The 72,089-nt window shown below is 43.6% G+C and overlaps 1 long non-coding RNA gene across 1 annotated transcript; it reads right to left on the bottom strand.

Annotated features, from left to right (window-relative positions):
• Positions 1–28,905: 28,905 nt before the first annotated feature.
• Positions 28,906–57,241, bottom strand: LOC128324186 (uncharacterized). The gene is made up of 3 exons (XR_008306717.1): positions 57,082–57,241; positions 35,259–35,422; positions 28,906–30,484 (listed from the first exon to the last, which is right to left on the bottom strand). It is a non-coding gene; the product is annotated as an uncharacterized LOC128324186 (long non-coding RNA).
• Positions 57,242–72,089: the final 14,848 nt, after the last annotated feature.

Below are 72,089 nucleotides of genomic sequence, written 5' to 3'. Positions count from 1 at the left end.
GGCATAAGGTTTGGTTCAGTGGCCACAGTTATTCAAAGTAATGAATTAGGGCAGTAAAGAGAAAAGGCAAGTAGTGTGGCTGACATGATGTGCAGTAGGGATGTGCAAAACGTTTCAAGCTCAAAACATTTAGAGCTCGAAACGGGCTGTTTTGAGTGTTCTGAGCTCGAAACAAAATGACCCAATTTTGAGTGGGAACATTTTGATAGTTCCATTTTGGAGGTATGTTTTCCCAAGGATAGCTGGTCTACTGATTGGGGTCAGTGGGTAGGCCAGGTCTCCATCCCAAACAGCGCATCAGCCTACCTTGGAGGACTGGTCTACCCACTGCATGAGGCAGGTAGACCAGGCTTCCACCCTGGACTTAGCACATCGGCCTACCTCAGAGGACTGGTCTATGAGGCAGACCAGTCCTCCGAGGTGGGCCAACACACTACGTCTGTGGTGGAGGCCTGGTCTATCTACTGACCCCAATTGGCTGACCATCTCTCCCCAAATGGCACCCAGAATGCTCAAAATATTCCCCTCAGGGGTGGAGCAAGATTGAAGTGGGCCCTGGAACAAGATATGAAGATGCATTTGCATCTTTTGGCAGCTCTTAAAAAGGGGGGGAATTAATCAATAACAGCAATATGCTTTTCATTTGTGGAAATTAACTATGAAATGCATAGGCTTTGGGATTTTTGTCCTCTCTCTCTCTCTCTCTCTCTCTCTCTCTCTCTCTCTCTCTCTCTCTCTCCATCTTACATGAGAAGGCCCAGTCCCAATTAGCCACCAGATGAGCCAGTAGTAGTCGTAACTGGACCTCCCCAGATTATTTTAATAAGTGGGAGGATTCATGACAAAGGAGGTGTTCTCTTAAATACCTTGGACCCAAGCCATTCAGGGATTTATAGGTAATAACTGGCACTTTGTATTTTGCTTGGAAACATATCGGCAGCAAGTGCACTTCTTTTAAGATTGGTGTTATATGGTCTCTTTGGATTATCCTAGAGACCAGCCTGGTTGCCGCATTCTGCACCAACTGTAGTTTCTGGATTACATACAAAGGCAGCCCCATGTAGAGTGCATTACAGTAATCATGCCTGGAGGTTACCAGCATATGTACCACTGTTTTAAGGTAATTCTCATGCAGAAATGGGCTTAGCTGATAAAAAGCGCCCCTAGCCATTGCCTCGATCTGAGAGACCAGAGAGAGTTTTGGATCCAGGAGCTCTCCAAAGCTATGTACTTATGCTTTCTGGGGGAGTGTAACCACATCCAGAACAGGTAGATCTAAATCATCTCTCAAGTTCTGACCGCCCACAGTGAGTACCTCCATCTTATTTGGATTCAATTTCAGTTTGTTATCCCTAATCCAGCCCATTACTGCCTCCAAACAGGCACTTAGGGAAATCATGCCATTACCTGATGAAGTTGATATGGAGAAATAGATTTGGGCGTCATCAGCATATTGATACAGTGAGGGAAATAAGTATTTGATCCCCTGCTGATTTTGTCCGTTTGCCCTCTGACACAGAAATGACCAGGCTATAATTGGAATGGTTGGTTTATTGTAGCTGTGAGAGACAGAACAACAACAAACAAACCCTCAAAAGCCCAGTGCCCAAAAGTCAGCAATGGATTTGTATTGTAGTGAGGGAAATAAGTATTTGATCCCTTCACAAAAGATGTCTTAGTACTTGGTGGCAAAACCCTTGTTGGCAATCACAGAGGTCAGACGTTTCTTGTAGTTGGCCACCAGGTTTGCACACAACCCAGGAGGGATGTTGTCCCACTCCTCTTTGCAGATCCTCTCCAAGTCAGAAAGATTTTGAGGCTGATGTTTGGCAACCCGAACCTTCAGCTCCCTCCACAGATTTTCTATGGGATTAAGGTCTGGAGACTGGCTGGGCCACTCCAGGACCTTCATGTGCTTCTTCTTGAGCCACTCCTTTGTTGCCTTGGCTGTGTGTTTTGGGTCATTGTCATGCTGGAATACCCATCCACGACCCATTCTCAATGCCCTGGCTGAGGGAAGGAGGTGCTCACCCAAGATCTGACGGTACATGGTCCCGTCCATCGTCCCTTCGATGCGGTGAAGGTGTCCTGTCCCCTTAGCAGAAAAACACCCCCAAAGCACAATGTGTCCACCTCCATGTTTGACGGTGGGGATGGTGTTCTCGGGCTCATAGGCAGCATTCCTCCTCCTCCACACACGGCGAGTTGAGTTGATGCCAAAGAGCTCGATTTTGGTCTCATCTGACCACCACACTTTCGCCCAGTTCTCCTCTGGATCATTCAGATGTGCATTGGCAAACTGCAGACGGGCCTGTACATGTGCTGTCTTGAGCAGGGGGACCTTGCGGGCACTGCAAGATTTCAGTCCTTCACGGCGTAGTGTGTTACCAATTGTTTTCTTGGTGACTATGGTTCCAGCTGCCCTGAGATCATTGACAAGTTCCCCCCGTGTAGTTCTGGGCTGCTTTGTCACCGTTCTCATGATCATTGCAACTCCACAAGGTGAGATCTTGCATGGAGCCCCAGACCGAGGGAGATTGACAGTTATTTTGTGTTTCTTCCATTTGCGAGTTATCGTGCCAACTGTAGTCACCTTCTCACCAAGCTGCTTGGCGATAGTCTTGTAGCCCAGTCCAGCCTTGTGCAGGTCTACAACCTTGTCCCTGACATCCTTCGACAGCTCTTTGGTCTTGGGCATGGTGGTGAGTTTGGAAGCTGAGTGATTGCTTGCTTCTATGGACAGGTGTCTTTTATACAGGTACTGTAACAAGCTGGGATTAGGAGCACTCCCTTACAGAGGGTGTTCCTCATCTCAGCTCGTTACCTGCACATAGTGAAAAGACACCTGGGAGCCTGAAATCTTGCTGGTTGATAGGGGATCGAATACTTATTTCCCTCACTACAATGCAAATCCATCGCTGACTTTTGGGCACTGGGCTTTTGAGGGTTTGTTTGTTGTTATTCTGTCTCTCACAGCTACAATAAACCTACCATTCCAATTATAGCCTGGTCATTTCTGTGTCAAAGGGCAAACAGACAAAATCAGCAGGGGATCAAATACTTATTTCCCTCACTGTAACACCCAGCAGCAAATCTCCTGATGATCTCTCCCAGAGGTTTCATGCAGATGTTATAAAGCATTGGAGACAGTATGGAACCTTGTGGATCTCCATATATTAACTCCTGCTTTGTAGAGCATCAGGGATGTAGCAAGGTTGGAGCAGGCCCTAGGACAAATAATGAAGATGGAGCCCCCCCCCCACTTTTTTTTCTTCAGGAAGATGGAAGGGGGAGAGCAAAGGGCAAGCTGTCACCAAGTCAGCAGGGGGCACTCTCAGGGTCCAAGGGATATTTGTCAATGGGGAAACCTTAGTGCTTCTGAAAAGTTCAAGTAGCTCAGCTCCACTGCTGGCTGAGCAATGGGGACAAATTTCAATGACCTCCCCTTCCCAGGGAGCACTCTGGAGCACCCAAAAATATGTCTCTGAGTGTTGTGCAGCCACAGCAAATTCTCTCCTCCCTCTTGCATGTCTGAGGCTGTGCAGCAAGAGCAGCAGAAGCAAAGCTCTTGTGCTGGCGCATCTCCCTTTCACGCTTCTCTGCTGCTCCAGGTGCCTGCTATTGACTTTGTAAGCCTAGCTCTTAGGGCTTCCTCATATTTGTACTTACAAATATAAATAAAGTAGTGGATTTTTTTAGCCAGGCACAGTTGAAATGTGGTACCAGTGGTAATCAACCCTGAATCTTTTGCAATTCACAACCTGCACAACTAAATTCCATGGAGATGCCCAAACTCCATTTCTTGTCCTCCTGGAGCATAAGGTCAGAGAGCTAGAAAAGCTGTTAAAGTGTATTGAAATGTCACTATGCATTTAGGAATCTAGACCAAACTTACTGATGCACAAGGTTTGGGTTAGTTTAGAAGAAGAAGTACTGTGCCCCACAATTATGAAAAAGTACAGGCAAAGACTAGGTGGCAATCCTACCTAGGGCATAACAATAGGAAGATTTGGTGCTCAAGGCTATACCCTATGAATGAGTCTTTAACTTACATGGATATTATCGCCCTTCATGCTGACTTAATATCTTGGGGCTATTCACACGATTAACACAAATCGGGCTAGGAGAGCCTAGCCTGATTTTTGTTAATAGTCTGAACCACCGGACTCGGCTGCGAGCCCGGTGGTTCTAGAGCAGGTAACCCGCTCTGGAACCTCTGGTAAAAAGCAGGTTTGCGGAGCGAGTGCTCCGCAAACCTGCTTTTTACAATCGTGAGTAGCCACGGTGCACCTTCGCACCATGCCTACTCATGAGTAGACCCCCGGCCAGGAGGTGAAAAGCTGCCTCCCAGCTTGGGGGTCTCCCCAGTATGCCCTGCGTGCTTGCACAGGGCATACTGGGGCTTGCGGGGGCCACGCAGCCCATCTCGGAGCCGGCAATCATGTGGACGGCCGATCTGGCCACCCAGGTCTCCCTCCCCGCTCACCCAAAGAAACTGGGTCTCACGGATCGTGAGACCTGGCTCCTTGTTTGTTTGTTTGTTTGTTTGTTTGTTTGTTTGTTTGTTTGTTTGAGTTACATCCCACTCTTTCTTATAGGCTCAGGGCATCTTACAGCATTTTATTTTTAAAATTTATATATTTAATATTGTTAGCTGCCTGACAACCACCCCAAAGTCTAACAGTGGGTCCAAAACTTACATTTTCATTTTGCTATTCTGTGACTGGAATTCCTTCATAAACATTTCTAGTTCAGTAACCTTGATGTGCCCCCTTAATTTTTATGCAAGTTGAGACCCACCATTTTACATAAGAACATAAGAGCAGCTCTGCTGGATCAGGCCCAAGGCCCATCTAGTTCAGCATTCTGTTTCACACAGTGGCCCACCAGATGCCACTGGGAGCCTACAGGCCGGAGTTGAGGGCATGCCTTTTCCTGCTGCTTCTTATTACATAATTAGCTAACTGTAAAAGTTGGGTCTATTTGTCCTGCAGAGAAGGACACACAATCAAATAAATACATACATACACATCTGCTTCTGAGACTTGTCATCCTTGGCTCTGGGTCATTTCAGTGTAACACCGCTATTCTTACATTATCAGTTATAAGTCCAACATATAGCACAAGAGGGACACAACAAATACTTCATTACAGCTTCTGGTCCCAGGCAGACAGCAGTGTAAACTGGCTCACAAAATTCTGATTATGTAATGGAGAACGTTAAACATATGGTTGATGGACACATCCCTGAGAAAACCATGCTTAGTGCCCCTCTGAGGATATGGTTTAATTCATTTTCTTCCTTGACTCCTCTCATAATATTGAGACTTGTTAGATGCCAAAATCCACCAAGCATTGCATGGAAGAAAAACCCACTAAGGCTGTTCACAAGAGCAGCCCTACCCAGGCTTGGACAGCCCAACCTGGGTAGGACTGTTCATGTGGAGCACCGGGATTGGGGCTGATCCTAGTGCTGCCTCCCCAGGTAGCCCGAGGTTTTTATTCGGGCACGAGTGTGCCCTTTTACCCAGGTCTGCAGGCAGCTTGAGCAGAAATAGCACCAGGCACCTAGAAGAATGCCCAGCTTGAGGGGAAATCCCTCAATGCACCACAATTCTCATGTGGTGCATTAGGCCGGGCTTCATTTTCTCAGCCTCCAGAGATGTCTGCTGCTCAGAGTTGGTATGCCTGCTCATTCCTAATTATTGGCTTATCAAGGAAGACAAAAACCACTTTGGAGGCAACAAGGGTAACAGAAAGAACCCAGTTTTGGGAATTTTCCACGGGAAAGTACAAAGGGAATGCTGTCACATGGTATCAAAGAGTATCACCCACGTAAATGGAAAGTAAGCCAGCATAGCGTAGTGGTTAGAGTGTTGGACTAGGACCAAGAAGACTCGAGTTCAAATCAACCATGAAACTCATTGGGTGATTCTGAGCCAGTCATGTATCTCTCAGCCTAACCTACCTCACAGGGTTATTGTGAGGATAAAAATAACCATGTACTCTGAGCTCCTCAGAGGAAGAGCAGGATATACATGTGAAAAATAAATAAAGCGCTCACAAATAAAGCGCAACAGAGAAGAGGTGCTTGGGACTGGAGTCGGTGTGAATCAGAGAGGTGTAGTTGTTTGGCCATACAAATGGCAGACAAGAAGCAGGAGAGGATGAATGTATTGTGGAAAACAGCCAGTGTGCTCATTCCCCTCCAAAGGCATTCAGCTGAATGAGAATATGAATGGAGGTATTGAATCGAAGGAGTGAGCCGGGGTTGGGGAAGAGAAGAGCCTATAGTTCATTGGGAGAGAGGGGCAAACATATCAAGATTTGAGTACAGGGATGAATTGAAGGTAGAACTTGCAGCATCTAAGGAACAGATCATGGGAACAACAAGAGAGAGAGGAGGGGACAGTGCTTCGAAAAGAGCTACTGGGTCAATGACTGGTGGTCACCGATGGCGCAAGAAACAGAACAGGGGGACGGTGGGCTGTGAGCTTTTTCTTTTTTAAAAAATTTATTTATCAAATTTGTACACTGCCCCAAACTTTTGTCTCTGAGCGGTTAACAATAGCATAAAACAAGTTTAAAACATATACAAAAAACTTAAAACAATTTAACAATTTAAAAATAAACCAGAGATTAAAATCTTTAAAAAATTAGGAAGCTGAGAAAGCTTGGGCAAAAAGATGAGTTTTCAGGTGTTTTTTGAAAATTGCCAGAGATGCCGAGGATCATATCTCAGAAGGGAGTGCATTTCACAATTTGGAGGAATTCAGTGATTATCAGGCAGAGGGAATACTGTACCATACTAGAAAGCTCAGAAATAGTCTCGTTGCCTGTAAAGACAGTAGACCCCTTCAGACATCCATTGAAAAGCACAGTGTACTTGCTTATCTGGTCCAAAGTGGGAAATGAAGTCCTGCCCCACCAGTGGCTTGATCATTTCCCCCTCTAGCCCCACTCACACCGTTCATCTGAAGAGATGAACACTGTAAGCCTGTTAGCAGGTACATGTGACTGAAAGGCCCAGGTGCCCAAGCCACCCAATCACGAGAGTGCCTGCCATCACTCTTACAGCATTTGCTGTTTCAGATGAACGCTGTAAGCATGAGTGGCACAGGAGGAGAAATGACCCATGTGCCAGCGGCGCCGGATTTCAGTTCCCACTTTGGACAGTGTGTGCAAGTACACCATGCTTTTCAACAAATTCCTGAATGAGGCTAGTATCAAGAGAGTGGCCTAGGCATTGTGTATGTGGGAGTCCATCCAAAGCTCAAGATGAAAGAAGTGAAGGAGAGGAGATGGGAGGCAGCTGGATCTGAGGAATTATCGTTAATCTTAAAATAGTCAAGGAGCAATGTGGGGGGTCTTGCTAGAAAGGAAGAAGGCAAACCAGGCTTTAAGGTTGAAAGGGAGCCAGGAGCGCAATAAAGAAATGCAAAATGGTGTTGCAAAGGGAAGTTCAACAAAAAGAAGTAGGGAAGAATGGGATGGGGTGGGTAGCCAAGGATAGGTACTTGCAGGATTAGGAAAGAAGAAGGCAAACACCACCATCATGACCTTCAGGTTGTGGGCAAATTTTTTCATCTGTGTGCGGAAAGAGTTTTGTTCTGGGTGGCAGTATCAAGGCAGTGTGTGCACACATGCGCTCAGAGTCTCAGAGTGGAGCCTTCCTGATTCAACCTGAGCGGGATCTAAAATTAACTGAGTGGACATCCAAAAACTTGTGAGCGTGTGCACATGCACACTCCTTAGAGGGAACACTGCTGGAGACATCCAAAGGAGAGGGCAACATTGGTGGTATCAGAGGGGTGAAGACAGTTTTCAGTGAGGGCAAATAGATGGAGGGACCTGGAAAGGAGAAAATAATGGATGGTGACCATCTTCTGGGTGAAGAAGCAGCAACTCCAACAGCAACTCTCCAAGCTAAGATTGCAGAAGGAACAGGAGAAGAAAAGCAGAGGAGAGGGAGTCAATAAACGGAGATCATATTTGGAGGGAGTTTAGGGCAGGTGCCATGATGCTGGAAATAGAAGCTTCTGGCAGTGGTGAGTGATCTCAAGGCAGGCCAAAAGAAGGACTTCTGCTAGAACAGAGAGGTTATACCCCAAATAGATATCCTCTGCCACAGCAAACTCAAGTTCCTCAGAAGCCATTGGGATCTCAAGGTGGGGTGGTTACGGCTGCCTCTGCATCAGGCCAGAAACAGTGCTCTACCATATATCCAAACAACTTATACCCTTATCAACACACTTCTTCTCTTCTACATCCCATTTTCTTGTGGAATAACTATTTTAATTTATCAGCTCCACAAAGATAATTATTCCCTAACAGATTCCTGGTGGTTCTGGACTTAGAGAGTGCTCTTGTCTGCTTAAGAAACAGACACAAAGCTGATAATGGCCCAAGAGAAGCTGCTTAGAAAGTCTGAGGTCTAGAATTTTGCCCTCAGAAAGAACATGAGGCTGTTCTCATGGCCGGCCTAACCCAGCTTGGGGCAGCCCAGCCAGGGTTAGGCTGGTTGTGAGAAGCAGTGGGATCCTCGTGGATCCCTCTGCTCCCTACCCACCTAACCCTCTTAAGGAACCCACCCGGCTGTTAGCTAAGGCTAAGGATGCGCTTGCACCCTTACCCCAACTACCGGGTACCAGAGCTCAGCCTGAGGAGAAACAGAGATGGGTGCATAGAGCACCCGTCCGACAGGGGAATTCCCAATGCAACTCATGTGTCACCCGTTGCTTTGTGGGATATCCGGAGGCCAGAACAAGAAGTTCCAGCCTGGATCCCTCCACCTTGCTCAATGCCTCACGGAACTGCACGGAGTAGGACTGCCCATGTGGGTGCGCGGGAGGTGTGCTGAAGATGGATGGTTTGGTTGTCTGGGGGTAAGGTAGGTTTGGAACAGCCTTCCCCGCATGCCCTCCCAGCCCACCCCTGGCAATCGTGAGATTCACTTCTGTATGAAGTTCTCTCGTGCCACTTTCAGGCTGGCATGAGGCCATGTGAACCTGAAGTGTAGGAAATACCTGGCCAATATAAGTACTGGAGGCAGAAACAGGAAATCTGCTGCTGCACTTGCAGATCTCAAGACCAGGCCCAGAACCACCTTTGCAGACCAGGCAACTGGATATTTAATTAGATTTATAAATTGAATCTATTACATTCAAGCCAGGAACAGGGCAAATAGCTTAATGCACACAAGCCACTACAGAAGAAGCAGTAAAGGAAAGATTAGATTTATTAAATCTAATTAAATATTGGATTAGTTTAGGCTTTTAATCAGATTTATAGTTTTAAAAATTGTAATACTGGGTTTTAAATGTTTTTTTTAAATGTTTTAAATGATTTTAATTGTTAATTGATTTGATGTTTTAAATGATTTTCATTGTAAACATCCCAGCAACCCAATTTTGGGGCAGTATAGAAATATCTTAAGTGAACGAATGAATGAATGAATAAGATGTAGGTTTCCCTCCACATAGCCCTGCAGCAGACTCTTGTGCAAGTTATGGGGGTGTTCCAGGCATGGGGAATTTCCCCCCCATGCAGATTACCCACTGCAGGATTAGCAATAATCCCTATAATAGGATCTATTCAAAGGAACATTTTACAGCAACTCAAAATCCATAGTCATTCTGTTTACAACTGAAGCTGCCATATACAGCCCAAATAGATTGAGATGGGCAGTAAGTAGCTTGAGAGTTACTAGTAACTCCCAGGCTTGTCAGAAGTAGCTCTCCTGGCATTTAAGATTGCTTCTTCTCAGGGGCGGAGCCACCATTGGGCAAACGGGTTCAAAGAACCTGGGCCACCACCAATCAGGGGCCGTGAGCACGGCCCCAGACACACACCCCGCCTCTGACGTCAGATGTGGGGGGTGCTATTTCGGTCCCAAACGGAGCCGCACAACCCCATTTGGAGCCAAAATCTATCCGCGCTGTGTTGGCAGCGCAGCCAGAGTGACTTTCCCTCCCTTAAAGGCAGGGAGAGCCGCTCCTGGTCTCACTGCCAATGCAGTGGGGCTGATCGATCTCCCTCCCAAACGGGGCTGCACGGCCCCATTTAGGGGAGAGATTGGCCCACGCTTTTAAGGCAGGGAGAGTTGCTCCGGCCCACACTGCCCAAAGCAGCGTGGGCTGATCTCCCTTCCAAACTGGGCTATGTGGCCCCGTTTGGGAGGGAGACCATGTCCCCCGCGTCTGACGTCAGACGTGGGGGCATGGCTAGCTGGGCCCCTGTGTCTGATGTCAGACACAGGGGGTGGGGTCAGGGGTCAGCCTCACTACACTGCTGCTTCTTCCCTTCCCTTCCCTTTCCTTCCCACTAATACTGCAAATCTGGCTGGCTGGCTGGCTGGCTGAATATATGTGTATATGAAGGTGCCATTTTTAATCTCTTTCTCTTCAAGCGATCATGGTTGCTTTTATTTCTCTCTCTCATTACTTTCTCACCTGTTTCATCTCCCTCAAAGCAGCCTCTCTTGGTCTCTTGCTGTCCTGCAGAAAAATTCTCGGGAAATTTTGATGTTAAAATTCCTTATTTTTTCAGTGTAAATTTGTATAAAGCTAGCATTTTATGACTGGCTCTGCCTCCCCCAACCACCATTTGGTGACTGATTCCACCTCTCCAACCTGTTATTTTGTGCTTGTAGATGAGCCCCCCACCCCCACCCCTTTAGCTCCCAAAAGCCTTAAGCCTGCTTACCCCGGAATAGATGAATCAAACTAGCTTACTTTGCATTTCGCACGTCACCTTGTGAGACTTAGGACAAATACACTTTCAGATAGAAATCATTCTAAAAGAAGAAATAAAAATAGTGTGCAATAAAACTGGGAATGCTATACTCTGAAATGGCTGCAGAATGCTAGGATTCTGCTGTTGCTGACTAGAAACATTGACTGAGCCATTGCTACAAATGTTAAGAGTACTAATGGAAAGGTCAAGATCTTATGGAGTGGCAAAAATAAATAAATAAATAAATAAATAAATAAAAATCCATACCTGGAAATCCCAGTCGTTCTTGTGTTTCTAACTAACATTACCATTGAAATTTGGGGTGTAAGGTTGAGACTAGGAACTGAGGATTGCTTCAAGATTATAGATAAAATTGCCATTATTTTCTTGCTGCCATGGCAACTGTCAGTTAATTTTCCAAGCAGAGGTATCCAGAGTTTTGTTTTGTTTTTCCCCCCTGCTGGGGCAAACTGACACAGTTCATAAATGAAATAAATGGAGGCACGCCACTGGCATACATGTCTAAAAGAGAAAGCTCCTGAGAGCTACAGCAAGACTAGACCCAAATGGCTTCACTTTACGCCTTAGTTGTGGAAGTCATTGATTCCTGACACGAAAGAAAAGAAGATGCTCTCCCCTTTTGTTTGACCCACAGCAGCTGGGAAATGGGGGTGAAATGGAATACTCCTTCAGCCAGTTCAGATGTAGCACGGAACTGCGGGTCTAATGGACCTACAGTTCCACATCCCCCTACCTCTGCTCTCCCATCCTCGTTTGGACAACAGGCAGAGATACCTCTCTGCCATCAGCAAGACTTCGGAGAGGTGGGGGAGCTGGCTTTATGGGCTTCCAACAGCCCACACAGCCAATTGGGCCGGAATGAGGGAGGAGCTTCCTCCCTCAACTCTGACTCCATGGGCCCCTAACTGTAGTGCCAGTGTTCGTACTTAACTCTGACACCACAAAACCAGAGTTAAGGGTGGTGAAACTCTACTCCGACTGAAGGTTCAGAGTGGACCAAAGGTTCAGAGTGCAGCTTGGTGAGGGAAACCATAGATCCCTTTTCGCCCTTAACTCCAGTTTTCTGAGTTCGGACAACCAGCTTCAGAAACCAGAGGTGAAGGGACTTCTGGTTTCCTATGTCATCTGAACTTGGCCCTTGGGTGCCTTGCCTCCCTATTTGCTCCATAGTCTCTGTTTCTTGTAGCGCCTTCACACACACCCCAACTCCTCTTCTTCTCCTCCAACACAACTCTTCAGTTCAATATTTTGCCCTAGTGTCTCAGAAGATGACATCCTTATTCATAAGGTGGCCCATGTGATGTTTCAGGAAAGTGCTGAACCCCCGTTAATTTCATGGCAATGTTTGTATGTAAACCTTAGCCTAATTCAGATGTTATTCAAAAGCCCTGCTGTAGCTGTGTTCAGTGGGGTGAATAGGGAGGAAGTCCCACCCTTGCCACATCACTCGCACACCTTGCCACTCATGATGGGGCTTGTCTGAAGAGGGGAAAACCCTCCCTATGATAGCAGACACATTGCGAGGGTGGATCCACCAACTATTATCATGTGAACTAATACCTCACACATGTGGTACATGGATGACTACCTTAATAACCATGTATAGATAGCACTGTGTGTGGCACACACAACATACACAGACCACTCCCAACCACACACCCCTTTTAAAAATACCAACCTTAAAGGCACTTCTTCTCTCCCCCCTCCCCCCATCAGAGTTAGGGCTTGAATGTACACTGCCTACAGATGTACATATCAGGCGACATAGAAATATGATAAGTAAGTAAGTAAGTAAGTAAGTAAGTAAAACCCAAGATGTCCAGGAGGGTGCAAGGCAGAGGCAGGAGCAGAGTGGCAGTCAGAGAGAGGGGTGGGTCCGGTCATTGTGGGAGACAGCAAAAAGGTCCTATGCCCCAAGTTGTCCACAACTGCTGTGCCTGCACACAGGCTCACATTTCAGGAGGATGGTGGTCTTGCAGAGTAGCCACCAGTGGTGACTGAGCTAGAATTAAGGGGTAGTTCTCCCCTGTCAAGGAAGAAACTCTTTTTGTGGCAGCAGAGGAGGAGGTGATTGTGTTGACTGCTAGCTCAGCCAGATCAGTCTCACCATCCTCTCCAATATGCCTTGTCAGTATGGCCCCCGGTCTGAGACTGAGGAGGAACAGGAGGAACTCATTCTGCTTCCTGAACCTTCTAAGCCACAGACTGAGGGCAGTGGTGGTGGTGGCCCCCCAGAAGGAATCAGCAGCCCGAGTACCACCACCACCTAAATGGGGCCAGATCGGCATGGTGTGGGACCACTTTGAGCTCAGCCCGGGTGCTAACCCATGCTGTCTGCAGCCACTGCAGGGCACAGGTCATCGGGGGAAGGGCCCTAAGCATCTTCGGACGTCAGGGATGCTGAAGCACCTGCAACAGACGGGGTCCTCTGATCCTGCTGGCAGCAATAGGATGGTGTGCCCTTGATTAGCAGCAAGGCACCCACTAATACCCACAAATCACCTGCTCCTGCCGGCAGTGGTGGGAGTGGATGCAGCAACCTCCGGGGTGGGTGAGGGTGGCAGCAGGGGTGTGATTTGTGGTCATGCGAATGGCCTCTGTACATGCATGGACCACCATGCATGTGCAGAGGCCCAAACCAGCATTGCCTGTTCCAGCAGGGGCATGCAGAACCCCCACCACCACCCTCGCCCACCACCACTGGCAGTGGCACCTTTAAGGTAAAAAATTCACTCTCTTCCTGCCACAACCCACTTTAGCTAAGCCCCCTGGTCTCCCGCCCCCACCTTCCCGTCTACTAGAATGGAATGGAATGGAATCTTTATTTCAGTTATTGACCAGACCAAAATACAACACAATAAATAAGTAGTAATCTCCAGCAATCATGATTCTGCCAGTACTTTCTTACCAAACACCACCTGCAATATAATATATAGTACAATCAACACCCATGATTTTACCAATTGCTTCCTTACACAGCTTGCAATGTAGTAAAATTTTGCCACCTTGGTGAAAAGATTAATATCACTGTTGGACAAAAGGAGGGACACATACTTGGCAATCTAGACACAATAGGTGACAAAAGTGCTGTCTCTAGAAAAACAAACAGTGAAGCAACATATGATGAATCGTCTCAACCGCTCCTGACTGACATGGGCATAACCGTTGAGAAAAAGGAATACCAAGATAGCGACCCTCTAAGAGAGCTGAGGTCAGCACATTCAAGCGTGCCAAGGCAAATGCCATTTGAAAAGAACAAGCTCATGTAAATATTTAATGGGTCTATGAGGGTGAATTCAGTTGCACTACCTAAGAAAGGTAAGTGTCTGGCTTGGGCCCTGTCTTCCTGAGTCGCTATGTCCCAAATCCGCTGCCAAATTATCTCCTTGGCTTTTAAGATCCCGAAGGAGACCAACATAGGGATACATAGCCCATAACTTTCTAATTTCCTCTCAACCCTCTTTCCAAACAGATGCAAAGCTGTCCTCCAGGACCAGAGGTAAGCCTGCTCGACCAAGATTTAGTTTCAAATAATAAGAGTGCTTCAATTGGTACTAACCCCAGTTCCAGCTTTAATCCTGCACTGGGCGTCCCTGTTGATACCCCAAGGATTGTTCTAATGCATTTGGATTGTACCAGTTCTAGGGGTTGGAAATCCTTGTAATTACTTGTAATTACTCAGCTGGGCACCATATAGTAGTTGGGCTAATATTGTCCCTTTGAAGACCCGAATTGCAGCGGAGACATAACCACCTCCCTTCCCTGAAAAAGTCTGAGTGCTATTGCACTCTTTTGAGCCTCTTGTGTAATGTGGAGCAGATGTGTTCTCCAATTATCATTAAATTGGAAAACCACGTCCAAATACTTATAGAGCTTGACTTGTTCTATATCTTGGCTAGCAATTTGCCACTTATGCTGCACAAATCTCCCTAGCTCTCGAATCAAATGCTGCTTTCAGCCTTTTACAGATAAAGGGGAATCTTTACTGGATTCCCCTTTACCTGTAGAGCTTCGAGCCTACCCAGACCAGGCTTGGTTCAAACCAAACCGGGCTAAGTTCACAAAACTGGACTGGATCCGGTTTGTCTCAAGTCTGATTCAATTTGAGCCAAACCAGGTTTTCTGGCTTTGTGCACATCCCTAGGTATTATCCAGACACAGGCAGGCAGCACTTTCACAGGATATACGCTGGAGAAGAAGAGAAGAAAGAAGAGTTATTCTCATAGTAAGAAGCTTTGCTTCTCATCAGATCATTGGTCCATCTAGTAGTTCAGTGTTATCTACAGTCTGGATTGACATTTTCTGGATGTGGAAATAAGGAATAAGGAATAAGGGGGAAACCTTAGTTACAGATGTATATAGAAAACCATCAGATGTCAACTCAATGTTAAAATATGATAGACATTATCCTGGCCTCTTGAAAAAGAACCTTCTCTGCTCTCAAATGCTAAGGCTTCGAAGAAATTATAGTAATTTTTATTCATTCATTTGATTTCTATACTGCTCTTCCAAAAATGGCTCAGGGTGGTTTACACAGAGAAATAATAAATAAATAAGATGGATTTCTGTCCCCAAAGGGCTCACAATCTAAAAAGAAACATAAGATAGACACCAGCAACAGTCCCTGGCGGTACTGTGCTGGGGGTGGATAGGGCCAGTTACTCTCCCCCTGCTAAATAAAAAGAATCACCGTGTTAAAAGGTGCCTCTTTGCCAAGTTAGCAGGTGTTGACAGTAACTTCTTTCTGCAAGCAAGCTAGCATTCTTAAAGTACATTTCTTAGAAAAAGGATATCCTGAAAGCATCATCAAAGAAGCTTTTTACAAAGTCAAAGCAAAAGAAAGAGGAATGCTATTGGGTCATAGTACCAAAAGGAATGCTACAGATAGGATGATCATTCCTACAACCTATAACATCCATTCCAGTGGTGTGGAACAGATTATCAGAAAACATTGGCATTTGCTACAGTACACAGAGTCAGAATTCTCCCAGGTTACAGCCAGGAGTCTCTCCCTCAGTCCTATATCGGGAGATGAAAGCGGGGGAACCTGGGAACCTTCTGCATGTATGCACTACGCAAGCATGCACATGCTCTTCCCAGGGTGGCCCCATCTTCTAGGTGGAATATCTTAGAGTGCTGCCTACATTTCTTCCTGCTCCTTCCATCCTGTTCTGAGTCTTCAAACAGATACGCCCAGAGCTGAGCTGGCCAGGCCATGACTGCTCTGTCTTCCTGTCTCTCTGTGGCAGGCAGGCAGGATGGAAGGAAGGTTTGCTGTTGTGGGTTTCTCAGCACTGAGTATAATATGTTGTGCTATTGATGCTATGCTATAACTATCTGGTTTTGCTGGATCTAAGATTGATAAAGGCAGAACTCGGGTGCATGCCTTCCTTGAGTTATGGTTTGGTTGGTTTGTTAGATAGTGTTGTGGCAAGAAATGGACAGTGGCAGGTGTGTGTGTGTGTGTGTGTGTGTGTGTGTGTGTGTGTGTGTGTGTGATATCCTGGTGATTGCTGTGATTAACTCCATGTCTGTCCTTGCAACTAATATGTACTTCACTCACTGCTTTGGTCTGTTCTTCAATCTGCATTGCAAGGTATACTCAGTCAAAATGTGGCTGAAGTTGCTCTAGCTGAGCATATGGCTATGCTTGCTGGCTGTCAGAGTGCTGCTGTGGCAGCTCTTGCAATGCTGAGGAAAGGAGTCATGAGTGTGTGTGAGAGAGAGCAACTTGTACCAATGATGTCACTGCAGCACAGAAACTGAGGCTATTCACACGATGGGGCAAAATCGGGCTAGCGAAGGCTAGCCCGATTTTGCCCCATCGTGTGAACCACCGGGCTCAGCTGTGAGCCCGGTGGTTCCTAGGCGGGTAGCCCGCCTAAGTACCCCTACCCTAAAACCAGGTTTGCGGAGCAAGTTTTCAAAATCATGAGTAGCCACAGTGCGGTTCCGCTCCCCCCAGCCCCCGCTCCCCCCAGCCCCCGCCAGCTCCATCACGGAGCTGGCAATCGTGTGGGTGGCCGATCTGGCCGCCCAGGGCTCCCGCCCAGATCATCTACAGGAAGAGTGGGCTTAGCCCGCTCTCCCTGCAAAACTGGCAAAAGCGGGTCTCACTGATCATGAGACCCACCTCACTGTGGCTGACAGTGGATTCTGGGTCAGGTATTCATTTTTGGCTAATTTTGCAATGTTTTTGAAATGTGTGTTCTGTGTTGGGAGAGACAGAGTCCCCTTTACTGTGTGTTTCTGCAGTGTTGTTCAAGGCAGGGTTGCAAAATGCATTGCAAATTGCAATACAAAACTTGCAGCTTGTTCTGACCTTAGGGAATAATGGGAAAATTCTAAACACCCAATTTTTCCCCATGGGTCGCTCCTAGGGCACCAAAGTGGGTTGTGCGGTTGGGGATGATGGGTGCTACCTACCAGCTAACCCACAAAAGAAATGGGCAAGCGGGCAATTTTTAACAAATTTCTTTCCCCAAACCCCCACTGGATCCTAAAAAATATTTAAAATCATCCACTTGCTCATTTCTTTTGTAGGTTGAGTGGTAGGTAGCACTTATAATGCCCTACCACCTAACCCACTTTGCTGCCCTAGGAACTACCAATGGGGAACAATGGGGTATTTCAAATTTCCCCATTATTCCTTATGGCCAAAGCACTCAAAACGTTTCTAGTATGTTCTGTCTTTTTTGATGAAACATTTCAGCCGTCTGCGTTTCATTTTTGAGCTTGAAACAGAATGCAAAATCCATTGCATGCACATCCTTAGTATGCACATATAGCACAATATCTAGTTAGAGTTTTGTATGTATTTTTTAGAACAGTGATCTAAATTAACTGGCAATTTGGACCTTGGTAGAGATACATATAGGTTCAAGGATTTGAAATGAATGGTATTCCCTCCCTGCCACCCTTTCTCTAGATAAATGCATAGATAGCTAGTTCACACACACATAAACACAGGTTTTACACAGGGACAAATAAATGGCTGGCCTGGATGTGTTTTCCTGTTCTTTTTAAATTTCATTTTGTATAATGTACAAAATACCAGAAGCTGATCTGTGAACTAGAAAAGAGAATGGGAAGGTAACTATTCTCATACCACAAGATAGGAATAACTCCCTCTTGATTTCAGTAAGAGTTACTCATATCCTGTGGGAGGGGAAGAGAGAGCCCTGACTTTAAAGAGAACTCACATCTGCCACCTCTGTGGTAGGTCCTTGAGGGTTTAGTGCTATTTGGGGACAGATTCAAAACATATTTTGTTGTAATCTACACTACAAGTTGAAATTGTACCATAACAGCATGTTGTAATGAATTGTAAAACAAGAGTTTTCTACTTATAAGACTACCTTTTACTGAGCTCTTCAGCCTACAGAACAGCACATCATCTAACATGTTAAAAGGGCGGGGGCGGGGGGGGGGGGGGGCGGGTGAGGGCTGTTTCCAAGCCTGCAAACTAAATAAAAGGCACTTCTTAAAAGGCACCTTAAGTAAAAATGTGAGGCCAAATCCTCAGTGTTTGGTAGCAGTAAAAGGGCCACTCTCTGTGGAACATGCAGGAATGCACCAAGAGCTTTAAGAGGACTGAGCAGGGGCAGTTCCCCCATGAGGCCATGTGAGATGGTGGTCTCAGGCAGCAAGTGCACTACAGGGCAGTGAGTGTGTGCATCCTACCCCACCCTCTGTCACATGCATCTCTTCGGCTGCTGCCACTACCCCCCACCTCATCTGTGCCGCCACTGTCCCCCTCCAGTTTTCCCCCCTCCCCGCGGCACTTCACTCCCCCTCTGGCTCCACCCCTTACTTCTTCATCAGCTCAGGCACCGCCCACCCCTTCCTCTTCACTGCCCAGCCTCAGCTCCTGTGGTGAGCCCCCACTGCAGGGATTGGATGGTGTGAGGCAGGGTCCCTCCAGCAGTGCTGACTGGCTTCTCCTCTGCACTCGTTCGCTCATTCTCTCTCTCATACTCTTCTCCAGCACCAAAGTGGACGAGTTTGATACTTGGTGGCAAGAAACAGTGTGTGTGGGTAGGGGAGGGAAAGAGTTCACCATGGCTTCTCCTCTTTGCCATTGCGTTGCTGAAGCCAGCAGCAGTTTGTCACCTCCAGCATCAGAGGCAATATGCTGCTAAATACCAGTTGCGGGGGAGCAATGGCAGGAGATGGGGCAAGGCCTCACCCTCTGCCTGTGGGCTTCTTGGAGGCATCTGGTGGGCTACTGTGTGAAACTGTGTGAGAGCCAGCATGGTGTAGTGGTTAGGGTGCTGGACTAGGACCAGGAAGACCCGAGTTCAAATCCCCATTCAGCCATGAAACTAGCTGGGTGACTCTGGGCCAGTCACTTCTCTCTCAGCCTAACCTACTTCACAGCGTTGTTGTGTGGAGAAACTCAAGTATGTAATACACCGCTCTGGGCTCCTTGGAGGAAGAGCGGGATATAAATGTAATAATAATAATAAATTATAACAATAACAGGATGCTGGACTAGATGAGCCTTGAGCCTGATCCGGCAGGGCTGTTGTTATGCTCTTACGTTCTCTCACTCCTGCTTTCTCTCTTATTCAAGCATCAAACCACTTTGTCATCAGATAGGCTTGGTGCTGGAGAGAAGAGACAGGTGAGAAAAAGAGTGAGGGGAGAGCTGGTGTTAGCGGTAGAGAGGAGAGGCCAACTGGTGCTTCCAGAGGGAATGCTTCTCTCATAGCATGCAAGCATCCCAGCACCTGAGATCGGGCTGCAAGAAGGAAGGGGGCAGACAGTGAGGAGGAAGAGAGGAAGGCAGCTCCTGGGCCAGTGACAGAGGCAAAAGGTAGAACGAATGAGGGGAGGGGCCAGCAATCAGGGGTGGCGTAGCAAATGGCCATGAGCTGGCAATATGCCTGACACAAGGTGCCATATGTCACCCCTCCTCTCTAATGTATACATCTTCCTTCTCCTCCCTTCCTTTCTTTTTCTTTGTTAGGGGGGTGATAGCTGCTTGAATTGATATGCAGGATGATGGGCAGGCAGGCATACACACCCCTATGCATACACACCCCTATGCTGTGCCAACATTTGATGAAAAGATGTTTTGGTGGTGGTGAGCAGCAGGTGAGGTGCCACCTTGCTGGACCCTAATAATCTGATACTTGAGATGACCACTTCATTTTGCCTCATGGAAAGCCGCCGCTGGGAATATGGTAGAACCACCTCTCCATAGAGGGTGCTAGTGCATCGGTTCCCAACTTTGAACTGTTCGAAATATTGTTGCATCTTGTTAATCCTGTTACACAACCATTCCCCCCCACCCACAGTGCATGGATGGAGTTGTACTGTGTGCCTGACCAGAGATGTGATATGTTTCCAAGTAAATAAATACACAATAAAATTCATTGTCATGAAAAGGATGAATTGGCCTTCATCTGGGATTTGGGCTTGGGTTCAAATGCAGTATTCTCTCCACACAGAACAGGAAACGAGGAAGGGATAGATTACTCAGGTTATCACTTGGTATAAAGAAAGTTTCTATAGATCTATCAAGTGATTGCCTGGAAAATATATAATACCACCAAATATCCAGAAGCCAAGGATAACACCTCTCTCTCTCTCTCTCTCTCTCTCTCTCTCCCTCTCTCTCTCTCCCTTTTTCTCACACACGTTTGAGGGAGAAGTCAGAAAAGACAAAAAATGTGCTGTGATATAATTACTAAAAATAAATATTTCCACTGTGGAATATTTTCCTTAGAGGCACAGATATTTTTACAGAATGCATGATTTCTATTTGTTTTCTTTGAAAACAAAAAAATGGCAATAAAAAAAATCCTGCTATTTGGAATGTCTTAATTTGGCGTTATATTTTCCAGCTGGTAGTATTTTTTTCTAGCAGGACCTGACAGCTCAGGGAATGAAGAGACTGTGCATTTTACATGTTTACTTCATTCCGTTCAATATCCAAATCAGTTAATAGTCAATATGACCACACACACACACACACACACACACACCATAGGAGCCCTAGCTGGCTTAGTATAGCAGTTCAAAGCTGGAGGCATAATCCACAGTATTACCACAGATGCGAAAAACTTAGCAATACTACAAACAGAATGTTAAAAATAATTAATTTGGCATCTAAACCTAACAGTTATGAAAGTAGAATAAGGGATGATGCAGATAGGCACATCCTATCCTTGCAAGGAAATATCCATTTCCTTGTTCCTCTAAGTCTAGAAGTTTGTCTTATAGAAACTGCAGTCGTCCCTCGCCGATCACTATGGCAGAGTTGTAATGGAAGTTGTAATGGAAGTACAACAGACAGAACAGTAAACTAGGTGAGACTAGGTGACTAGTGACACCATTCCTTTCATCTTCTAATTACATTCAAGCCAGCAAAGAAACACCACATACACAGTGAACAAGCTTGTTAGCACACTTGTATGAGTTTACATTGTAACAAGAGCCATCCAAGTTACTCCAGCTAAGGCTTTCCTCCAGTTTACACCCCTGTACGAACTCAGCTGATTTAGTCCCATTGACTTCATTTCCACCTGACTGGCAATGAATGCCAGACCCTAAGAAGGGTCACTTCACATGATCCAAAATCCAGCTTCAGCATGTGATGTCTTGAGAGGAATCTGATATGTGTCAGAGAAAGCTGCATAGCAACCTGTGTTAGACCCAGAGGTACCAGCCCAGAAGTATATGGAATTGAGGCCTGTGTTTGATTTCATTTTATATTAAGAAATGAATTAATACCTGGATTCAGGGTGAATTGACACCCCAGATCTCAACTGGTCTGTGAGGGAAGAGGCCATCCAGCATTGTATTGTGAAATGCGTACTCAAGGAAGCACAAAAGCCAGGCCAGAACAATCCAAATGCTAAAATGTGACTCACTACCAGATAATGTCTGTGGAAGAGGCCAGAGGCTGATCTCCCCTCTCCTGTTGCAAGAAGTCCATGTTAATCCTTGTCAATGATTGACACAATTGTTCTCTATAGAAATTCAACATAGGTAGATGCATACAAAGAAAACACCTATAGACTTTAATTCTTACTTTACTAACACTTTAACAGCTTTTTGGGGTCAGGCTGGCAAATCTGGGAAGATGCCATTTGCAGCTCAGAGATGCAGATTTGCTTTGGGTATTGTCCCCCACCTCCCTTTCTAAGCTCACAGTTTACAGAAGATGGGATTCAGATTTCTCTGGACTGGCCAATATCCTGAATAATTAAAAGACATTATCCAGAAGGTAACAGCATTGTCACCCCTTTTTGGGGACCCTGGAAAAGATGAGGAGATTTGAATAGACTCTATGAGAGATCAAAGGAAAATACAACTATAAAGAAGGAGGCTACTGGACAGAGAGCTAGCAATCTTGTGCCTACAAGCAAGATCTGCTCACAAGCAATCCCAGAGTTTGCTGCTAAGCCACAGGACAACAAGCAGGAACTCTGTCCATAGACAGGAGCTGTCTGTGACTTCCACTGCGCAGTGGGAAGTCAAGACTTCCCCAGCCATGGTGCTCTGACTCTCAGCCGCGCTCTAAGCAAACTGCATGCTTGATCCAAAAGCTCCTGTCTCCAGCCAGAAGACTCGCTCCTTCAGCTGAAAGATCCACCGCTCTCAAGCCTCTGATCCTGGTAATATGCTGCCTCCACAAGCCTTGAATCCCTTCATCCTTTCCCCTTCTTCTCCCTTCTCCTCGTCCCTCTACTAATTCCTGATCTCCCCAAACCATGCCAGTCCTCAACCTTCCTTACCCCCCCCCCCTTTTCTGTCTATATCTGAATTATATTAGGCTTTAGGAATATTTAACACACACACACATGTTAGTTAGGAACACTGGGTGAATATTGTTGCTGGCTAGGGTTGAAATACTGTTATAGAATGTTCTACTTTCTGCTCAGCTAGATTGATGTTGTTATTCTTTTATACTCAATAAAGCCCATTGAATCATTTAGGATTGGTTTGATCTCCTTTCTTCCTTGCGCCCAGATCCTACATGGTCACTATATAAAAGAACTTGGTCACTTGGTGACACTATGAGACAGGCCTAATTTTATATGCTAGCTAATGAGCATATTTAGTATATAAATCAGGCCTGGACCGTAACACCTGGTCCTTTGATAACTCTGTCACCTGCCTGAATGTTCAGTGCTTGGTGAAGTTGGTTGGGTTTTCCCCCCACCCACTCACCTCACTGCACATTGATTGAACAGTAATCAGATAATGTAATACAGCAATAAGATTACTGTTTTCCGGCACCATCAGCTGTCATCCATATTGGTCTAAGAATGTAGCTTGTAAATCCTGTGGGAAAGGGACTATGTTGCTGCTATGAGATGGTTCTCACAATCCTTTAATGGTCAGGAGAATGGAATCTAGGATTTCTGGAGCTGAGAACGTTCCCGCTTTGTGAAGGTAGAACTCAGAAAAGATCACTGCTGCCAGGTTGGCAACTGAACACACTGCCAATCCAAACTCCTCCCCAGCAACAACTCAACACACTCCAATCCAGCAGCAGTGATCTCTTCTGGATTTCCACAGTCACAAAATGGTGGCATGTGCAGCTCTCAAAGCCCTAGATTCTCTTCCTCCCAATGTTTAAAAGATGGTGAGAGTCAGCTCAGTGTCCTGCATAGCACCTTGCATACTACAGGTACTAACTCGTGTTAAGGAGGAGGTTGCTACTTCTCTTCTCTTCTCTTCTCTTCTCTTCTCTTCTCTTCTCTTCTCTTCTCTTCTCTTCTCTTCCACCAACTTTCCATATAAAATTAATTTGTGGCATGCAAAATAATAGACACGGCAATAATTATAAATACAATATAGCACAAAGCACCAATAAAAGATATTTTTTAAAAAAATTAAAACTACTTGTGATCACATCAAAAATGCCTGTCTGAATAAAAATGTTTTCACAGTCTGTGTAAAAGTGGGAAGAGAGGGAGCCTACTGCATCTCTCCAAAGAGGAAATCTATATTTGTGGTGCCACCACCAAGGAGGTTCTGTCCCTGGAACCTACCAACCATATTTCCAATTAATAGGGCCAAAAGGTATGGCTTCTGAAATCAATCTAAAGGCTTGGAAATGTTAATATAGGCAAACATAGTCCTTAATATGGGGATGGGATTCGGTTTCGGACTGTATGAATAAGCCTTTTAAATGATTCCTGATGCCTCCTAACATGGCCACTGCTGCAAAAGAATATTGGACCACATCTGCCCTGGCTCTGAGAGCTGTTTTTACTCTGATTAAAAACAACTTTTATGTTTACCTTTCTTCCCCTTTTCCTTTGTTACAGTAGAAATAGGTGCTGAAAACTTAAGTTCTCTATGGCAGAAATATTCACTGACAGCAGATTTAATTTCAGAATCAAACACTGGCTATCTTAGCAGATCAACTGATCTAGGGGGGAAATAGCTGGCTGACATACTATGCAAGGGGACATGGGCAGCTTGAGCATCACCCATGCCCCTGCACTGTGATGGGACGGTGCCATGGGGCAGCGGCACTTAGCAGTAAGGGCTCCATGCAGTGAGTTGAACAACATGCCACCCATTGGAAATAATGGGTTGTGTGTTGTGCAGATCCATGCATGGAGCCCTCACTGCTGAGTGCTGCTGCCCTATGGCACAGTTCCATCACAGCTGCTAACACGTGTGCAGAGGTGCAGGCAGTGCTCAAGCTACCCACATCCCCTTACACAGTATGTCAGCCTTTGCCATTTGTCCTAACTACACGGGGGGGGGGGAGTTGTACATGCTTGGAATATCCGAAGGTTAATTCCTCATTCTGCTGCCTCACATCTCTATCTAATAGACAACAGATGTGGAAGGAGAATATTACGTGGTAACTTCAATATATATGAGGCAGAAGCATAACACTTATACAATGGATGATGTGGCATTAGAATTATTTCTGCATAACTTCTACAAGGCCTTGACACACCTTACCTCGACGCACCAAGCAGTAATGTTGGATCACAGTGTGTAAAGATCAGACACGCTGAAGGTGAGATAATGTGAAGACATACAAATGAAGCCTCTTTCTTACACCGGAGAGCTTGCTGAGGTCTGCTTGCTGTGTCTAGAGGGCTAATCAACAGGCGAGACCCACTATGCAATAAAGCTTTCTATCAGGATTCCACATCTGGCCTGAACATCTTAATTTAATGACGATATGGCAACACAGCCTCTCCACTGCACAGCACAAATTAACACATTGACTTCTAAGGGCATAAATCTAACAGGTAGCATGTTTTCCCTACAGACTTTTACTAAGAAAGTTCTCTGGCCAGGAGGAAGAAACATGAAGCAAGAGGAACATAAGGAATTTATTGAGAATAAGCCTTAAATAAACTACCACAGTCTGTTCTCAATTCCCAGTTTCACATTCCTGATGTGACCCATGGACTACAGGTACTTCATTTTCTAGGCACTGGACTAGAATTGTGGATGCAAACCAACCTAACTTCTTGATAAGCACCATACTACTTTTCCACCTGCTGAGAACCTACACAAGGCTGCATATAAAATCAGCTTGATAATTTCAATCCAAGCTCTCAGCAGATAGCTTCAAATATAATCCTACTACATCCTCCAGCCAGCATACCACAATTAGATATCACAATAAATACACAGGCCCTCAGCTAGCATGTATACATGCTATGGTAAATTTCCAAAGGGGTGTTCACACCTTCTCCTTTAAGTTCACCTTATTGTTTTCAGTCCTACCACAACACTTTGTAGCTTTGACCATTCATAACCTTTCTCCATTTGGGACTGTTCTGTAATACAGGGGTTCCAAAACTCTGGATCCCAAGATGTTGGACTACAACTCCCATCAGTCAACCACAATGAATAAGAACCACACAATCACACCAAAGGCCATTGTGGTCAGCCATAATGATGGAAGTTGTAGACCAGCAACAACCAGGGACCCAGGGTTTGGAATCCCTGCTGTAATGAATAAACACTTGCCTTTGAATATGGCCACAGTTTCACAACTTTTGAGCTGCATCAAACTATTCATCACCGCCAATGTACACCGTGGTGAGATTTTCAATTTCTGCCCTTAAAAATATTTTTTTTCCCCAATGAAATAATTTCACCTACATCACTGAGTGAAAATATGCATGATTTGGGTGTTTTTACACCAAATCATCCATTTAGGAGTAACAGTGTTCCAGTTAAATGCTGTGCATTTTTAAAAGAGGATGGGATGCTGGCGGCACAAAATCAGTGGACATGCTGACATGAGAACATTAGGAAAATGAAGAGGCTGGACAGATAGAAAGATGAAGTGTCAAGAAAAAATATTGAGGTGAAGAAGACAAGTGCCAGGCCATGGCAATACAATGCAGTGTGAATAACACACACTAATTCCTGTAGAAAGAGCAGAGGTTTATGCTAAAAAGACATGGTATGATGTTTCTTCTACTGTCTTTGCCCACTTAAACATTATGCTCAAAGCACATCCAATCAATGTAAATTCATGCACAAAATATGCTTACATGTTGGCCCTATCCAACACCAGCACAGAATCTCTCAAGTGGCTGGCTGTTGCTGGTGTCTACCTTATGCTTCTTTTTAGATTGTGATCCCTTTAGGGACAGAGGACAGTCTAATTTATATATAATTTATTTTTCTATATAAACCACTTTGAGAATTTTGTTGAAGAGTGGTATATAAATATTCATCTTAGTCATAGTAGTAGTAGTAGTACATATCAGCACTTGCACATATGTACAATGTAACATATGAACAGCCCTTTTGTGTCTTATCCTTGTGGACAGGTAGGGGATGAGGATGGGATGGACAGATGGAGCTTGGACAAACATTGACGAGAGGCTTAGGTGGGATTTTCAAAGATTAGTGGCCAACATCCTGCACAGTGTTATACCTCCAAAACACAGTGTGTGCTGCAGGGCTGCTGTGGCTTCCAAAGGCAGCATCAGGGTTACAAAAATGAGATGCTTACAGAGGCATATCTAGGGAAAATAGCGCCTAGGGCAAACACTGAAATTGCGCCCCCTGTCCAAACATCTGGCACCCATCTTTCAGATAACTTTACCATAATATCAGCTCAAAAATACAAGTCAAGCTCGTTAATCTTTTAATATTTCAAAAACTATTTAGCAGTGGACGTAGCCAGACCAAGAAAATGCTGGAAAACTACAAATTTCAGTATGCTGGGGCTCATGAAATACCCAAATACTATGTGGAGGTGTACTTGGAAAAACTAAATGCAAGTGCCTGTCTAATTCTCTGCTATGCATTTTACGATTACATCACGATTACATAAGTTTTAAAAATAAATGGAGAATTTGACTTTTCCCAGATACTCTGAAAATAATTAAACGATATGCAGAGTAAACTGTGTCACTGCTTAGAATATATTCTAGTATTTCAGAAAGACAGTTAAAATGAGAGAAAGAGCAAGAAACTCCCAGTGGGCCTTAATACTAAGGATTTCACACTGATTCAAAGACAAACTCACCATTAATAGCCATATTAAGACATCACATTTAACTCACTTATCACAAGAAGCAAAGTAAGAGCAAATATATATATATTTACCTGTAGCCCCTTCGGGGGGCTTCCTAAAGGCTGTGGTGGGTCTGCAAAGTTCCCCCCTCCTCCCACTGGCCTCTAGGACCTCACAGGCACATTTGAGCATGTGCGGTGGTCATTTTTTTAATTTTTTTTTAAATAAATGGTCTCTGAAAACAATATAGCTGCCATGCTTGCTCAAATGGCCTCTGCGAGGCCTGGCATGGCCTAGGGCCTCACAGAGGCCATTTGAGCATGCCCAGTGGCCATTTTGTTTTTGGTGGCCATTTTTTTTAAAAAAATTAATTTTAAGAAATGACACCCCCCTTCAAGTGGTGCCCGGGGCATGTGCCCTGCCTGCCCCACCCTAGATATGCCCCCGGATGCTTAGCAGCACTTCAGCAGATTTTCACTTTCAGGACAGTGGGGAAATTGCATCAAGATGAGAAGGGGAATCAGGGTCAGGGTTGTGCAAAGGGGCAGTTGCACAAGCAGAAGCAACCACCCCATTTGTGCAACCCCATTCCATTGCTGTCTTTGAAAGGCTCAACAGCCTTGCAGCACAGTGTTATAGAGATGTAATGCCACGCTAGAAGTTGGCCACTGTTTCTGGGGTTTTAAAAAATGTTGTATTTTGTAATTCTTACAATATGAAATCATTATAAAATGAGAACAGACATCATCGTCAGTTCCCAGTGATGTATGTTATCATAACGTTCTGCATTTTTCTTAGATCTTAATAAAATTATAAAATTATATAATTATATAGTTATATCTTACAGCTGGTATAGTATATGTTATTTCATAAGTACTGAAATACATCAAGAAAGGAATCCATGGTAAAAAGTCATCCTTAAATTGGGGTGTTAATATTTCTGCTTATGATAATTTTTTAAAAGCCATAATGCAAACTTAAATCATTCTTTCCATATTCTCTCCATATTCAGAAAACCTTTTTTAAAAGGGGGTGATGTGAATGCACAATTCGTAGCTCCCCACCAACTTTTAAGGACACACATAGTACCAAGTATCAACTTCTAATGCACTTGTCCCAGACTGGAGATTGGATCGATTTGGATTCACAGGTTCCACTTCCCTTAGTTCAGTGCCATGGTATGCTGTAGGGGAAAGCAATGTTGGCAGAGATACATATACATTGTTAGTGAATAGGAGGTTAAGTATGAGATGCATGTTAGTTAAATAAGAAATAGCAACTCAAACCCCACTTATGGAAACAATCCATATCTGATGCCTAATATATTTTCTCTTGTCTCAGTTGTGCCATCTTGATTTGACACTCAAGATGAATTCACAGGAAAACCATTTGTCTGGCTACATCAGTTAAGTCAATAAAGGGAAACATTTTTAGCCCAAGAACATGGCCAGTTATGTCCACAGCCCACTCAACCCCCCCATCTCTGAAATGTTATGATGGGATGGAGTGGTAAGGATCTGTCAGCAATTCTGTTGCTAACCTCAGCCTTCAGAGGTTTCTAAACCCCAGCCATGTATATAATAACACTGCATGAAAAAGTAGGTATGTGAGATGTCAGCAGGGGTGGCTGTGTTTGCTTTAAAACAGTTTAAAGAAGTTCAAGCAGATTATTAGGGTTAGCAAGGTGTTTTTTGTATACAGTTTTTGGCTGCCTCTGAATAAACAGTGGTTTCATTTCTGAAACATACAGTACATCATATGGATGTCTCAAAAATAATAAAAACATTCAAAGCTACAGTAAAAGATTAGGACCCTTCTCAACGTTTGAATGCCATCATTTGTATTTGGTTATTGACTTTTAAAAAAACAAACAACAGTCAGTTCTCTGTCCCAAGGGGCTTCTGCAATTGATTGATCGATTAAGCGCCGTCAAGTCGGTGTTGACAATTAGCGACCACATAGACAGATTCTCTCCAGGATGATCTATCTTCAACTTGGCCTTTAAGGTCTCTCAGTGGTGCATCCCTTGTTGTCATAATCAAGTCCATCCACCTTGCTGCTGGTTGTCGTCTTCTTTTCTTGCCTTCAACTTTTCCCAGCATTATTGACTTATCAAGGGAGCTGGATTTTCGCATGATGTGTCTGGTATGATAGTTTGAGCCGGGTCATTTGTGCCTCAAGTGAAAATTCTGGATTGATTTGTTCTATGATCCATTTGTTTGTTTTCCTGGCTATCCATGGTATCCTCAAAAGTCTTCTCCAGGACCAAACTTCTGCAATAGGTCACTTTAAATTCAATTTCCTAAGATGTGGAAGGGCTGTGTGGGCTAATCCACATGAGCAGTGGGGATTGTGACAGGCACTCACAGGACCTCAAATATGAGAGACAGCTCTGCCTCTGGCACCATAAGACAAGTTGCCTCAATAGTAGAGCATATTCTTTCCATATTCAGAAAGTCCCGGGTTCAATTCGCAGCACCCAGTTGAAGTATCTCAGGTAGCAGCACTGGAAATGACATCTGCCTGAGGGCTTGAAGAGGAGCTGCCAGTAGAGTAGGCAGTCCTGGGATACATAGACCAATGAAGCTTCACATGTTCAAAACAATTTCTTAACCTCTGTTGTCCACAGAATCTTAGCAGTATTCTTGGCCCAGAAAGGTCACTGAGCAGAGCAAGTAAAGGAATACATCTTTTTCTGGAAAGTGTATCAGAACTGGTTTTGTGGCATAAGAATTGCAATTCTACTACTGAAGGGCACAAATAAGTGCTTATACTACTGTGAAGGGCACTTATACTACTGTGGAAGTTAATCTGTAGATTTGAAGGAAGAGGTGGCATCTAAATATACAAAGCAGATCATGGATACAGGTTGGGAGTGAAAAGAATCAGCATCCCAAGGACAAGCAAAGACTGACTTGGTTGTTTCTGACTTGGTTGTTTCTGTCAGCATCTATTAGGCAGTTTATTTCTTGTATGCAGGCTTATTCCTCAATTTAGACGATGTTGGAGGTCAGGGCTGCCAGTGTGGATTTTACCCAACCATCTGATGCAACCCTATAAAACACTGGCAGGAACAGAAGCAGCCACCCATCAACTGCATGGGGAATGATGCAGCAGTAGCCGAGCTAGGTCAATGAAACTCAGCACCACAGCAGGCACAGAGGGTCTAGAGCAGGCATCGAGGGTTCAGGAGGCTGACTGTGATGCTGGCTTGGTCAGCAGGTGGAAGAGATCAGAGCACAGCTGGGTGGAAATCTGGGGATGGGGGGATGTAAGGAACACACAGAGTGTATAATTCAGAGCAAAATGCTGCCAAAGAGGCAGAGCATTCTTAGGTGGACAATTGCCCCAGGCCCAAACACAAAAGCCCCCCCCCCCCCAATCGGAAGTATGGTTCGGTATTTGAAATGAGCAGATAGATCCTTTTCACTCAAGGCAGTACAATGAATCAGTTAAATATAACCCCAGGATGAAGAGTTATTTCAGTATTGGGGGTTATTACACTGACTCAGGATGCAGTGACTGACCTACAGCGCAATGTTACACATGCAGTGGAATGGAACATTTGTGCAGCTTTGCAAGAGCACTGTTGCACAGATGTGTGTGTGTGTGTGTATATATATATATATACACACACACACACACACATCTGTGCAACACTGCACAACAGTGCAGCCTATATATATATATAGAGAGAGAGAGAGAGAGAGAGAGAGAGAGAGAGAGAGAGAGAGAGAGAGAGGCTGCACTGTTGTGCAGCTCTGTTTGTTGCAACAGTGCTCATGCGCAATTCTGCAAATATTAAATTCAACCTTGTGTGTAACATTGCACAGTATGTCAGCCAGAGAAGGGAGAGGGCTCAAACAAACAGTTTGCCTCTGGACCCTGCAAGGAAAAGACTGGCTTTCTAATTTGATAGTCTTGGACCCATGCTGAGGCCACAGGACTAAGGCACAGCGAGGGGAAGGCCCAAGGTGGTTGAACCCCCCCTCCCTCCCAATCTGAGACACTAAACGGGGGCTAAAGGGTGGAGCTTAAGCCTTAACAACATCCCCATGCAAGGAAGAAGGCTAACTTTGTGAGAAACTATTTCTAAAGTTTGGGCATACTAGACTTAATAGTGCCTCATTTACCCTAGTGTAACTCTAATAGACAATGGGATGTCTATACCATTATTGGTATATGATAATCTTTTGGTCAGAAGAGCATGATTCAAATTGGAAAAAATATATATAATGAAAGATATGCATTCCAATGAAATAAGGAAAGAATATGAATTCCAACAGGCCCCTTGTCCAAAATAATAGAAAAATATTTTCCATTCAAACAATAATAGACTTCAGATACCGGCCCAACTGTTGTAATCCTGAACATAGTCAGGCTTCTTATATCCCATGAAAGTCAATGGCATTTAAGGATTATATGTAGGTTTGCAGTCTTAATATTCTAATTAGTGCAATCTCAGGAGGAAAAGGCTAAAGCCTGATCCTTAAAGCTCTGTGCCCGTCAACTTTCTTGTAAACCAAACTGTTGAAGAAAATATGGAAATTATAAGCATGGTATTTGCTTCTATCTAATTGCAGCTGAAATTGAAGAGCAATTATGTGTATGATCACCATTCACCCAGTTGAAACACCATCTCTACTCTGCAGCATCACTTGCCCTGCGTAAATAGGCTACTTGACAGCTTCTCATTATTACTGAACACCACTTATTGATCTCTTTTTTTTATCATGCCAAAGAGTATTTTCTGAAATAGAAGGCTGCACACGCATAGCTGCTTCCTATTCATTATCTGGAGGGTCTGGGCTTCTCACCAGACAACTTTCACAAACAGGAGATGAAAACTTCCAGCCAGATTTCATTTCAAAAAATGTCCCATCAAGGCACAAATCCAAATTATCCTATTTAAACAGTAAAAAAATTGCATGATTGTTGAGTGACAGTGAGATAAAAGGCACACTATCAAAACGTAAACTAATACTTTAATGGGACTACCTAATTTTCTTTTGCTTTGAACTTGAATATTTGCATATATATGTATATCTCCCATTCCAGTCCTGATGACTCAAGGTGTATAAGTAAAATATCCTATTCAAATTCTGATAAAATGTAATTAATTTCCATTTGGTTGAAATGATAATCGTGTTAAGAATCCCAAGTTTCCAGTGGCCCTCAAAAGTCAGCTCTTACAACACATTCTAGTCAAGCATTCCCGCCCCCTAATGTTAATAATGTCGTGATGCTATAATAATTGTGATTGGTAACATTTGTGTTTTTCTTTTCTTTTTGTAACTTGTAATTTTGTGTTGAGTATTAATGTGATATTTTCTAATTTAAAAAACAACAACAAATGGTCAAGCATAGGCTGCAACCTTTCCAAGCAAATGGCCTGGTTAAGATAGAATAACCACCCATAGTGGGCATGAGCATAGGCTGGCATGCTGTCCCCCCCTCCACATGAAGGGGAAGGGGATCTGAAGGTGCTCTTCACAATTTGTAACAAACTACAGTTTATCACTTTATCCAAACTTGGGAAGCAACGAGAATATAAAAATAAACCAAGATATCAAACCATACTCTGATCCTGGTTCTCAAGTTTGGATATAACAGGTAACTGTGATTTGTAACAAACCACAAATGGAAGCTTCCAATCTCCTTTTTTCACAAAGCTCATGCTTGCAACAACAAACTGGGCTAAAGTTTATAATTAAGTAAGATATCACCAAATGTGTACTCACCACCCATAAAATGGTGAGCTCTCAAGCCCATCTTAACTACTGTGGTATTACAGCCTAAGATGACAATTTCCCATTCAACCCATATTAAAAGCACTTGGCTGATTTGCCCATTTGTGTTTTTTATGACATCCTGGCTGAGAAATGTAAATATTAGAGGCATGTAATGCTCACCTCAAATATGAAGTGAGCATTATGACCTCATAATTCTTCTTTGGCTCAGAGTTTAATCTGAGCCAAAGAGAAATTCAGCACGTTTCTCCTTTTTACCAACCCAGCCAGGTCCCGCCCTCTCCTTTACAACCAGCCCACCTGCCCCAAATCCCACGCTTCCTAATGGTCCTCCAAAATCCTTGCCTCCCATCCACTTACTTGGATAATAAAAGGGAGGGAGGGAGGGAGGGAGGGAATCTCTTCTCCTCCATTGCTTGCGTAGAAGCACACCAGATACTGGAATGCGGTGAAAGAGTCCTTCCTCCCATCTTCCCCCAATCCTACTTGCTGCTTCTGTCAAGGCAGCTGGGTGAATAGATGGGAGAAAAAGGAACAGATATTTGGAGGGAGGAGGGAGTGAAGGAGACATATGAGAGTGAAGGAGGTGGGTTAGAGGTTAATGGAGATGGTGGGATGGTTAGGGCCCATTGCACCCTTGATCAGGGAACACAACAGAGTCCAAACAGATCTGTACTTGTGCAGATTAATCCAGGCTTTGCAGGGGAAAGAGCTTGGCTTATTCCAAGTCAATCTAATCTGAGTCCTAGGGAAGCTCATCCTCCACTAGAAGTACTAGATTTACTCACCTTTAGACTATCTGCTTTCTTCTGGATTACCATCTAACTGGCATTTGACCAGCTTTTGGGTTTTGTTTGGTTTGGTTTGGTTCAAGTCCTATTTATTTTGAATGGGCTGTTCCTTTGGCTAGTATTTTTAAAAACAAAATGTGGTAACCCTAGCTTTCTTCGGTGCAAAGAAACCATAGCATAACTGAAGACCTTCGTTTCTCAAGCATAGCTGTGGTAATTTTTTTATATAGGTAACCACAGCAGAAGAAATAGATTTACTACTCTGTTCCACAAACATGACGTCATAGGCTGAACAGACTGCTGATCCCCACATCATCCATACTGCACTGTTACCACTGGAGACCTCCTATGTAGCAATCTTGACAATTTTATTGTGAATGATGTGAGCTACAGATGACTCTCCAATATATAGGCATAGCCCAAATATGCAACTATTTTCACTCATTCTAAAAATATTTTTGAAAAGGGGGGAAGGAAGGCTTTAAACATGTTAGAAAGCTTATTAAATATAAAAGGCATACTATTACTGTTCCACAGACTGGTTTGGGATTTTTAAAAAAACACTTTCACACTTTGATCCTTACACCTATTTCTCTGGAGCAATCCCACTGCAGTCAATGGAACTACTCCAGAATAAATGAACTGAAGGCAGCTGCAAATTCCACCTCTGTGGTAGACATGAGACAGAAAAGGTCCAGTTTCCTGCCAGTGTAATTCCACGAGTGCAGCTAATCCAACCCAATATTTGGCTCAGAAAACCTTGCTGTCTGTTAAATGATGTGGACTGAAAAGTCGGTGGGCATAAATCTAGAACCTGCCATTGACAATCCATGAGATAAGTTTTATATAATTTATATGTCCATATATGTTAGTTAAATTTAAATATTTGCTTAGTCATATTTGTGATCTGAAGACAAGTTTATTGATTAGTGAATGCCATAATTCACTAACTGGCAGCAAATGTTTGCAATATGCAAATTCCCAGTAATATTCAAGAAAGGTTTCGAACATTTGCACAGTACAGATATAATAGTTATATTCAGAAAAAATTATGTCTTAGAATATATTGGATCTGCACTTTGTAAATTTTTAGTCCATCACAATCTGTTATTTTTAAATTTCTGATTTCCAAAGCTGTCAACACAAAATTAGTTGGTACCCATTCAGCAGTCTCAGAATTTGAGCTTGATGTAAGATATATACAACACACAAGAAAAGGTACTGCTAAGCTCCTTTGATATTTGCAAAATTCACTAGGTCAATCAACAATAAATCTCATCTAAAGGCTGCAATTTTGTTTTACCTTCAGTGAATACTTTGCAAATGAAAATCTGATCTTTCACATCATCCTGGATGGCATTTTCATGAATGTCAAAACTTCTGCAACTTATACAGTATGTTCTTAACCATTCCTGTACATTCTTAACCAAATACTCCTCTCATTTAATAGCTCCTTTTTAAACAAACACAACTCAAACCAAAGGATACGTTTTCTGTTGTCATTGTCTTCAACAGCTGGCTCTTTTACTAGATTGTCAAGAAGCGAGGTCATTGTACTGGCTAAACATTGTCCAAGAAGCAGTGGCGTAGCAAGGTTGGAGTGGGACCAGAGACAGGGTTTTAAAATGCTCCCCCTCACGGAAGCTCAGCTCCTGAAGTAAAGAAATCTTAAATGAGGCTGAATAGTGGTAACAAAAAGCAGAGTAAAATTTATACATATATATGCCACAATAGAATATAATCCTAAATTATTTTTTAAAGGTTTTGTAAATTGTGGACGATGCAAGTCATTTAATTGTACTAGAAAAAGATGTACTGTTCTGGTAGCTCCAGGTCTTAACACTCACATCAGTTTCGGAGGATGAATACAACAGAAGGAAGCCCGGGCAGGTGTGCGGCTGGGGGAGTCAGTCATGTGATTTGCCTCTGGGGGGCCCCCCAAGACAGTGGGCCCCCAGACATCTCCCCTTGCCCTATTATAGTTTCACCCCTGCCAAGAAGTGGAAATTCTTAACACTAAGATGAGACTGATATAGTTTCAAACAATTGCACATGCCGATTGGGCTATTTCAATGTAATCATTTTTCCAAGAACCACATATTCAAATGTGAGTATTCGTATATTGAAATAAAGTTCTGGCCTACTCTTGGGTGCCAGAAAATATGACAGGGTAACACCTCTCCTACAGTCATTGCACTGGTTGCCTATTCATTTCCCAGCTCAATTTAAGGTCCTGGTTCTGACCTTCAAAGCCTTGCGGGGCCTGGCACCTGTCTACCTACAGACCCGCCTCTCCCATCCAGTTACATCCCGTCCAGTTAGATCATCTCAGATGGCCCTTCTGTCGGTCTCTGATTTCTGAGATGTTTGGGGCTCTAGGACCCGTCAAAGGGCCTTTTCAGTTGCTGTCCCGCTCCTTTGGAACTCTCCCCGCTTACAGATCCAGCTAGCCCCTTCTTTACCGATCTTCAAATCGCTATTGAAGACTTTTCTTTTTCGCCAGGCTTTTGCCCTGTATTTCATTTTTCTGTCCTCTGGTAGTTACTTTAGTTTTTAATTTAGAATGTAATCTTTATTGTTGCCTGTTTGCATGTTGCTGTGCACCGTCTTCGGAGTGGGCGGTATATTAAATGTCTCTAATGAAATGAATGCATGCATGCAATGACAATTTCATAAGAGATATAAGAATGGGCACGACCCAGTCCCTTTTGCACACAGGGAGTAGAATGTAATGAAGCCCCCCACAGAATGTTTTGCAACACTATTCTCCCCCTCCCATGCTCACTTTTCACTAGGCAAACTACTGTTGTCAGGAGTACTTACAAGGAATCTCATGGTGTGGGGTGGAGTAAGGAAGGGTTACAAGCAATGGCTGCATTAAGACCAATGCTGTACTAGTAGAAGGACATTATTTTGCTAGCTAGTTCTAAAAAGTTGGGAGCTTGTATTCCAGACTAGGGTTGCACTGGTGTTACAGGGTGTGTTTTTACATCCTGTGGCACACTTCCTGTTGTTAAACCTCTTCCTCAATCCATGTATGTTGCAGAGAATTATGCAAAGCTATCCTTATTGTGCAAGTGTAACATTTGTGCAGGTAGATTAAGACCGCAAGCGATCACACAACTTAGAGCATCCACTCAGCTATGCAACCTTCCTGCATGTGTGCCTATTTGTTCATTGCACTAGTGCCATGTTGTTTTATAACTGCTTCCCTTCTAGTAAACATGAAGAAAACTTATGCTGGTTTATTCAGAAGCAACCCTATTTTTCTCCTTTCCCTTTCCCTCCCTTTTCTGTGTTTCCTCCCCAGACAATTTCTACATGATTCCCACTGGGACAGACCTCCAAACAACAAAACAGAAAAGATTATTAGATAGAATACAACACATCCCTCCCCTTCATATCAACCAAAATTGAACTGATTCAAAATCTAGTGATGAAGTCTTGAAATCTTTTAGCGCAAGGTGAACACAGAATTTACAGTGAATAGTACCTTGAGGGAAAACTGGTATAAAATTTACCTACGCTGGTATATTACTCCAGTAGAGATTTCAAAGATGAACAATAAATACTCTGGGGATTGTTGGAAATGTAAAGAACAGAGAGGTACTTTTTATCATATGTGGTGGACATGTAAAAAAGCACAATTTTTTTGAGAACAATACATTTGAAGATGCAGCAAATCTTGCTTATAGATTTTCCTCCCCCCACCCCGGAGATTTTTATCTTAAATATCACTAAACCATATATTTTGGCGAGATACACTGAACTTTCCTTATATATGATAACAGCGGCAAGAATCCTCTATGCTTCTTGCTGGAAAACAAATCTGATTCCATCTCTAGATGATTGATATCTTAAACTTTGGGTTTATGCATCAATGGCCAAAATTACTGCATATATTAAGAACAAATCTGAAGATTTTTTTCCCCCTCAGACATGGGAACCATTTATTCAACGTAAGATATCACAAGGTTTGGTTTCTCACCTGAGATTTGGTTTCTCTTTGTAGAGAAATTTAATGCTGAATGCTCTGTGTAGATAACAGGTACACTAAGTATTGTCCTTAAATTTGCAGCCACTTATCTTTCAGATTTGAGAAGGGGAGAGGGAGATGATGGTGTAAAGAACTCAGGTGGAAGTATACAGATTGTAATGAGAATCATGCAATTGTATTGTTTGAGCACGTCTTCTTTCTTTCTTTCTTTCTTTCTTTTGTTATTTCTATTTTTCATATGCTTTTCTGCTTATATTATGGATAAAATAATAATATTTTTAAAAGTCTTTTAGTGACAAAGTTAGTAACAAATTTAATGACAAAGAGGCTATTCCCACGATCACTGGAAAGCGGACTAAGGGAGCTTAGCCTGCTTTCCAGGGATCGTGGGAACCACCGGGCTCTCGGGTGAGCCCAGTGCTCCCAAGGCAGCTAGCCTGCCTAATTCCCCCTCCCCTTAAATGAGTTTAATGAAGTGAGTGCTCCGTTAACCTCATTTTTTTTGCTCATGTGCAGCTGTGGCACCTGGTGACACACAAGTAGACCCCTGACTGGGAGGCTGCAAGCAACTTCCTGGGCTTGGGGGTCTCTCCAGGATATCCCCCGTGCTCGCATGGGGAATCTTGGAATTTCTGGGGGCCATGTGGCCTCCAATCCCTGCAGCCCCTGCTGGCTCCATGATGGAGCCAGCAGCCATGTGGGCGGCCGATCCAGCCACCCAGCTATGAGTGGCTGCTTGTCTAAGGGGAGAGCGGGCTAAGCCCGCTCTCCCTGCAAGCCCAACAGAAGCTCTTCTCGCACATCGTGAGAAAAGCTTCAAAGTCTTGAAGCATTTTAGATGGTCTTCTATTATGCACACTTGTCCTAAGTCTTGGATTCTCTGACACAGGAATTTTTTGTTATTTTTCTTCTGGTACTGAGCATTGTCCATCACTTTCATCAGCCACATTTGTGAGGTCAAAACTGGAAGCAAGATCAAAGTTCTCTTCATTTTCTCTCTTGAGATCAGACTCCCTTCCCTCTTGTCTCATAGTATGCATGCTTGATTTCTTTCCATCATCCAATATGACAGAATTTCCTCCGGTTTCAATTATTTGTTTTGGTCCAGAATATCAGGAACATCCCTTTCTCATTTTCTAAGGCTACTGTACTCGAATAAAGCCCATCACCTGAAACGTTTGCTGTTTCACATCCTGTTTCTGATCCACATACAATTTATATTTTTGTTGCTTCTCCCTTACCCAATCTCACATCTCTGCATTCGCAGGGTGAGATGGCACAGATAGCCCTATCAGTTGTCAACAGGCTCTGTGATGTCAACATGATGTAGTCTTACAAGTTTCTATTGAAGTGGTTGGCGCAATGCTATGGGTACATGCCTCACTTTGGGTTGTATTGCATTTGCCTTCATCTGAATTTTATGTTTGAAATGTATGGCAGTGCCAGGAGTACCAGCAAAAACATCTGAGAAATCAGCAACCATATCAGCATATGATATGTATCCATCATCTGAATACAGGTTCCATGCTATTTGAGTGTACCGCTATCTGTAAAGCTCTCTGTTGCTTCCAGCCCAATACTGAGATTCCTTTTTGTGACACAAATGCACTTTCCCTTCTGCTGTTCATCCTTTGTATTTCAGGACAGCAGTGAAGTATCCATTTATGGCAATAAGGAAACCTCCATATCCCTATGGGTGGATATCTGAAGGCTGCAGGTGCAGATCTGATGTAGTAAGGAGTTCCTTGTAAGGCAGATGGGAAATGAGAGTGTTCAGAGAAGCCGAATCAGTCAGGATCTACACTTCATGGCCATTATGTTTTACTTGACAGTGTGGAGAAGCAGGCTCTGATTCTGTCACACTGAAAACACTGGCAGGAAGTGGTTCATCCTATAATGAATCAGTAACTGAGTGGGCAGCACTCCTTAGCAAATTGTCCCTTTTCTTGTACCTTTTGCAAGTGACTCTCCATGCAGGACAGTAAGCAAAATCAGCTTTATGGGCAGAGTCTCCACATCGGTAGCATTGGTAGCTCCTCCTTTCCTGTGCAGCCACTTTCTGGAGCTTCAATGCTAATGTCAAAGAGGCACCTTTTTAACGTGCTGATTCTCTTTATTTATCAAGGGGAGAGTAATTGGTCATATCTACCCCCAGCACAGCACCTCCGGTGCTGGTGTCTATCTTATGTTTCTTTTTTAGATTGTGAGCCCTTTGGAAACTTTTGTTGAAAAGCAGAATATAGATTTTTGTTGTTGGGGCAGTGCTATATGAGACGATTGAGTTTGGAAGGATTTAGACTGAACAGCCTGGATTTCAGGAGGTTGGTTTTGGGGTACCAAAGAGAGTGATTTGGCACAGTTAAGAGTATTTTCCACCCGCCTAACCATCACTATAATTTTATCCAAGGTACATTTCCTCTCCAGTAGCATTTTTTCATGCAGTTTGGAGAAGTTTGTTTCCATAATTTATTTTATTTTATTTTATTTATTTATTTATTAGAAACATTTAATATACCACCCACTCCAAAGACTCCACAAGATCTGAGCCCTGATCATTTCACCGGTGAAGCTGGCAAACTCACAGGTTACATTTAAGGTATGCAATGCTGTGGCACATTGATCAATAGATACAACAGGCAGTTGGGATCTAGAACAGAACTCATAACATTCCGCAACTGCATTCAAAGTAGGGTTGGAACGATCATATAAGGCTTGAAGAGAAGTTTCGTAACGGTTGGCATCCCCTAATGAAACTTAGGAAAGGACAAATGATTAGATATTATTTGTCTATCAGGGCCCAGGCAACGAAGCGATATAGCCTTCTGCTTTGCTGGAGTAAAATCGGGGATCTGTATAGTGAGGAGGTAACTGCAGAAGTAGGACCTCTATTGTTTCCAGGGAAGAGCAGGTTCTCCTGGGGTGGACAAGAAAAAAGGTGGTAGTGGTATGTTATCCATGCCACTGTGGGCATTCAGTGAACAACAGAGTCCAGGATAGATAAGGAAAAAGTACCTTCAGTGGTTGTGCAGGTCAGGAAGTGGGATAAACAGTCAGAAGCAGCAAAAGTAGAATGAAGCAGTCCAGGAATATAGACCATGAAAGGAAGATGCACTTTGCAGGCTTACACACACAACTGGTTCAAAATCTTGTCATGAAATGTTTTATAACTGCTTCCCTTGTAATAAACATGAAGAAATCATATGCTGATTTGACTAATACTTTATTCAGAAGTAAGTCACCTAATGGTGCAACAGGGAAGTAACTTGCCTAGGAAGCAAGAGGTTGCTGGTTCGAATCCCCGCTGGTATGTTTCCCAGACTATGGGAAACACCTGTATCGGAGAGCAGTGATATAGGACGATGCTGAAAGGCATCATCTCATACTGCATGGGAGATGGCAATGGTAAACCCCTCCTGTATTCTACCAAAGACAACCACATGGCTCTGTGGGCACCAGGACTCGACACCGACTCAACAGCACAACTTTACTTTATTCAGAAGCAATTCTATTTTTCTTTTCTTTTCCCTCCTTTTTCATTCTGACTCCACCCCCACACTCTCTACAAGATCTCCACTGTGACAAACCTCCAAACAACAAAACACAAAACACAAAATATTACTAGATAGAATGCAACAAGCATTAATCTGGATTTCAGCCAATAAGCCTTTTCACACAAATATCAACCTCAAGTTAGAGGTCTTGTACCCTAGTTGGCATGGGTGTGTGAATACATGAAAATCCCTCATAGGGAACATAGGAAGCTGCCATATACTGAGTCAGACCACTGGTCTATCTAGCTCAGTATTGTCTACACAGACTGGCTGCAGCTTCTCCAAGGTTGCAGGCAGGAATCTCTCTCAGCCCTATCTTGGAGAAGCCAGGGAGGGAACTTCAAACCTTCTGCTCTTCCCAGAGCGGCTTCATCCCCTGAGGGGAATATCTTGCAGTGCTCACACATCAAGTCTCATTCATATGCAACCAGGGCGGACCCTGCTTAGCTAAGGGGACAAGTCATGCTTGCTACCACAAGACCAGTTCTCCTCTCCAACCTAGCCTTCTCAAAACAGCATAGTCCAACTTTAGTACCCTGTTCTTAACCAAGTAGGAGGAAAAGGGAGCTTTCTTACCTTGCTGTTTGGTCATCTGGATCCACTTACCTTTCGTAACAGGCCTGGAACTAGCATGAATGTGCCAATCTGCAAAGCACACTGTATAATTCTATGCCTGCAGCAGCTTCAGCAGGACTGGGCCCACCACCTGCCCCTTCATGCCCAATCAGAAGACAGCTGCTGATGTAAAGAGGCTTGCCAGTGTACTGGCAGTATAGTATAAAGCATGCTGGGAAGACCTTCTCAGTCCTCAGAAGGCCTTCTATCCATCCAGTTCCTTATTTCATCAATTAAAGCCTTGTGTGTGTACTCTGGCTTTGGTGACCCAAATAGAGGTTCTGATCATCTGTTGCTACTAGGGTAAGAGCCCTCCCCCACAAACCCCAGTCCCATATGGTCATGTGAAAGGCCCTAATATGTTCTATATAAGAAATCTTTCCATATATTACTTCTGTTGAGATGAAGAAGGGTCTCAATTTTGCTCAACACACAACACACATTTTTAACGTATCAACATGTAAGATAGCTAATCAGTATTTTTTAATTAGTATGGTTGTCTTTACAAACTTTAATTTTAGAGGATGTATATTGTCCTGTTCTTGTGGAGACATGTAGAGTGTGTGATCTGGACTCTGTTCATCAATTTTATGAGGAAAGTGCAATTGGCATTTCACCTGAAAGCATGGTCTCACTTGTGCTATTCTGAATACATTTTGAAAAATGCTGACATTTGTGTAACATGGGTCTGTGCCAGAGATTACTGCACAAAAACATAACCATTCAAAGCCAAGTTTATGGAAGCTACTGAAGATTGGATCACATGTATTTAAAAGACTGTGTTGGTTTCAACCTTTGATATTTAAAACAAAAACAAAAAAACTATCCCTGACACAAACGAATAACTCAGTGCTCCTTTCCATGAGAGGTAAGATTCTTGCTGCTATATAGACTGCTACCTCCACTGAAGTCAACACTGTTTTGATCATGAATGACAGGCACAATAGGTTGCTTAGGTTAATGGATAGAAGATCTACAAGAGGATGGAAGCGTAACAAGTCCGTAAAGAAAGGAGTTAGAAATAATCGAAAGCTACATAAGCAATACATATAAAACAGAACCTGATATTTCCCTTGAAGAGAAAATGATCTACCACAGCAGTTTTCACTGCTTCAGGAAAAGGCAGCACGGGGTGGGGGGGAGTTGAGGAGGACATTTCTTCTCTGAATTACACACCACTTTCATAATTCTCCCTGAAGTGCCACACAGGGGCTGTGTTGAAGGGAGGAAAATGAAAACAGCTGTGGAGGTTTTGAGTTACATTCAGTTCAGCTCAGCCTTTGGCCCTTGCTCACCAGTGCAGCTTGTCGTTAATCCTAGTAGTGAATGTCCATATTTGTTACCTCTCCCTAAAATGAGGCTTCTGCCTCTGTGGATAATAATATAATTATAATGATTTCAAATGACTTGGGTGCATTCAGATGCTAAACTTGCTAGACAGTTGCAAAAAAGGTATCAGATCAGACAGTTGCAAAAAAGGTATCAGATCAGTAGCATCAGATCAGCTGTGTATGGCCTGTCAGTCACATCTGTGTATGGCCTGTCAGTCACATCTCTCTCCCACACACACACACTACGGATGAGGAGGAGGCAGGAGGGACAACGTGTAGCTGTTTTGTGGCTGGATATTCTCCTACGGTGTCACACTATCACAGGAGAATATCCTATAAAGTGCTGAACACCAACTCCCTGCACAAAATAAGCCCCCTCTCCATTTCTGACCTATTTTTTATTCTTTTAAAAAATTATTTCTCCAACTTTCACTCCCCCTTCAGTTACTGTAGATAGCCATTTGTTTAATTTGAAAGAGAAGGCAAATGGTCATACAAATTCTCCTAAGCCCACAGCAAAGTTACCTTTACATTGAGGACGACCCCTTTCTGAAATGCTTTCCCACATAATTATGGTGCATAGACCATGTGGTGTATAGACCATATGGTACATAGTTGATATAATATCAGAAGTCATACAGCCGGGTCTCATGATTAGTGAGACCCGGTTTCTGCAGCAGAGTGGGGAGAGTGGGCTAAGCCTGCTCTCCCCACAGATGATCACAGCGGGACCCCTGGGCGGCCGGATTGGCCGCCCACATTATTGCCGGCTCTATGACAGAGCCAGCAGGGGCTGGGGGGAGTGGGGGCCGATTGGCCCCCGGAAGCTCCAGCGTGCCCTGCGTGCTCACTGGTGAGACCCCTGGCAAGACCATGCTAGCGAGACCCCTGGAGCCAGGCAGCAGCTTTTTGCCTCCCCTCCAGGGGTCTCCTCGTGAGTATCCACGGCACGGAGCTGCGCTGTGGCTACTCACAATTTAAAAAACCGGGTTTGCGGAGCACGTGCTCTGCAAACCCAGTTTTAGGGGAGGGGTACTTGAGCGGGTTGCCCGCTCTAGAACCACTGGGCTCGCAGCTGAGCCCGGTGGATCTCACAATTGCAGAAAATTGGGCTAGCAGAGGCTAGCCCGGTTTTCTTCAATTGTGAGAATAGCCTCATAGAATCAATATGGACAACGATTTTCCAAGCGGCAATCTACTAGAATGGGCATGTAACTGAAGAGCAATTTGTCTGTAGCACTTGCCTGAATGATGAGAAGTGTGTTATCACATACAGTATCTGCATCTGATGAGAAATCTGCCAGGTTTCCTCACTGCATAAGCATATACTGCAGACCACTACTTTGTGTGCTTTTTGGTCATTCCTCCATCATAATTGCTCAGTAGAAAATTCAGAGAAGCCAGGAGCAGAGATCAGTGCAGACTGGAATGGAAGGAGGGCTGGGGAGAACCATCTTAAGATACAGACACAAGACTGGGTGGAGTATTGCTCAGACAAATCTGTGGGCTGACCTGGAAGTGATTCTTCTTTGCAAGGTCACTTGTCAGGAAAGAGGATAAGCAGGCTGGCTGGTGGTAAGGTGAAGCAAGCATCTGCTGGTGAAGACTGATACATTCTGGTGACTCAGCTAAGCAGTGAACTATTGTGGGCACTACTTTCAAACTGGAACCTAAACTGAAAATAACCTTCTTACTAGGTTATTCCCTATGACTGTGGTACCTATCCATATAGAAAGGATATTATTCTGTTCTCCAGCATTCAGGTCGCTGTTTTCTCTCTAATCCTTGACATCTTCTCTGCACTCCATATAATTTCTTTCAGACCAGTTTTACAGTGAAAGATGCTTGTTTATGTCACTAAAAAGCATTTCTGTAGATCTCACTTTCCTGATGCCATAATTGCAATGCTCAAAAGCATGCTGGGAAGACACATTTACCTATTTGGATGGCTGCATGCTTTCCTGAATGTTAAACTGCAATGAATGTTCCAGGCCGTCCCCATCAGAATATCATATCTGTTTTTCATTTGAGTAGCTGAAAACTGCAGACAGTGGAATCTAAAAACCCATCTTTTTCTCTGTCTTTGTGGAAAAGGCACCATGGCTTATTTATTATGTGTTCATTGGTATCTGTGCTCTACTACATCCTCGAAGGGTTGATAAAGGCTGACTTTTTTATTACTAAGGGAAAATACGGGTTTATTGTTCCATATCAAGTATACTTAATAATGATGGTTTAAAAATAATCCCTTTGAATTGCAAGGAAACTTCCCCTGTGAACATATTATTGACAATATAAAATGTATGGGTTTTGTCAAAACAAAAGAGGATGCCTTTTTTTATCCTGAGATGTATATAGGGCTGGTGTAAATTCCCATAGTTTTTGAGAGTTCACCCAAATAGCTTCACCCCTTCAAAATGCTTTCAACACTTCAGCATTCTGAGGCTTGGAGCAGTCCTTTTAATAAAGTCTTGAAGGCGTTCTTTCAAATAGGCTACTGCTGTCTTTATATGAGTCTTAAATACATAGCAACCATACTCCAGAGGTGTTGCAAATCAAAAATATCATATGTAGGCCATGTTCAGCGCATTATCTTAAATGGAAATGGAAGATGCCATCTTTGATGTGCAAATTGCTGAAAGGAGACTCTTTAATAGTGATCTTGAGCTGGAGGAAACCACCTCAGAAGTTCTGCAGCACCCATATACAGCTGACACACTCTGAGGAAGAACTCCTTGAAGTGAAGTGAAGCGAAGAACTCAGCTCTCTGAGGAGGACAGGTTTGTCACCTTTTGAACTTAGGAGTGGGTGGGCCCTCAGATTTATCACCTGGATACCCTTGATACATCACTGTACCACCATATTATTTATTTATCTATTTGTTCATTCATTCATTCAGTTTATATACTGCCCTTCCTGAAGTGGCTCAGGACAGTTTATATAGGGGGAGGGGACAGAATAAAACAATTAAAATAAAAAAAACATTTAGACTAGATTTATTCTCATTAAAAGTAAGGTTAAAACTAGATATCATTAAAAGCCAAGCTAAGAGATTTATTTATTTATTGTTAAATTTATACCCCGCCTTTCATTAAGAAAATCCCAAGGTGGCTCACAATAAAATTGAAAAATAAGCTTATAAAAAAGACACATTAAAATATTGAGCTAAGAAGTATAAAAACAACTCTGATTTTAAAAAATTAAATTAAAACACAAGCATAAAAACACTACAAAATACAAGAAGCAGCAGTGGAAACAATCATATAAAAGCCTGGGTAAAAAGCCACGATTTGACATGCTTTCTAAAAACTGTGATGGAGACTGAGGAGCGGATACCCACCGGGAGAGCATTCCAGAGTTTGGGAGTGACAACAGAGAAGGCCCTGTCCCAAGTGCATGACAACCTAGCCTTCCTCATTGTTGGTACCCAGAGCAGAGCCCCCTCAGATGACCTTGTCAAGCAGGCAGCAACCCTTGGGAGCAGGCAGTCCCTCAAGTATGCTGGGCCCAAACCGTTAAGGGCTTTAAAGGTCAAAACCAGCACCTTGAATTGGACCCAGAAACGAACTGGCAGCCAGTGCAAATCTTTCAGAATGGGTGTGATGTGCTTCCACCGGGCAGCTCCAGATAAAACCCTAGCTGCCACATTTTGCACGCGTTTTTTCACTTTGCTGTAGTTTCTGGATATTCTTCAAGGGCAGCCCCACGTAGAGCGTGTTACAGTAATCCAGCCGTGACTTAACTAAGGCATGGGTAACCGTGGCCAGATCTGCCTTCTCGAGAAATGGATGCAGCTGGCTCACTAGCCGAAGCCGTGCAAAGGCACCCCTCCACCTGAGCTTCCAAAAGCAGAGCTGGGTCCACTAGTACCCCCAAGCTGCGTACTTGCTCCTTCAAGGGGAGTGCAGCCTCATTCAGAACCAGTAAAATCTCCTCATCCTGATTGGCTCTCCTACTGACCAACAGAACCTCCATCTTGTCCAGATTCAATTTCAGTTTATTAGCCCACATCCAACCCATCACGGCCTCCAGACCCCGATTCAGGACATCCACTGCCTCCCTAGGATCAGGTGACAAGGAGAGATAGAGCTGAGTGTCGTTTGGATATTGCTGACAACTCAGTCCAAGTCCCTGGATGACCTTTCCCAGCGGTTTCATGTAGATGTTAAACAGCATGGGGGACAAGACCGAACCCTGCGGGACCACACAGGCCAATGGCCATGGAGTCGAGCAGAAGTGCCCCAGCACCACCTTCTGGACCCTCCCCCAAGAAATAATAATAATCAACAACAAACAGCAAGTGCCGCCTTTGTAAAGAAGCAGATGAAACAGTGGACCACCTAATCAGCTGTTGTAAAAAGATCGCACAGACTGACTACAAACAAAGGCATGACAAGGTAGCAGGGATGATACACTGGAACATCTGCAAAAAATACAAGCTACCTGTAGCCAAGAATTGGTGGGACCATAAAATTGAAAAAGTTGAAGAAAATGAAGATGTAAAAATATTATGGGACTTCCGACTACAAACAGACAAACATCTGCCCACACAATACACCAGATATAACTGTAGTCGAGAAGAAAGAAAAACAAGTCAAAATAATCGACATAGCAATACCAGGGGATAGCAGAATACAAGAAAAAGAAATAGAAAAAATCACCAAATACAAAGATCTACAAATTGAAATTGAAAGGCTGTGGCAGAAAAAGACCAAAATAATCCCAGTGGTAATTGGCGCCCTGGGTGCAGTTCCAAAAGACCTTGAGGAGCACCTCAGCACCATAGGGGCCACAGAAATCACCATCAGCCAATTACAAAAAGCAGCTTTACTGGGAACAGCCTATATTTTGCGACAATATCTATAATAACCAACAGTATTGATGATAAAATTCAGCCATCCCAGGTCCTTGGGAAGGACTCGATGTCTGGATAAAACAAACCAGTCAATAACACCTGTCTGACTGTGTAAAAAAGAAATAATAATAATAATAATAATATAATAAGAAAGGACCAGAACCACTGCAATGCAGTACCTCCAATTCCCATACTCAAGAGGCGGCCCAGAAGGATACCATAGTCAATGGTATCGAAAGGTGTGTGGATAAAGGTGATCCAGTTGACACAGTATACCTGGACTTTCAAAAATCTTTTGACAAAGTTCCTCATCAAAGACCCTTGAGAAAACTTAGCAGTCATTGGATAAGAGGACAGGTTCACAAGTGGATTGGTAACAGAATGAAGGCTAGGAAACAGAGGGTAAATGAGGGAACAGAGGGTAAATGAGGAAACAGAGGGTAAATAAATGAGCAGTTCTCTAAACGGTGGGGTCTCCCAGGGATCTGAACTGGGACCTGTGCTTTTTAATTTCTTCATAAATGATCTAGAAGTTGGAGTAAGCAGTGAGGTGGCCAAATTTGCAGATGACACCAAACTATTTAATGTAGTGAAGGAGGTGCTCCAAAAGGATCTCTCCAAACTGAAAGAGTGGGCAACAAAATGGCAAATGCAGTTCAGTGTAAGCAAGTGTAAAGTGATGCATCTTGGGGCAAAAACACCCAGCTTCACATATACATTACTAGGGTCTGAACTGTCGGTGACTGACCAGGAAAGGGATCTTGGGGTTGTGGTGGACAGCTCGTTGAAAGTGTTGACTCAATGTGCAGCAGCTATGAAAAAGGCTAACTCTATGCTTGGAATAATTAGGAAGGCGATTGAAAATAAAATTGCTAATACTATAATGCCCTTATACAAATGTGGCCACGTTTGTAGTACTGCATACAGTTTTGGTCATCATATCTTCAGCAGGACATTGTAAAACTAGAAAGGTGCAGAAGAGGGCAACCAAGATCTTTAGGGGCCTAGAGCACCTTCCTTACGAGTCAAAGCTAAAATTGAAATTTATTGTTCAATTTCTATATTTATTGTTTTATTTCTATACCGCTTTTCATAAAAATAACCTCAGAGCAGTTTACAATATAATTGAAACAATGTACAATTAAAATACAAAAAGTGCATATATCATCCATTGCACTGTGGATGTGCTGACCTTTGCATTTCCCCAAATGTGGGAAACTCGACTGCATAATTTGTGGTAGCAGGACCTGCACAGAACATCTGTGTGCTAGGAGTCCTGCCACAGCCCCTGCTTTACTATTCAGTGTCAGCCACCCCACTCACAGCCACACCACTCAAAGCCACCTCCTCCTCCACTCCCCTAGTCTCAGCCACCCCACTCGCAGCCAGCCCTCTCCTCCCCACCACCACTCGCTTCTAACAATCCATAACAGATTGCGGCAGCCAGATTGGTCTCTGGGTCATCTTGGAGAGACGATATCTCTTAAAAGAACTACACTGGTTGCTGATAAGTTTCTGGGGAAAATACATGGTTTTGGTTATAACCTATAAAGCCCTAAACAGCATGGGCCCTGGGTATTTATGAGAGCACCTTCTTCACTATGAACCACACCGCCCATTTTGATCATCAGGAGAGGTTCATCTGCAGTTGCCATCGGCTTGGCTGGTGGCTACTCAGGAATGGGCCTTCTCCATTGCTGCTCCAAGGCTTTGGAACACAAGTCACTTCCTGCTGAAATAAGAGCCTCCTCATCTCTTACAACTTTTAAAAAGGCAGTCAAGACGCATTTGTTCATCCAGGCTTTTAATTAGATATTGTTTTAATTGTGTTTTTAATAGTTTTAATGTTTTAAATTTTAATTGTTGTGATGTTTTAACCTTTTTATTTGTTGTTTTTATTTTTATTTTTTTGTAAACTGCCCAGAGACTTGTGTTTTGGGTGGTATACAACAGTGTTAAATAAATAAATAAATGAGCACAGAATAACATACTTTCCTTACTACTCGTATTGCCACAGCACGGGCCTTCAAATGGGCTCTATGCTGAGTCTTATCAAATTCAAGATGAGTCCTCCTCCATTTGCACTCCAGTTGTCTACCTTGCCGCTTCAGCTCCCATAGCTCTTCTGTATACCATGGAGCAAAATTTGAAGCAGGTTGAAGAGGACACTTAGTAGCGATCATGTCTACTGCCCTAGTGAATTCCTGATTCGAGCAAAAGACCAAATCCAGCATGTGACCAGCAACTTGTGTAGGTCCTAGGACTAATTTATTTTTATTTTATTTTATTTATATAGTACTTTTGTATACTGCCCCATACAAAAAAAGTCCCTAGGCAGTTCACAATATAAAATCATTAAAACATTAGCATAATTAAAACAGTTTAAAATATAATAAAAACTTTAAAACTGAAACTTTAAAACTATAAACTAAAAGCCTGACTAAACAGATATGTTTTCAGTTCCTTCTTAAAAACATTCAGAGAAGGGGGTGGGGGGAACAGGTTGCTTAACTGTAACAGATGATCCTTGAGTGATCCTGGGTATTCACACCACTAGGGATACGTGCCTGCACAGGAGCCCATTCAGGAAGAATCCAAAATTTCATATGGCGCTCCTGACTCTGCCCACAGTGCACATGCGTCCGTCAGAAGGGAGGGTGAAGCGCCGCTCTTCTTGGTTCCTGGATGACCGCCACTCTTCAGCGACCATTGTGACAGGGACTTGAGAGGGTGAGTGAGAAAGCAGGTAAGTAAAATACATATGTTACCCAGAGGACAACCTCCAAGTAAGAGGGGAGGTAGGGTGAGCTGTGCAAATAATCAAGATCACTCAAGGATAATCAATTACAGGTAAGCAACCTGCTTATCCTTGACTTGATCCTAGGTTATTCACACCACTGGGTATTAGCAAGCTCCTAAAGGAGGTGGGTTTCTTGGACTTACCTTGTGCAAGTTAGGATAGAACATGCTTCAAGATGCCCCTCCCAAAGTGCACATCCTTGGAGGACCGAAGGTCAGCACATAGTGTTTAATGAAGGGGTGGTTCAAGGACCAGGTGGCTGCTCTCCGGATCTCAGTCATGGAGATGCCTGACAGATCGGCAGCTGGGGAAGTTACCGCTTTAATAGAGTGTGCCCTAATGCCTTTGGGTGGGTCCTTGCCTTGAGACTCCTAGGCCTCCACTATAGCTTGAACAATCCAGTGGGACAAGCATTGGTGAGTGATCCTCATGCCTCCTTTGTCCTCTCTGTAGGACATGAAGACTCTGTTATCCTTACAAAAGGGACAAGTTTTGTCAAGGTAGAAGGCCTGTGCTCTATGAACACCCAGCATATGGAATGATCTCTCTAAATCACACTGCGGGTCACGGAAGAATGCCGGCAGAATTACGTCCTGATTAGGGATGTGCATGAATTGGTTTTTTTGTTTTGATATGTACCCAAATTGAAACACCCCCAGTTTGTTTTGGGTCTGAATCAACCCCCCACCATCACCCCAGACTCGATTTGTACCTCAGTTTTCCAAATCTGAATCAATTCAGATCAGAAAAAATGGATCCTGGGGCCAAAGGAGTGGGGTGTGTGGCAGTGCCCAATGGGTGGAAGCTACCACCAAAATTTCAAAGAAATTGGGCAAAGTGGTGATTTTAAAAAAAAATTAAGTTTGTGCATCTTTAAACTTTTCCCCATAGGGAATAAAGGGAATTTCAGCAACCTTATAGCTTCACGTGAGGGGCACCAGGGTAGCCCAGAGTGATGTGTTGTGGGTGGTAGTGCCCAATGGGTGCAAGGAAGCTACTACCCATATTTCAAAGGAATTGGGCAAAGGGCTGATTTTTAAATGATTTTTGAAGTTTAAGCTTTAAGCTTTTTCCCATAGGGAATAATGGAGATTTCAGCAGCCTCATAACTCCACTTGGGGGGCACCGGGGTGGCCCAAAGTGAGTGGTGGTGTAGTGCTCATACGATTCCAACCATCCCCGTACCCACAAACCCATGGGGTACTGGGTTTTGTTGTTACTGAGGTGTTCTCAGAGTAGATTATCTGGTAGCAAATGAGAGTGGATTAATTGTTTGTCATTGAAAATGAATCCATTCTCATTTGCTACCAGAGAATCTACTCTGAGGACACATCAGTAACAACAATACCCCATGGGCTTGTAGATATGGGGGTAGTGGGCACCCTACGTACACTACATTGCCACTCTCTCTGGGCCACCCTGGTGCCCTCCAAGTGGAGTTATCCAAAGGATTTTCAGTGACAAACAGTGAATCCACTTTCATTTGATACCAGAGAATCTACACTCAGAACACTTCAGAAACAACAAAACCCAGTACCCCATGGGTTAGCAACCCATGGGGGTGGTTGGCACCCTCTGTGCACTACACCACCACTTGCTCAGGGCCATCCCAGCACCCCCCAAGTGCAGTTATGGGGCTGCTGAAACCTCCATTATTCCCTATGGAGAAAAACCTTAAAGACACATAAACTCAACATATCACAAAAAATCAGCCCTTTGCCCAATTCTTTTGAAATAATTCTGGTAGTTTTCTTGCTCCCATTGGGAACTACCACCCACCACTCTCCTCTCTGGGCCACCCCTTTCCCCCTGACGTGAAGTGATACATTTGCTGGAATCCCCATTATTCCCTATGGGAGGAATAATAATAAAAAATCTTCAAAAATTCACAAATAATTGCAGGAGTCTCTGATTGCTTTGCTGTTAGGTGGTTGGTAGGCATCCCTGGGTGCCTACAACCCACACCAGCTTTTTGCCCCTAGGTACTCTAAATAGAGAATAATGGACAATAATAATAAAAATTTTAAAGTATCATTAAAAATGGTAAGAGCGTCTGATTGCTTTGGGGTTTGGGTGGTAGTTGGCACCCATGGGTGCATACCACCCAACCCAGTTTTGGAGGCTCAAACCAGTTCAAAATGGTTCAAACCAGGTTCAAATTCAAACTGAACCAAAGGGGGGGTTGAGCAAAACCAAACCTCCCCACACCAGTTTGAACCCAGTTTGAATTTAAACCAAACCGGGCAAACCGGTTTTGTGCACATCCCTACCTACAGGAGCCTGAAATTCTTTAAGAACCAAAGTTGTAGAGGATGCATGTGTGGCTTCACATGGGTGACTGCACAAGAGGCCATGAACCCCAGTACAATTTGTACCTGGTGTGCAGTCCTCATAGGGGATGACAGGGTCAAGTTTATGTGATGGAGTAGCTTGAGTATATACTCCAACGCCCAATCCTCTATTCCCCAACACTACTGAAATAGCTGCACCAACTTCATCAAATGTGAGATTCATCCTTACCAAGAGAACCCCATCCTTAACAAGAGATCCCAGACATATCCCTGTAAACAGCCTGGCACAATCCACTAAAACAAATTAAAACTAAAACTTAAAACTAAAGGCTGTGTACTTCCCTAAAGAGCCCTGGATTAGAAGCAACTGTACATGGCAAACTGACAACAGAATGTATGTAGCTACTCTAAGTCAATTGTATATCATTTGATGAGCTCCCCATCCTTCGTTGGAACCGTCCGAAGTCACAATCACTTGCAGAAAAGGTACATTGGGTGTATCTAATTAGTTTCTGTGAATCTGAAAACTCTGTGCAACAGTTTCTAAATTACACACATAAGAATGAACTTGACTTGACTAGAGGTAATCAATACAGCGTGAGGTTATTTAACAGCACCACAGCATAGCTGCAAACTAGAGTGCCGCCCCTTTAAATTCCTCACATCTTTACTTTAGGAGTTAGTTCTTTTATTATTTTAATTATTTGTATCCTGCTTAACCACGGCAACAAAGTGGTATACAACAACCAAAATACAAAATATATTAAACATATATAAATAAATGTATACAATAGATATAAATATTGAGTTGAGGGAAGGTAGGATAAGTCATGATTGCATGATTGACATTCAACTGATGGCCATATTTTGTATCAAAAAGGAATCTACTCCCTGATAATATGATGAAACAGACAAATCACCGTAGTCTCTCTCTCTCTCTCTCTCTCTCCCCGCCTGCCTACCTGCCTTTCTTTTGTACAATGCAACTCTACAATATGAATGATCTTCACAGTTCTAGTATATAAGCTACACTATTTGGATGTGGAGAATTTCGGGCTAGATATAATATTGTTACAATTAATAGGGTCTATCCAAAACATTGGAAGAATTCTATTTCTGCTCTGCACCACACTTAGGTGGGAATTTTTATTCAGTGTAAAGAATCCTTACTGCTCAATTATCCAGTAGGTGGTAGCAGAACAATTTATATTGTGTTTTAGGGTGACTTTAGTTTCAGCAATAAAGCTAGATGCCCAACTAATCCAGTTTACCAAATAGCCTGGAATACCGGGCTAAGGAGACAGATAAGAACTCTTCAAAGAACCCCAAGGATGCCACAATTCAGACTCACATTGTTAACTTCCTTGTTCCTCAGGAGAACAAAGATGGCTGCATCAGTTTAGCGTGTTGTATTACAGGTTTAAAGCAGCAATGTCTTCATAACCAACAAACCAGCTTCAAGCTTTCTTGTTAACCTGACTTTTCATGCAAAACTCTTCCTTGTTCTCCTCACACTTTTCCAGTCCATCATCTCTTTTTTTCCTTGAAACCTGCAACTTTGCACTGGATCCAGTGTTATTAATTTGTTTCTCTTATTTGGTTTGGATCTTAGGCTATCCCATTTGATAGTTTATTTCTTTGAAGCCATTGGATAAAAGATGTTGGTTAGTTTTTTGAAGTATGCTTCAGTACATTGCATTTATACAAATGAAGGGCCCAGAACAGGCTATGTGCTAACCACCACAGCTAGCTAGCCCCTGAGGCAACTCTAGTTTGAACTCACTATTTACTCAGGCTTTTATATGATTATTTACTACAGAAATCAGTGTAAAAACAGTACTTACACCTATGGCACATAGTGCCTATACACCACCTCTGGGACGCAGGGCAGCTGCATTAAAAGAATCAGCAATGTTGAATGTGTGTTTTTACTATGTTTTTAAAAACCTTTTACAACATGTAGAAACTCTTCTATAAAAGCTGTCTTATTATTCCCAGTGTTAAAGTTTCCTGCACAAATATTTTTGCTTGACCATCCCCCCACCCCTCCGCCCGCCTGCAACATTAAAACACATATTGTGCTAGTGGACAATGACCAAGCATTTCTTACAAGTGCATTTTCAGGAGCTTTAAAGGACTTTTGCTCATTCACAACACCTGCCAAGTAGAGATTTTACCACTGCTGGAGGGCTTTCATTTCTTTGTGATACTCCTATATTAACCAGCCCTGGGTATTAAGATCTTGATCTAAGATCCTTCTCTAGGTGCCTCTGCCTTCAGAGAGTGTAATGTGCAAAGGTCTTGAACTGAGGACACTGACTGTAGGGCTCAAGTACCTTGCTCTCTGTATAAAGCAGATAGTCGATGGTATTGTTTACATTCCCCGACAAGCATTAAAATTGGCATGAATTTTATTCATTCATTCATTCATTCATTCATTCATACCGCCCTTCCAAAAATGTTGATTAAATAAAAAATATATTAATTAAAAAGGGAGGCATGTAAAAATCAAAAATGGCAACTGTTTCTATAAAGTTGCAATATAATGGTAATATTAACCACAGGCACAAGATTGCATTCAAATGGTATGGAATATATTTTATTTTATGGAATTAGGTAGGGGTGTGTACGAATTGTTCAGTGCTGAACCGGTTCACCTCAAACCATGCTGGTTCAGAGTTCCGATCACAGACTGAACCGGGGGCGGTTCAGTCAGTGATTAAACTGAACCAAGCCGTGTTCGGGCAGGCCAGCTTGGCACATAACTGGCGGTGGAGGGGGTGGTGGTGAGAGAGGTAGTAAAAGGTTCTGATTACTATCCAGCACACTGCCCGCACTGCCAATGCCCCCCTCTTCCGGTGCAGCCCATCGCTACAGCACGTGCACTCCCCCCTCTTTTTACCAAGCCAACCACTCAACAGCATCTCGGTCCTGGCCTCCACGCAGAGCCCAGAATCGAACGGCTGCTGAGCGGGCGGCTTGGTAAAGTAGGGAGAACACGCGTGCTGCAGGTATGGGCTGCTCTGGGATGCGAGTGGCAGAGCAGGCAGCAGGCTTGGCTGTAAGTAAACCCTTTTAGTACCTCTCTTGCCACCACCACCTCGCGCCTTCACAGGAGCCAGGGTCCCCCACCCAGGATCCCCCACCCCTGTGCTTGTAACGTGGAATCCCCACCAGATTCCCCTTTACACGTCTTAGACGCTGAACTGGTTCGATCAAACGGACTGGACGAGCTGGTTGATTTGACCAAACCGGTTCGGCAGCATGCGGTTCAGTTCGAATCTGGTTTTAACTTGAGCCAAACTGTTATTTTTGGTTGGTGCACACCCATAGAATTAAGCATCATTATTTGCAATAGAACACATAGGTTACATAGGAAGCTGCCTATATGGAGTGAAACTGTTGCTCTGCCTCGCTCTACCTTCTGCAATGACTGGCAGCAGCCCTCTATGGTTTCAGGCAGGAGTCTTTCCCAGCCTGACCTGGAGACAACAGAGGTTGAATCTGGGACCTTCTGTATGCAAAGCAGATGCTCTTCTAATATTCAATGGTTCTTCCATGGGAAGAAAGACTGGTTAGCCTTGCTCCTCCCCAGCACTCTCCCTGATAGAGGCAGAAAGGGAAACAAGCCAGCCATGCCAAAATGAACCAGGTGACCTGAGGAGTAAATAGTGTCTGTCTGCCTGCCTCTCTGTCTATCCTGTCTGTCTGCCTGCCTGCCTGCCTGCCTGCCTGCCTACCTTTAAGACAGGAACAGAATGGCTTACAAAGAAAAATGTAAATGCAATATATTAAACAACAAATTAAAACTATAGTAATTAAAATAATAGCGGATAAATGCAATAACATTATTGTCGGGGTTCCACCTTACCTGGATACTCCCGCAGCCCAGCAGCAGGCAGTGGGGTGCACAAGGGGCATAGCATCCCTCCTTTGGGGCTTCATCTCTCCCCTGATGAGGATAGTGGCAGGGTGGGCCCAGGTCATCAGAAGCCCGATGCAACCGAGGGAGCAAGGCAGAATGAGCTGCCTGACACAACATTGGCATGACTGCACAACCAGAAGAGACAAGAAACAAGGAATGAGAGTTGGGGGGGACCAGGACAGAGGGGAATTTGAGGCCTGTCATCTGTGCACTGGGTCATTTAAAGCTGAGGCAGCCGACAATGAGGTCTGCTCTTAGGGAAGGAAGCCAGAGTTCTTCTGGATTCCCAATGTAATATTGAGGGTTGAAACTGGTATGCCTAAGATGGAAGCCCGGATGTGGTTTTCCATTCTCAGCTTCTGGTTAAGATTGTTTTTCTTTTCTACAGGCCTTGCTCACCTAATTTTTATTGATAAATTTAACTCTAGTTGGAAGCAGTCAATATCTCGCCAAATAAGTTTATATGGCTTTCGTCTGGATGGTTTATTAGAAATGGGTTTTTTTCGCGCAAGACTGATATTAAAGCAGCAGATCTATGATATGGAAATGCAGACTGATCCATCTTTAATCTCTAAAGAAGTTTTCCTAGGTCTACAAATGTATAATACTAAACCTGCGAATTACCTGGATAAGATTACCATTACTAAGTATCGCAGGATGTTCACACTGGCCAGATTTAATGTGCTACCTTCAGCTGAACTAGAAGGTAAATTTAGAGGGATACCAAAAGAGCAGAGACTATGCCCTTGTGGCTCTGGAGAACAGGAGTCTATCTTTCATATTTTACTCTGCTGTCTCTTCTATAGGGACTTTCGAACTTGTTATATTTCCTCATTACTGACTGATTTCCCAGGACATACAGATGTATTTTACGTCAACTATCTGCTCTCAGATCAGAAGGAGGAAGTAACATTTGAAGTTGCTAAGTTCTGTGAGGCAGCTAAGAATGTTAGACAGCAGATGATAAACCAGATTATGCAAACGGGAAACTGCTGATTAGGATGAGTCTATGTTTCTGTTTATATCATGTATATATTATTACTATATCATGTGTATTATTATGTATGTTTTAAATTTTGGTCTATGACCGTAAATAAACATGATTGATTGATTGAGTTCTTCTGGAGAAATACCCGGCCAGAAGAAGCAAGGCAGGAGGAGGAAGAGGAGGGTGGTTAAACAACCCCCTCTCCTGGACCACTCCGAGGCTACACAAGGCATTTCCACCCTACCACCCAAACTGGACAAATATATTACCACCAGATAGTCAAATGCCTCCTGAAATAAGAATATCTTCAGCCTCCACCTAAGGACAGCTAAAGAGGAGATGCAGCAGATCTTCCTGGAGACACATTCCAAAAATATGACACAGCCACTGAAAAGGCCCTGTCTAGCCAAAAGTAAAGCCTTGTGTTTGTATTCCCAAGCAGACAGCAGCAAACATGTTTATTGGGCCTTTGGTGGGACACCTAAACTGATTGGTAAGCTGCACTCAGCTGGGGAAGTGAACAAGTGATACAGTTGGTGGAGACATCACTTGTCTATAAGCAAGAAATCAGCAAGGCAAATTTAGAAGATTTTGGCACTTGATGCAATCTCCTGGCAGCCATCTAGTGATATTCAGAAACTTAAACTCAACCACATACCATATGTGTAACCATTAGAGTGGCAGATAGCTTTTTAATTAACTAACAAAAAACAGTACTGCTCAACTAATTGCCATTTTCTGTTTTAACACCTAATGCTTTCATTATGATTTTACTTTAGAAGAGTAGATTGATCTGTGACATAGCTACATTTCCCTCCAAAACTATCTCCAGCCTTTGATTTTCTTGGTAAGCTGAGATATAGATCAGTCACAAGCATGCTGTTTATTCTTCCCTCCAGATTTGCTCCATATATTTCTTTGCAGGGCCATAACAAGGTTGGAGTGGGCCCAGAGACAAGATTTTAAAATGCCCCCCGCTTGCTGAAGCTCAGCTCATCCTAAGTCATTTAATGGTACTAGAGAAAGAAATGCTGTTCTAGTAGCTCCAGGTAATTAACGCTCACATCAATTTTGGAGGATGAATACAACTGAAGGAAGCCCGGGCGGGTGTGCGGCTGGGGGAGTCAGTCATGTGACTTGCCTCTGGGGGTGCCCCCAAGGCAGTGGGCCCCCAGACAACTGTCTCCCCTTGCCCTATTATAGTTACGCCCCTGTTTCTTTGTGGGACATTCACAAGTCTAAAACCAAATCCTGGTTGTTATTTTTCCAGTGGAAATATTAATCTCTTGGCAGACTAGAAAGATATTTCATTACCACCCTTGGGAATGTTTTTTGTGTCTTTTCCTGAGCTAAAACCAAGCTACCTTGTATACCTTGATGTCCAGTCTCTGACCCTTTTCTAATTCAGAGGAATGTGTGAAATCTTTATTTTGGCTTTCAATAAAATCCAGCTCGTGTTCACAAAGGACAAGGACTGACATTGGACTACTCTTACTTTGCCAAAAACTGTAGACATTTTTCTTTTCTAATAGTTTAAAGAGAAAATAGTTGATCTCCTGTGTTGAAATATCTCTACAATAAGTTGTTTGTTATTCAGGTATCTTCTTACCTGCACTCATAAAATATAGGGCATCTTAAAATTACCAAAAATCACTCTATAAGGGATGACTATGATGTTGGGAATGCAGATGTTTGTTGAAAGGATAAAATATATTCAGGGACTAAGCCTTGCATGCTTCCTTGGTCCTTAATTAAGGTAACAAATGTAATTCCCCAACAATACTCACTGAGAATACACTTATTTTTATGTTTTAATTTATGCCACTTTATTTATTGTATGCTGCTAGAAGTGGAATACAAATAAAATCAACTATAGCCCTATACACACATTAAGGTTGTTCATACAACTGGTGTATTTGGGGCTGGGGAAGGCAGGAGTGGGTGGAGGCAGGATCTCCTACCTTTCCCCAGACAATCTGTGCTGTTTCTTTGGTCGCACCAATCATGCACCTACACAAGCCACAAGTTGCAGCCATCTGAAGGCTGGGGAGATGAAGAAATTCCACAAGGCACTGTGCGAGGATTGTGGTGAACTGGGGGATTTCCCCACTTGTGGGTAGGGATGTGCACAGACGGCTCAGGTGGGCAGCCGCCTGGAGTGGTGGTGCAGGGAACAGTCCCCTTAAAAAGCAGGTAAGCAGCTCACCTGCTTATCCTCTGCCCTGCTGCTTTTCTGCTGGCAGTGCCCACACTCCAAAGGGCTATGCATGCCTGTGGTGCCGTTCCCTGCAGCCTCCATGTGGTGTCAGCAAGCACATGGCCAACATGCATGCACACCGGCTGTGTGCATGCTGACACCATGCGGAGGCTGCAGAGAACAGTGCCTCAGCCATGCACGGCCTTTTGTTTGAATGGATTTGTAGACTGGTGCCCGAACCAGTTTGGCACTTCCCAGAGGAGATGCGGAACCAGTTTATGCACAGCCCCCCTGCTGGGTGCTCCAGCCGTTTAGCTCTGTGGATACTCAGGCTGCAGGCAGCCCGATCATTTATATGACCAGGGACTGGGGTTGAAGGGTGGACTCACACCCTTCTATCTCAGTATAAGCCTGGGTTTAAAAAAAAACAGGCTACCCAGGTGAAGAGCACCATGATCGGGACCAATCCCAACACTCCACACAAGCAGCCCTACCCATGTAGGGCTGTACAATCATGGGCAAGGCTGCTCATGTGAATGAACTCACTGTGTTCAACACTTGTGCAACCTGTGTACAGTATACTTCAAATGCAAGCGTTATCTCCCCCCACCCCCCGCGCCCCAATTTCTGGTTTTTGGTCGTGATGGGGCACTGGTGCTCAGTCCCAGTTCCTTGTGATTCAGTCCTAAAGTTTCAAGAGTTAATCGCTGGTGATGTTTAATGTTTTCATCAATATTTACTGAGGTTATATGGAGAGAAAAGGATTGTAGAACACTGGCGAATGTACTTCGTTTGTGTGACTCTGTGTGTCCATGCGCACATACAATGAGCAGCAGATTAACAGACTGAGTGCACAACTTTCCCCTCTTTTCCTCAGGAGAGCTCACACACATGCAGTTGTTTTTGTCTTTTGCGGGGGCATTGGGGCATTAACCCCACACATACACCAAGAGCTTAAATGTGTCAGACCCCTTCCCCCTCAGACGCACAAAGTTGTGGAATGGCTGGTGACTATTCTTCAAGTTAATACATTTCTTGCTCTTTTTGTTCAAGCCCTTCTCCCCCGCTTCTCACCACTGAGTTCCATTAGCTCCACCCACCTGCTTGTCTGTTAACTGCACCATTAACTGTGAACATTCCATCCCATTGACATACATGGAAACAGTTTGTGAGGGTTGCCCTGTTAGGTTTCTTTTCTCAGATGTTTGTGAAACTGACATATTTTTAAGTTACTTCCAAGTTTGTTGGTACCTCCCACTCACCTGCAGGCCTCCTGTTTATGCATCCATAAGTATAATATTTCTAGCATAATGTTTCTAGCTCTTTTGGAAATGGGAGCTGAATTCAGATGTAATGTGGAACTGCGGGTTCAACGGACCCACAGTTCTGTGCCCCCCTCCCCCTGCTCTCCCATCCACAATAAGACGACAGGGACAGCTGCTTCTCTGCAATCAGCGAGACAGAAGGGCAGCCCACACAGCCAGTCATGCCAGAGTGGAGCTTCCTCCCTCAACTCCAGTTCCTTGCAGCCAAAACTGTGATGCCGGCATTTGGATGTAACGCTGGCACCGCAAAACCAGAGTTAAGGGTGGTAAAACTCCATTCTGACTGAAAGTTCAGAGTGGAATTTGGCAAGGGAAACTGCAAGTTCCTTCTCACCCTTAACTCTGGCTGAATTTGGAGGTAATAGAAAACCAGAGGTCCCTTCACTTCCGGTTTCCGAAGCCGTACATCCGAATTCAGCCAGTAGATAGATCATTCCAGGTTCCACACCCTGGAGTAATCAGTGAGCTCAGCTGGCCTGCTGGAAGAAGTTGGGAATCCTAGTTTTCACAGTTGATGCTACAGCAAGAATAACTGAACAACTGTCCCAACATTCCCTTCTACATCCCAATTATTAAGTTCCATGTGTGGTACACAGCATAGCTAATGCAGGACCACCAGAAAAACAAAATCAGGAATGGAAGGCACAACTAAATGTGGGCACTATATGGTCCAAAACAATTCAGATGAGAGAATTGCCTCCAATCCTTTCATATAGCAAGGAATTAGTTCAGATGACCCAGTGGGTCACCTGTCAATAGTAAAAGTCCATATTTCCCCATTATTGAACAAAGGAAACATTTTTAAATGTTATGCTAAGTGATAAGGTGTGTAAAAGGTAACGTGTGCTGTCGAGTCCGTGTTGACTCCTGGTGACCACAGAGCCCTGTGGTTGTTTTTGGTAGGAGGGGTTTGCCATTGCCATCTCCAATGCAGTATGAGATGATGCCTTTCAGCATCTTCCTATATCACTTCTGTCCGATATAGGTGTTTCCCATAGTCTGGGAAACATATCAGCAGGGATTCAAACCGGCAACCTCTGGCTTGCTAGTCAAGCCATTTCCCCACTGTGCCATTAGGTGGCTAATGTAGATACTACTCAGATACAATTAAATGCCTACATTCAGATGTTGCCCAGCTAGTGCACTTGCTAGTGCACTAATCTTTCACTAGCATAATTCTGTTATGTAACATCACAAAGCACTGCAGCTTTGTGCAACTCTGCAAACTTCTTGAGTGCAACTTTTCTCATTGCTCTTCCACAACACCGGATGTTGTTATATATTTATATATTCAGCCTATATTTAGATTGAAACTGATTTAATCTTTCTGAATTCAAACAGACAAGGCCATGTGTTCTGCGGTCCAGTGAAGCCCAACTCTTTGGTGAATTTAAAAGCTGGATTTAATCCATCTTTGGCCTGTTGTCACTTTTGTCTTGTTAAAAGCTATCGTTCTAAATATTGATATCACATTGAAGCATATCAAAGTAGCCTGAAAACTAGACTATAATTTTTCAAGGACAGATTTTACACAAGAAAAAAAATAGAATTCCTATATTATATCGCACAAAACCTACGTTCTTTCCTTGGTGGCATATTCAAGGTGGCATATATGAGGTTACCAAGTGGTCTCCCATGAAAGAACTAAACAGACCCAGATTTGCTTAGCTACAAAAAGGTGGCTACACAGTTTATCCTCAGACCATATTATGGGCTATTCTTTGCCCACACTTCACTCTGCTGGAGTTGTGGATCATGGCATACAAGATATAAGAATCATGGGAGGCTTTCTCTATGTCTCACATAATTTATTATTGTTCTGAAAATGCCATTTGGATAATAAGAGCAAGCACATATTTATTGATATTGTGACAAAAAGCAATTTGCCGTCCTAATTTTTCCTCTGGAATAAGAACTGCCTTTTGCCAAAACACAGAGCTGACTTTATGTTCTTACATCCGGAGAGAAAGCTGTTTCCATCTTAAATACATTCCTTTCATTTCCACAGAAACTGATTAGGACTTTGCTGCTTGAGCATGAACATAAATTTTTTCCAACTTAACATGTTGCTTTAGGCCGGCTCCACTCGGCAGTAGGATTCCACATGCGCCGTAATGTTTGTGTTTCTAAGCAATGCCTTGGTGACCACATCAGGGGTGCCGAAATTAAAAAAAAGAAGGCTGCTTTTTAATTTTCTGTTTCTGGCTATCTCCATTGGAAAGTGGAAAGAAAAGAAGGTGGTCTGTATTCCTGGCACAGTATGTGCTGAAAGAAATGTCCTTCATAGGCCAAATTGTATACAGATCCCACCAATAAAATTTTGTGGCATGTGTGCCTATTTTTAAAAATGAATGGATTTCATTGGGATTAATTCAAGAGAAGGAAAAACATTAATTCTCAGACACAGGAGATCTGGAACAAAATATCTTGTCATTATGAAATCAGCAGGTGTTCGACAGGCATGTTTTGCAACTGCCAAAGTATTTCCAACTGCTCAGTCTTTGGGGATATTTTGTTTAACATTCAACCAAGTAGCTTCACAAACTTTACAAAACCAAAGACATTCATGAACAAGCAAACAGATTACTCAGGCATGCTGACAAAAAAAAAATCCTTTACATGTTCAAAGTTCCATTTTCTTTAATGGGCTTTGGCTCAAGTATTTGGACCACAAAGCAAACAAAGATCAGTACTTTTTCACACAATGTGTGAATTGCAATTAAGCAATATAATTCATGGCAAAGGTTTTATGCATGAGGACAAAAAAGGAGCAGGAAGGCTGACAGGATCAGTCCATCAATACACTTACTAGGCTGAAAGTGCCATTGAACACAGTATGATTTAGTACAGACTTCCACTGAACGCTGCCCTGGAGATACTTTTGATATCCCTAAATCTTTGACAGACAGAAACTTGGTGTGAACAGCAAGAGGATGCAATATTTTTAATTGCACTGAGCTATAACAACTAGTGCATGAACCCAATGTGATGCTTTTTGGCTTTTTAATTTACTAAAATATGCAAACTTGGGTTTAAACCTACTTACATTAAGCAAAATATAAAGTGTGTTCTTAAATCTCAAGGACTGTCTCCTCCCACATGAGCCTGCCTGGTATCTGATGTCATCTGAAGAAGCCCTGCTCAGAGAGTTCTGTAATGCTAGAGGTGCCTGAGGAGGAGGTGGCCCAAGTGACGGAGCAGGGCAGAGCAGGGTGGCTGCCTCATTAAATGCAGCCCCACAAAAAGGGACACACTCCACTCCCTCCTCAAGGTAAGGCTACTCCCAAGGGTGGCCGCACCAGCTCCCTTTGTTCAAGGGAGGCTCCCAGAGCAACCCCCTCCCCACATGACCAAAGCATCCACTCGCCTCTTGCTGCTGAGTTCCGGAGGCGACATGGCCTTGCAAAAGGAGACCTCGGCGGCAGCTCACTGGCTGGCACCGGTGGGGAAGTGCAGCTGAGCTGTCGGTGAGTGACCAGGAGAGGGATCTTGGGGTTGTGGTGGACAGCTCATTGAAAGTGTCAACTCAATGTGCGGCAGCTGTGAAAAAGGCCAATTCCACGCTAGGAATCATTAGGAAGGGGACTGACAATAAAACAGCTAATATTATAATGCCCTTATACACAACTATGGTTTTTGGAGTACTGCATACAATTCTGGTCACCACATCTCAAAAAGGACATTGTAGAACTGGAAAAGGTGCAGAAGAGGGCAACCAAGATGAGCAGGGGCCTAGAGCACCTTTCTTATGAGGCAAGACTACAACACCTGGGGCTTTTTAGTTTAGAAAAAAGATGACTGCAGGGAGACATGATAGAGGTCTATAAAATCATGCATGGTGTGGAGAAAGTGGATAGAGAGAAATTCTTCTCCCTCTCCCATAACACTAGAACCAGGGGTCATCCCATGAAATTGATTGCCGGGAAATCTAGGACTAACAAGTGGAAGTACTTTTTCACACAACACATAATCCACTTGTGGAATTCTCTGCCACAAGATGTGGTGACAGCCAACAACCTGGATGGCTTTAAGAAGGGTTTGGATAACTTCATGGAGGAGAGGTCTATCAACAGCTACTAGTTGGAGGGCTGTGGGCCACCTCCAACCTCAAAGGCAGGATGCCTCTGAGTACTAGTTGCAGGGGAGTAACAGCAGGAGAGAGGGCATGCCCTCAACTCCTGCCTGTGGCTTCCAGCGGCATCTGGTGGGCCACTGTGCGAAACAGGATGCTGGACTAGATGGGCCTTGGGCCTGATCCAGCAGGGCTGTTCTTATGTTCTAAGAGGATTGGCAGGGGTTGGAGATGGAGGACTTCCATTTCCAGCCCCCTCCAGAGGGAGCAGACGCACCAGGAGCAGAAGCACTTGGAGAAGGCTGTGCATGCTGGAGCTGTTCTCTAGGTGCTGAAGTGGGTGCCCCGTTCCTGCTGTTGGGGGTGCAGTGGAAAGGCATGGGGGTGGCTGAAGGCAGGGGGTGGGCAAGAATAAATGTTCACTGGAGGATATGGGGAGAAGAGACTCCAGGAGGAGAGAGAGAGTGAAAGAGGGGACGAGAGAGGAAAGAAGAGAGAGAGAGAAAGGGAGGGGAAGAGAAGAGGGAGGGGAAGAGAAGAGGGAGGGAGGGAGGGGAAGAGAAGAGGGAGGGAGGGGAGAGAGAAAAAGGGAGGGGAAGAGAAGAGGGAGGGAGGGGAGAGAGAAAAAGGGAGGGGAAGAGAAGAGGGAGGGAGGGGAAGTGAGGGAGAGAAAGAAAGAAACAAGGGAGGGGTGGAAAGAAAAAGGAGGGGAACAGAAAGAGAGAGCGAGAGGCGGGGGAGAGAGGAGAGGAGAGAGAGAGAGAGAGCCTTCAGACTGTGAAAGTTTGAGGACAGGGAGCAGTGTTGGGTCATGTCAGATGTTAACTGAAAGGGCAGGCTTCATCACCCCATGGGTTTTTTGAGGACATCTCCTTCCTCCATTTTTTAGTCATGGTCAACTTAGTAAAATCATTTGACTCACTAACTATTGTATCAGGAGATCAAAAGATCGAACACAGTGTATAAAGAAATGTATGACACTGAACAATACAGCAGGAACTGTGGCGGGGGGCAAGGAGACCAATAAACTACTATTGCACAGATGCATCTACACATTTACACATGTAAAGCTAGTTTTTATTAATCATGTTTTCATTATTTCATGTTGACATTTTTGAGCACTGAAGATGGAAAGGTGACACAGAAATGCTGGAAATAAAAAAATCTGAGTGAATGTTTAAAACGTTTGATGGATGCATATGAGAGGTTTTGAAGGTTCATCTCTTTGACACATTTAGTGTGACGCTCTGGCATGACCAAGTAGTGGAACGCAAGGTGTGACTGTGGAAAAGAAAAGGTGTGGCTGTGCAGATAGCAGAACACTTTGAGTCTTAATTGCTTCCATTAAGTTCTGTGGGACATCTTAGGAGGGACAAAATCCTCTCCCCTATATCCATAACATATTGGATATATTGAACAGTGATGTCCCTGAGCACATATTTTTCGTCCCATGTAACTCAATGAGAAAATGTAAATGCTCACACTTGGGGATGTTGTTGCAGTAGGAGCAAAACCTGTCCCCAGCATCTAGTACTGGGTAGCATGGCCTCCACTGAGTGGGATCACATCAGAAGGCATAATGTGTCTCTTTGAGGAGAGCATATGTTGTACTACTGTATTTATCTGAATCCAAGACTCGATTTTTTCCATGTAATTTGATGTTAGAAATTGGGGATTATCTTAAATTCAGAGTCCTGTTCCGTCTGGGTAAATAGGTATATGCTGTATTTAACCTCTATTTTAAGGGAGTCATCTTAAATTCAGAGTTGTCTTCTGTTCAGGTAAATACATTATATAAACAGCCTTCTCTTGGCCCTGTCCTCCTCTTCATACATGGACCCTTTCCAGGCTGCAAGATGACAATGCACTACCCTCTTTCTCTCTCAAATCCCTGCCTTCTCTCCCTAATGCATATTGTAATGTGAGCACCAACTGCATCATGTTTGTGTTCCTATCTTGGTGCAAAATAAATGTGAAGTTTTGAAATAAAACTTTGATTTCAAAATCCAGGGTCCAATTCTGAAAGGTGAAATTTCATCAGTGTCCTGTACTCTTACACGCAGGCTGCCTTCACACATAAAGGCAAACTGTGGGTCCCAAGGACACGCTATCTGCCTCCATTTCCCTCTCCGTGTGCTCCTGGATGACCCGATATGCAGTTTGGGAGATTGCAAGTGGGGGCACTGGCTGCGTGTGTGACATGAAGGACAACTGTGGCAGCCAATTCATTGGCAGAGGGAGAGGAGCTTTCTACCCTCAACACTGGTTTCAACATGGCAATGGAATGCAGATGGCACAATGCTGTCTTCAAACCTGAGATCCCACCAGCAAAAGTCACTACAGACATAAGGTGACAATTCAGGTTTGCAGGGTTAAAACTGACCCATGATTCAGCGACAAAACCATGGTTTTCTGCAGTAACACTAACAAGATTTTTAACCTCTGGCACATTTGTCTCTGGTTTGCCGTTATGTGCGAAGGCGGCCACAGTCACACAGACATACACAAGGCAGGCATAACTTGGCTTTTAGTGTGTGGCAAACAGTGTTCCCTCTAACAGGGATTCCCAGATGTTGTTGACTACAACTCCCATAATCCACAGCTAAATCCCTAGCTGGGGATGCTGGGAGTTGTAGTCAACAACATCTGGAAATTCCTGTTAGAGGGAACACTGGTGGCAAAGCATTATAGCAGAGCAAGGGGGTATAATTACAGCTTGCACAAACATGGCTTCAAGACTCTTTTAATGTAAAATGCATGACTAACGTCATAATTCTAGTCATTAGCTAAGTTACATAATCCTGCATAAACATATATATGTCTATATAAAGCCATCAGCATCAGCATCCCCAGATTTCTTTTTTAGGGGCTTTAGGAATGATTAATTTTCTGCCCTTATTAACTACAACATGTGCTAACATTTGATAAATTGCATTAGCTAATATTATAAGAACAAAATGAAATAATTTCATCTGTTTTTACAAAAAGACAGAGAGCATCATGGGAGCAGCCACGGTGGTCATGAATAAAAGAGAAACATTCATTTATGATAATTGGTTGCAGCTCACCATTTGGCTGGTTCTTGTGACCTAAATGTATCCAGTTGTTTCCTTTCTTTCCCTTTGGTTTTTGGGTCACTCCTAATGGTTTAATTCAACAAAAAATGTCTACCATTTCCTGTAACCTCTGTCTTTTTTCATTCCACCTTCCAAACTAAGAGTTTTTTGCACACTGAGAGAAATCTCTTCTCTCTCTCTCTCTCTCTCTCTCTCTCTCTCTCTCCTTCCTTCCAAGTGAACAAAGTTAATATTGTTGACAGAGACAAGGTCCACTCCCCCTCCCATGTAATAGCTATTTATTTGTTTCTTCTTTGAGTTCACAAGACTTTTTTTTTTTTTTTTGGATCCCAGCGGTCAAAACTTTGACACGGAACATGCCCCCTCTGACCAAGAGCAATTTATAGGGGGGAGAGGGAGACAAACATCTTCATTCATGTTTAAGAAAGCAAAGGAAATGACTGTAGATTAATATTTGTGCATTTGTAGCAAATGTTCTGATAGGTCTGTAACACATTCAGCCACCCCGGTTGAGAAACACAAGGGGCAAGACGACCATGGAGAGCTGAGCTTTGTTACTCTTGGACACCTTTCAAACATCAGCACGCCTCCAGCTTTCCTTATGCCAGCTGTTTTCCAGCACAAAGTAAAAGTACCGTATGTTGTTTTCAGGAACGAGGCACAGCCTGCCAACGGAATCCTTCAAGTGCACGGCTGGGTTCTTCATTTTCAGCAAATGCTCCACTCTAAGCAAACATCACATTGATTTTTAAATGCCTCTAATATTACAAGTTCCCTGCTTAGAAAAGGGCAACTCTGGAGTTGCATGCAAATTGGATCAGGTACTTATTGAATAGAAGAACTTCTGAAATACAGAGGAGTAGCTGGTGGACTATCGAGACATCCAGGCAATATTTACACGTGCTAATGCAGACACAATTAATATATTTGCATTGCGACAACCTTTTGTAATGTACTTCAACAGTTATGATTTTTTAAATTTGAACTCTCATTGGCACAATTGTCCTCCAGAGCCTTAGAAAATCCTACATGAACATCCAATATTTTGTATTACAATCTGAAAGATGTCCCCAGTTATTTTAAATTTAAGATTACATGTTAGAACTGAAGACCATTTACAAAGGAAAAGTCAGAAACTAGAAGAAGCTTTTCTTCCACCCTTCCTACAGGGATGTTTGTTATTTTTCTTTTGACTAACAAGGATATGCTCATAAAAGCCCAATGTATGTCTGAAAATGCTTCAAATTACAATGCTGGAACTGTGCTACATCAATCTTTTTGGTAAGAAGATACAGTTAATTTAGTAGCCCTGGCTGACATCCAGACTAAGTTATTCAGTAGTACTACTCAGGAGCAGTAATTTAGTCTGGATGTCAGCACCTATATTCATCTTCTTTACAAGATATGGAAAGAAGATCCCATAGTCTTAAGTATTTTTAATTGGTTTTAAATGCCTCTGAACTGTTTTAAATTTGTTTTTATATTATTTTGAGCAGTTTTAATTGGGTTTTTAAAAAACTTGTTGTGCACAACCCAGAGCCTTTGAATGGGACAGTATAAAAATGCAAAAAGTAAGTAAGTAAGTAAGTAAATGGGTATTTTGACCTTGCATTTTCATGCACCTTCAGCAACATCTGTCCTCAAACTTTGGGGCTGATGTGCAAAGTTGAACTTTGCCAGATTCAGGAAAAGTAAATTTAATACATGTTTCATGAAAAGTGAAAATATCCACTCCAGAGCAGTAGGAGCTTGCACAACAGAGCTGTTATTTCTATCTGTTTCCACTGAGTGGCAGTTGAGAAGAGCGGATAGTTGTGTATTGTTAACTGCCAGTACTCAGAGGTGATAGAGATGTGTTTGGGAGGAACAGCATCTGTAAGGTCTTGTTTCTTGTTTCTGTGCAGGAGAATCTAGTAGGTGCAGTCTGAAGATGTCATAGTCATGGGCAGGCTGCTAGAGGTCTCAGTGCAGGTGCAGAATTGTAGTGGTTGCACTAAAACACCTTGGACACTTTTGACAGTTTTGGCCAGTAAGTATGTGCTTGTGCCCTCTAACCCCAATTACCCCCCTCCCCCCGCTAACTGGGCAAATAGGCACCTTTTACCGTGGTGATTCTCTTTATTTAGCAGGGGGAGAGTAACTGGCCCTATCCACCCCCAGCACAGTACCTCCAGTGACTGTTGCTGGTGTGTGTCTTATGTTTCTTTTTAGAATATGAGCCCTTTGGGGACAGGGAGCCATCTTATTTGTTATTTCTCTTTGTAAACCGCCCTGAGCCATTTTTGGAAGGGTGGTATAGAAATCGAATAATAATAATAATTATTGTTGTTGTTGTTGTTGTTGTCCTGGGTAAAAGGTTGGGCTAGCGGGGGCAGAAGCGCCAGGATCGGGAGCTATCCTGGACTCCGCATGAGCAGCCCAACTCAGGCTTGGCTGTCCTAGCCTGGGTTGGGCATTATTATTTACAAATGTTGCCAATTGTCAAGTGCCATTGATGTCTCTCCAAGACATGGCCCCAGTGTGGTGCATCATTCCAGTATGCCTGCCTTGAAAACCAGTCCTGCCCATCATACACTGAAGTGAATCTACAGAGAAACCCCTTTTCATTTGAGTACAGTGGGAGAAGAGGCCCTTAATGAATTGGCAGGAACTGCCTGAGTATGCAGAGAACCAGAAACATCAGCTCCCAGATGTGAGTTGTTTAATCCATAGGATAATAATTACCTGACTATTGCCTATGCCATTTTTGAGTGCGCATATGAAAACAGAAGTGCAATATTAACAGGGATCTAAGCAGTCTTTGCTATTTGCTCTGCTTATTTTGAAAAGGTTCCTGGCAACACATGGCAGGGCTGGAGGGGGCATAATTGTTTTCATTTTCCTAAAGAGGGGCTCAGCTTTCAGAAGTTTAGGAAGAGCTGAGTTAACAGATTAGTCACACAGCTTCTTTTAATACTGCTTCATCAAGTTGAAATGCAGTTGGTGAACTAGTTGAGCCCTGGTTTTTTCCACCCTGAAAACCCATTTTAATTGTAATCATTGTCATGTTTTAAGGAGAAATGCGGTCCTCTCGAGTCAGGTTTTGATATGTGAATCATGATTCAGATAAATAGACGATAGTTTACAAAAACAGTATTTGCTCTTGAACAGTTAGCCATCAACACTTGTGTGATAAGAGATGTGGAACTCTCACTTCACACTGAGGTTATTCTCACAATGGGGGGGGGGAACGGACTAAAGGAGCCCAGCCTGGTTTCCCCCCATTCTGAGAACCACCAGGCGAGCCCGGTGGTTC

The sequence above is a fragment of the Hemicordylus capensis genome, chromosome 4, assembly GCF_027244095.1.
Source record: "Hemicordylus capensis ecotype Gifberg chromosome 4, rHemCap1.1.pri, whole genome shotgun sequence".
NCBI classification, from domain to species: Eukaryota; Metazoa; Chordata; class Lepidosauria; order Squamata; family Cordylidae; genus Hemicordylus; species Hemicordylus capensis.
This window is presented reverse-complemented; position numbering and strand designations above follow the sequence as displayed.